This window comes from Styela clava, chromosome 15 (assembly GCF_964204865.1).
Source record: "Styela clava chromosome 15, kaStyClav1.hap1.2, whole genome shotgun sequence".
In the NCBI taxonomy this organism is placed as follows: domain Eukaryota; kingdom Metazoa; phylum Chordata; class Ascidiacea; order Stolidobranchia; family Styelidae; genus Styela; species Styela clava.
Window position 1 is genome coordinate 4,312,152 of NC_135264.1, and position 71,690 is coordinate 4,383,841.

Here is a 71,690-nt window from a genome sequence, read left to right on the forward strand (position 1 = left end):
TTACGTTTAAGTTTCTTCATGATAAGCTTATGTATTGCCATATAGGTTTTAAGTTTGGCCTATTTGTGAGAAAACGATAGAACCCGCTGTTAGTGAGTTGGGTGCAAAAGAGAATCATCCATCAATCTAGACTTCTGTATTAGTTAATAAGTCCAAGTCGTATAGGCCCGAAAACCTCTAATTTACCACTTATACAATAGTAAAATGAAAGCAACATAATAGCAATGAAAACAATGGGTATAAAGAACATTTAACTCACCTGAATATTGTTTCGAACTCGCTGTCCTAACCCAACAGGCAGCCTATCCATACATCCTACACAAAATCAAATCTTATCCTATCACGAACATTTGTGACTGACTGAAAGCGATGTCGCTTGTGGCTTCCCGCGCAAAAATATCTGACGAAAAAAGCTATCTGATTGTTGGTAATCAAATGTTTTTACCTGATTACTTTAATTACTCCAGGTTGTCGTTACGAGCCGATCACGCTACTGACGCCTGATCTCAAAGTTGCAGAATGCAAATGGCGGTTGGATTTGCTTTATTCATAGTATAATACCTAGTTCACAGTAATATTCTCAGGATCTTTTGTAACAAGCCCCGCCCCAAACCAACATCCCGCCAACGCTCGAATTAAATAAAAATAGTACTTATTCAGTTAAGGTGAGGGATGCAGATTCAGCCTGAAATTCAAATTTTCGAATCGTTCTAACCCAAAACCCTAACTGCATAATTACTCATTTTTTATTTTAAAACTTGACAGGGGTGTTTAGCTCAGATCACACATTTTTGCATCAGTGACGGGAGCTTAGTACAAAGAATCCAGCAATTCCATTATATTTGTCTGTTTACATTTGTCGAGTAAACGCGCACGTGAATGCCATCAAAAATGTAACCGTCCTACAACTCATTGAAAGAATAACGGCGTGTACAGGTTCAGCGTTATATCAATGCATTCTCTGCATTGGCGTACAAATCTTAGCTCATTAACTGGCGCATAGCCAAGAATACTTTTAGGTTTTCTTACTATAACGTGCGGGCGATGTCGTTAAAAGGGAGGTCATAATGTGACGTTGCTTCGATGCCTACTATATAGTAATTTCTTCGCCCAAACCAAACGGCGGAGACATAACATCAGCAACGAGATTAATCACGGTTCTATGTGAAGTAAATAATTGACTGCTCAAGACAAGAGCATACCGACGACAACAACTGATGATATATAGATCAACTATTCGAGACCATTCAAATATTTGGTGTTATGGAGCTCGTGAAGAGGTGGACTGTTATTGACGTAGCCCCACAATAAGAACGTAACAAAAACAAATTGTTACTTAGCGATCAATATTGATGGGTGAATTGAAATTACTCTATTTAATACCTCAGATGTATTTGCTGCTGCTTAAATTTTATTAATGCCATTTTGAGTAGACGAATAGATCGCGGAGACCTTAGGTCCGTTTGAAGCACTTTGAGTCTGTCTCTAGATAAGACCTCTTGGTAAAGAACGATCATGATACAGGTATGTAAGGCCGTAAAGAACATTCCTGAGATTTCAACACCCAGGGGAAGGGTATACACGTATTTTAATGTATTTAGTATCTATGTCAGCCAGTGCACTGCAGCTGACTATGTTTGCGTTGAGTGGCGCATCGTGCTAAGCCCTAGGAATGCGCTTGATTTCTAACCTAAGACTACCCCGCTTAGATTCGCAGGTTCAAATCCCGTAGGGGATAATTTAGTACCAGAGGATTGCTGGCGGCTTCCTCCCGCCACCCCTACCCCAAGCCACAGAACACTTGCACTTTTTAGGTCGCTTCGCGGAACACCAAAAATGAAATTGATAAAGAAAAATGATGCAATGCAGCGAGTTGTTAAATGCGCCGCGAATACCTAAAATATGATTGGATATTTTTGTTTTGTTTTTTAATTTAAATGCTGGGTATATGGATTAATAAATTATTTTCACCTTTCTATGTCGATTACTTTTCATTACGTAGTGTGTGCCTTTAATATTACGTAACAATGGAGTACTTTTATTTATCTGCTCAATCTATTATTATTTATCCACTGAATCGAGTTTAGCAAACATGAGTAATTTTTTCCGCATTTTAAAGTGTAACCAGGCAGAGGTGGAGGAAGAAAAGTTGACCTTTTGCCAATATCCTTTAGGCATACATGTTTACCTACAGCAAAACCAAAGCTGTAAACTTGATATTGAACTTGACAATCAAAAAGCTAGGCCGACGGTTAACAAAAATGCCATCACCCGCAAAAAGTTTGTCAGCTTTAGGCCGACGGTGACGCGATATTCAACAGTCGTTAGTTGAGCGACAACTTTACGATGACGTGATTGACATGGCGACCAATTTAGCCCTAAGCGAACGCCATATAAAAAAGATGTTTTTTTGTAGGCTTTCCCACTACCGGAGGAAAAAATCTCATTATGTATAATTTTTGCAGCCATAGATTAAACATTTACATAAAGTCATCAGCTCCACGAAACTAGGGCTCAACGTCTCAACTTCTTAACTTTGGCCGCGAGTAGGGCTAGCCTAAATTTTACTGGTTGGCAAAATTGGCCCGACTTCGCTCAGTTGGATGATTCGTGTCAACCATAACATCGACTGATGGATTTCATTAATCATCTTGCACAATTTCATTGATCATTTGAAGGCTCTCTCCTAACTTTCCAAGCTAAGGAAGAACGCAAGAGAATCGATTCCGGCCCATTACAAGTTGAAGCAGTGAAGAAAGCTTACTTGTGCCTTTATGGATTTCGCTTTGGGTAGGATCTTCATATAAGCGCGACTGGACTGAGGTCTGAACTCTGGATCTCCAGTTGGATAATGTATATTTAATACACTGACTTGTAAAGATCCATTTGTACACTCAGTGTCCAATGAGAGGATGAGCTGAAAAAGCCTAACTTGGTAACATCACGCGCACTCACTCAGAAATACAGGAGACCGATATCTGAGCAAAGTTACAGGCCAACACACTAAACTGCCAAGAAAGACTATAAAAAGACATGATATACTCGACATAGTCGACCACATGTTGGAAGTACAGTAAGTTGGTCTCGCGCAATCCAACTCGTAATCCATTTAGATTCGCCAATATTATAAAACCTACGACACTTGCATAAATATAATTTTGTGTCTCCAGTATTAGATTTTCTATATGTAGCCTACTATTCAAACAACTGAACTATCGCACTATTGGATTCCTCGGGCCCCTTAAATGTTCCACTGGAATTATGCTTCACCAAAAAAAAAAAATTCAAAACCACTGGGTTGCATCAATAAATGATTCCATGTTTGATAACTTGACTAACTGGACAGCATAACCGATTTTTAATCGCATAACCCACACGGACTGGTAACCTGGCAAAAGGGCGTGGTACTCAGGTTTGATTACGCAGTCATTTCGGCTTTCATCACCCCCACCGGATTGTGTGTGGAAATGCTTTTTATTAAATTTCATATTTTTTTTTTTTTGAAACTTCATCGCTTTTGGCAGAATTCAAAAATCGAAAATACCTTAGAAGAGTGAGTAATTTGATACATAACATTATCACATTGCACCAAAACTTGTAGGGTCACATTTTTGCCAGAACAGCCATAGACCACTCACAACACTATCACCCTTGTGTGGTGCATACCATATAAGTACACACCCTTTAAACTTGACCATTTCCCCGTTTTATAGTATATATGTGGTATCATCACTCAATGGTATTGTACTTACATCCAAATTCTTAATCTTATTACTATATTTACATGCAGTGTGTTTCATGTTGTGTTGTGTCTGTATTTATATATAGAGATGTTGTTTTGTTATACAAACTCCTTTGTACACACAGTTTTGGATACTCCACTCTTACCTCTGTTACCAAACCCACCCACCCTCTTTGCACAACTGTCTGTATAAAGGACCATATTATACGTATTTGATGTACCGTAATATAATTTATACATATCAAAAGGGATGTATGACGCATATTCGTGTTTTAGGCCAGTATGATCTTGTGCATACATACCGTATTCAGTATTTATAATTACTAATTCTTTTATATTGCTTTTACGAGACGAATAAACATACATACATACACCGGACCAATATGTAAATCCTATCCCTTTCTTACAAACTTTTAATAATAATATACAATAAACATATATAACCGCACGAACAAACGCAGCATGTTAATTACCGAATTTGCCTCGAGGAAAATCTGCCTATAAGTAATATTTTGACGGCGGTGTCCTCGTCAGTCACCGTAGCGCAGGGGTAGCGACTAGGTGCCGCTGAGCGTAAGTCTTTGGAGGATGAACTGATAGTAAGCCCCAAAACGGCCAAATATCAGTGAATAGCTCTAGAATAGAGCAAAATAGTATTGAAAAAGACGTTCTTACCACTTTGTGTCTAACTTTAAATGCCATGAAATCGTTTGTTTCAAAATTTCGGATCTTAGGGCAAAAAATAAACACACTCGCTACCACTCAAAATTAAAAAAAAAAAAAAAGATTGCGTAAGAAATTCCAATATTCAAATCATTCCTAACACTAACTAGATAAATACCAACTTTTAAACGATGCGGACCGTTTGCGTGTAAAGCGAACGTGATGACCACTACACTGCAGAAACGCATACGCCGGAGGGTCATATTAAAATGAACAATACTCTTGGGAGACTTCTATATAGGGAAACATATACACCCGTGGTTCGTGAAATCGGCTTGAAACCGACCCTGATGTCTTTCCGTAGTGTAGTGGTCATCGCGTTTGCAAACGGTCCTTCCAAAGTGAGATACATGTTTTCCTGTTAACATTTCGCTCTAGCCTAAAATCTTTGACGGATCTCGTTCATCGCCGTAAGAAATGGTGCATATTATGAACTTAGGTATCCTTTTTAAAGTATAAATTAACCCTTCGTGGTAGATTTTTACTTCCTCCTAATATCTCAAAATACTTTTAAGATGAAATGAATATTTGCTCGAACAATCGATAATAACCAAATGTATTTTTATCATAATTATCACACATTTAAGAAAAACGGGTTGAAAGGCTGAAATTAATCAGTTGTTAAAAATATCTCAAATATAATATCTCAAGTAATTAAAGTTTAACTTCAGTGGGAAGTATTGAGCTAAACTTATAATAGAAAATAGTTGTCAAATCACCGACTTTTTTTTTAATTCTAGATAAGTAATTTTATCCGTTGCTAAAACGTGGAGATAATGAATATAGACATTTCAAATGTCAAGTTGCTCAATTTAAAGCGTAAAAGTGTGGAATCGAGTAATATATGAACCGATTAAAATGAACAGGAGACGGATTAAAATATGCAGTGGATCTTGAGAAGACTTCCAAGTTTTTTAAAAACCCAAATAACACGCATATGTAGTTACCACACACCCTGCCTCTATACACGGCGGTTGTGAATTAAGTATTTTAGGTTCGAAACCTGCTTGGTCTAGCATTATATTCCTACCAAGCCGCAAGTTTCAGATTTTTACGTAAGAGTTACAGTTTCCGTGAAGCCTCGTTCTGAGTGGAAATACGAAACACCGTGAGAAAATGACCGCGGAGACTTATCATAACTACATTCTCATTCGTCACATATACAAATCGTTACGTTGTAAACGATCCATCCAACGTGAATCTAGACCGCTAGGGTTGATATCTAACTTTTAAGTGTTTCCTCTTTCATGTCATTTATTTTGCCGTCATATCCATTGTGCAAGGCTGGCTGCATTCTGCGTTATTGGACACGTTAGTGGACATAACGATCGTTTTGTTATTATGTTGTTGTTGTACTTGTTCTTTGTAGCAGAAAAAAACTCTTTGATTACTGGACTAATCAATTTGAAACTAAACTTTTCGCTAGAACCCCAATACTTTTATTTATTTCAAGTATCCCGGTGTGCTGTATGGGATTCGTTTCTTCGTGTGATATGACGTCATCACAATTTTGCCACTATGTTGCGCTATGTGCTTATAAATTTGAGCATAACTCTCTTGTTTATCGCCATTTGATTGTTCACAGCGTACTCAATTATAAATTTTTACCCACTGTCTAATGAACACAATTGCTACGACACCGTCACTCCCACCACTTCAAGGCAAACCATATGCTTATTTTGTCTCATATTCTTTTGAATGATGTATAGGACTGAAACAAGTGCAGAAACGAAACATTTAGTGAACTTGCAAACAGCTGTGAAGATTATATCTCATATTCGGTAAACAAAGGTTTAGAATTCGAAGTTTTATAAGATTTTCATATTCAGCAAACGAATAATTCAAATTTTACAATTGCGGTAAATTTTGAATTCGACAAACAAACTTTTCAAAATCTAAGTTTTGTGATGAAGTTTTTATTTCGTGTTGCAGTCCTAACCAATTACAATTCTTATTTCTACGCCGTGATTATCTTGTTAAAACGTGTAAAAACAATAAAAAACCGTCAAAAAGCACTAGAAACCTTGCTAAAAAGTGCAAAAATGTATCAGAAGTTCGCTCAACTTCATTTGTCTCTTGTAACTTTGCTCAGAGATCATTGTTCTATATTTTTGAGTGATGCGCGTAACTTTGCTTTCAGTAAATTTGCTTATACAAACACACACACTTTGCTCTGATTGCATATAGAAGGAATGCACAAACTTCATGTGCGGCGAGCACCCTAATCATCATACACGAGTAGCAGACGTAAATTAACTCTTCGCTATATTTATCTCGGGAACTGAATGCCAAGCCCTGTATTATCCCCAAGATTAACAACTGAATAAAAAAAAATATGGCTATGTACTGATTTATATTCTTCGAGTAAAGTTGTAAATTGATGATGTTTTAGCCTTTTTTGATATAATTCGTACACTTTACCACAATTTTCACATTACTTGAATTTCGAATACAATTTATTGGAATGGTCGTGATCACAAATGTACTGATTGACTCGACATGGTTTGCAATACGCTAATCATTGTTATCAGATTTCCTATTTCCAGAGGTAAATAGTATCTTGTGCTACTATAATAGAAACCAGTCGAACTTAACATTTATTATTGCGATTTTGAGGAAAATCCATAACATGCACTGCGATTAATACTTCAGCCTTCTCCTCTTATGGAATTAGTTTGAAACGAGCACGCCAAAACCTGACAAAAATAGCACGTGGTGACTCAGTATTCTAAATTACCAAAATTATGTTGAAACCAATGCACCCATCGAAAATATTCATAACGGTCGGTTGTAAAATAGCAAATATGCAATTTATATATATGTATTCCTATTTTATCGATTTGATCGACAACACGGGGTTATTTTCGCTGTACTTGGGCGACGGTAATATTTGGGCCACATTTTGCTGTCGCACAAATAGTTTGGACTTTATTTTCTTTAGGAGCAAAAAGTGTGAAACTTTTTGTGATTCTGGTTCTTGTCGACAGTTTCTAGGCCCAGCTATCTATCTTGTAGTTGTTTTTGCTAAGTTGGGGCTACAAATATATATCATGATTTCTCTTTTTAGACTCGGTTATCTTTTGACAAGATTTTGAGGATTAACAGGAAATTTTTTTCGCTATCGTATTGTATTCCAATAATTCGCTGGAAACAGATCTGGAACTTGGAGTACTGTTATGGTAAATTTCACCCTAAATGTGCAAACTTGCAGACTGGACCTATTACGTCATATATGGTATGTATCTGCTTAGTCAGGAGCGATGAGAAGTCGGTTTTAGTTATCGATTCAAATAAAGGATAAATTCAGTCGGATCTTGCTCGCCTTATCGTACTTGGTAAGGATTTCCCATATTTAATCGAATTGGTGGGGATATCTCTTCAAGTGTGCAAAGTATCTCACTATCTAATTATGGCAGCCATGAGAATATATGGAGCAAACATAATAATCCTCTCCAGAGTGACAGAATAGAGTCTTTTCGTGATATTATTAGGAGTGTTTATAGAGTTTCTTTTCAGGGTTTTGCTGATATATCAATTCAATGGACCATATATAAAAACTTTATTATGTTGTTTTGTTCTGCCAGCTAATATTTAGTAAGTTGCATATTAATAGTTTTATTTGAACTCCTGGATATGAATCACTGTTTGCCACAACTTGTGAATGAAGTTGCCAAAGTTCAATTCGTTACTTGAAGGTGAATATAATTTATTGAACAACTTTCATAATGTCAAATATTCATTAGTTTCATAGACACCCGATTAGTTTTTGTTTTGAGCATTAAAGATTAAGTTTTTCAAACCAATCAATTTTGTACATTCTAGCATTGCTCAATCAGAAAATTAACTAATAATACATATTACATATGATAACAATTTTTGATTTGGCAACATATTCCATATTCTTAACAACATGCTTGACTATTGCCGACTTTATTTATATTTTGCTTGAAAGCTAACAAAAAAGCGGCGACGTCGTCTCATAAACTGGTACCTATCTATATCGATAAATGAATATGAAACATTCAGTACTCCAGAAGTATGTGAACCAAGATGGCGGACACCGGAACATTGTATGTGTACAACGTTAGGGTTAGGCCATAATTTCAGGAACAAATACTACGGGACTCACTTGGGTATTCCCCGACCTTGTAATAGAACTAAGGAAAAGTAGAATACAATTATGGCCTAATCCTAACCTGGTGCACATACTACGTACCGGTGTCTGCCATCTTGGTTCACATATTTCTGGAGCGCCAAACATTCATACCGGTACATTATTATATTTTCCCAAACCAAATCAACAAAATCATTTTTTTGCTGAAGATGCATTTTAGATCAAATAACGTTAGCGTGGTTTTCCTAATCGCAGATGTGGTGAATTACGATGCTAACAAGAAAACAGACAAAAAACAAAGCGCTTTGCTTCCATTTTGAGGGTTTAATAAATGAAAGACGTTAAAGCGGTTCAATAAATGATTGAAGAAATATGTGCTTCATTGTACAGTATATAAGATAATTCGGAGTCATTCAAAAACATGTGGAAGGAAAGATGGTATTTGGAGAATGAAGAATTCGGTGAGGATAAAACTAGTAAATATCGCAAGAAAAATCATATGGTTGATCTGAAAAAAGAAGTAGTTCAGCAAATATCAGAAAAAAAACATATTGGCCGAATATCCACAAACCGTTGGTATGATTGGAAAGTTATTTATCAGCCAAACCCCTCTTGTGCACTATAAAAGTTTATCTATTACCATTCATGAATATAAGTGATATAGCATTGTAAGCTGGCCTCTAAGTGAGTGTTGATTCTGAGTATGCCAACAAAACTACAATCGAAATCGGTGCGAGCCTGGTAAAATATGTTGGTGATCGACAAGAAATGTCTTTTTTTAACATCTGTATCTAATTCTCAAACTCAAAATTTATGTACCTATACATGTACCTTATGCTTTATGAGGAAGTGAATAAGCGATTGGTGTGAAACTAAAAGTAAATGAGAAATAAATTTACTCTTACATTCTCTCTAAAAGATACTCTAATATGTAATATCGCCCCTCTTTTCTAAGTTTCTGATAATGCATCTTTCAATTGGTTTTTAAATTTTTTTAAATTTCGGCAAGAAACACGCGCACCAATTTTTGATCTACATATTGATTTTCCCTTATCTTAAAAATGAAACTGGATTCTGAAACCATGCCCATTTTGACAAATGAATATAGGTTATTTTTATTCATTTTGTAAAAATTGTTCGAAATACCTTCATAACGTTTCTGGACTTTGAATCGCTGACAACGAAATACTAGAAAAAGTGTGGTGCGTGATATATAGCGGTCATCGTGATATTTATTCTTGATAACTGTGTACTTTTACTAGGATTTTTCCGCATTGTTGTAAACACATAATATTATTTACATTAACTGGCGTAACTATTTTCCGACTATCAAATAAGCAAATCAGTTAATGGCCTATACACTGTGGACTAATTTGGACGCATCCCACTCAGATATATATATTGACTGAAATTGAAATTCAGATTAAAAAGATCTACTTAGCTCTTGAAATTTTTCTAACGAACTGGAACTCTGGCATATTTAAAAGCTCATGGTATTCTTTTAGCGAAAGCATTCCTAATTAAACAAATGGGGTACAATTTGTTGCTGAGACTTGTGGCAACGCAGGAATTAGGACACGTCTATGTACGGAAAGTCTGAATTGCTCCTGACGATGCCGAGTTATTTCGTTTTCCACCCCCATTCCCTCTGTTCTCCCGTTTCAAATATATAATTATGCAACTTACGGTCATCAGAACACGAAATATTGCATTTATTAGGAAATGTTTCTGGTAATGGTAAAAGTTTTCTGGAAATGGTAACTATATTTGAAAGAATATATTTTATTTCAAAGAACGGGTAATTATTCAGGTGATGGTTCGATTTAATGGTGGGAGGTACCAAAATACAACGTGTAGTTTTAACTTGCTCATATAAATACTTTCAATTGTTAATACAATAAATTATCGCAAAACAACTTAATAATTATGGCGATTTCAAGACCCTCAACATCATGAATCGATATTTTCTAGTTCTTTTGCCTAAAAGTGATGTAAAGCAAGTGTAATGCACTTATTATAGACAAATACATTTTAATACAACAAAAAACGACATCGAACGCACAAAATTGAGATAATCGATGAAACCCTGTAGTAACTTCGATATGCGATAATTAGTTTTCTAACCCCATTTATTTGCGAATTTATTGCGTCTCTGAAATACCAAGTGATTGGTATTGACATCATTGGTTTTCATCAAATATATCAAAAGTGATAGCCGAAAAACGATAAAGAAATAAATTTAAAATCCAATTTTTTCGAATTTTATTGACGATAACATTTTTAGCTTTCTTATGTTGAAATATATCCGAATATACTAAAAATTTTAACCCAAATGCACTACAACAAATTTTCCATTTTGGGGTCCGAGGTCATATAGGTAATTGAAACCACTCCCTTACGATATAATTATAAAATTCTCACATCGACTAATGCAAAAAAAAATTAAGTTTGACTGAAAATTCGCTCATTTATATGTGTTTGAAGTTTAACTCACGACTTCGTAACTTTCAGCAATAAGTCATTTAACAGATAATCCAATTTATGAAATTATGGAAATTTTGTCATGTGGTATTCAAAACTCCACTATGAACAACTTTCAAAATATCGCTATTAAATCTCTTTTCAGGTTACACTTTGACCTCAATAAAATAGTCTATTCTATTTTTGAAATTGCAATTACTTCGCAAAATATAATTTTGTAGACGATGAGATTTTAGTTCTGAACAATTCCTGAACAATACTTTTCAGTATGTATCCTGTCAATTTATTATTTTTCGATGTGTGTCATCTATTACGAGTATTAAAATAATTAAATGAGTAGTCTCATATTTTCATGTGCATGGTCTAATATCGTCTGTTACACGAGAAACTCATTTGTGATTAGGCAACCGAGAGCACTTCAGTTCGAAAGCGCAGTCGGAGTGAGATGTCGTTACGCACGACGAAACTTGATACGAAAGTATATTCGGGGTTTCGGGAACAAACGAACATTTTACAGGGAACTAATCCGTGCCAAACTTGGCAAGAAGGTCTGTCACGATGTCTACAAAACCCACAAAAGTGATCAGGCCAAAGGAAGAGGTTTATTTTTTGCAAAATCGGGTTTTTGGGTCTCGGATGCGAGTACCCGTCAATCTAGTCACACTCGAGTGATTTCAATGTTTACAGGTCATTGAGCTCTGTTTCCGGGCAGAGCGTTTTGCATACTATATTTATACAAATATATTCAACAGGTGGGCAGTGGCATACAAGCAAAGCATTTAGGGGAAGCGTGAACGTTTTTAATGATGGACTATGATTAAATAGCCAGCTCGCGGTGTCAACCATATCCAATGTTGTTCCTCATTCCCGCAAATAGGCTAAATAACGTAGTCCCTCGGAATTGGGCGACGACGATTGGGCACCAACTCCTCTATATTTAAAACAAACTGTATTACTTGCGTGAAATTTTGTCATACCATTTTTTATTGAAAACCGCTAAAAATAACGCTGTGAGTGGCTCACCATATGCCACAGAAAACGAGTAGCCCAACTGCAGCAAAAAATAACATGTGACCGAAATGCAGCAAATAGATGTATATATATATATATATATATATAACTCTATTACGGTAGTTAAACGGACCTGCCATAATTGCAGTACTTAAGCGGACGTCGTTCCTGTGTCCGTATCATTGTTTTTAAATACGTGCTTGGAAAGCGCGAGAGCCGTTGACAACTACGGAGAAAAAGAGTCAACACAATCCTCTCGGTAACAGATATAAAATTTTTGTCCGCTTAATTCGTTCACTTAATTCAGACCACCAAATGTTTTAGCCTATTTCGGCACTAAGCCGGACCCCTCTTATATGTCGCTCTGGATGTCTACATAAATGATGTTGCTTTTATTTTAATACGCATTTTAAAGCGTATGACCTCGCTTCAATTTCCGATGGATTCGAACCATTTAGCAATATTTATCACAAAAAATAGCATTTCTTTTTCAATGTTCCGTCTTTCGTGCAAGGGAGATGCACTGTGTTTGGTGTTGGAAATATTCTTCTATATCAAAAAATACTCAAAATGCAACGTGAAGGTAGACAAATCGAAACAAATTGATCCAAACGTGTTATATATTTGAAAATGAGAAATACACAGAGCATATCACAAATGTTCGCCTATTCCAACCCTATGGTGCAACATATAGATTAAACAGATGCTATGTTGTAAGTGACCAAAGTCAAAATTATGGCATTCCAATAATATTGATAAATATTACACAAAATATATCTCAAATGTCAAATTATCCGACCACCTAAGGGTGGCATACAACAATTGAAAAAAAATTCTTAAATCATATTGAGAAACATCACACAAAATATATCTCAAATGTCCACCTATCCGGCCACCCAAGTGTGGCATACAAGAATTGAAATAAAAGTTCTGAAATTATATTGATAAACATTACACAAAATATATCTCAAATGTCAACTTATTCGACCACCTAAGGGTGGCATACAACAATTGAAAAAAAATTCTTAAATCATATTGAGAAACATCACACAAAATATATTTCAAATGTTCACCTATCCGGCCACCTAAGTGTAGCGTACAAGAATTGAAATAAAAATTCTGATATCATATTGAGAAATATTACACAAAGTATGTCTCAAATGTCCACCTATCCGGCCACCTAAGTGTGGCGTACAAGAATTGAAATAAAAATTCTGAAATCATATTGAGGAACATTACACAAAGTATATCTCAAATGTCCACCTATCCGGCCATCTAAGTGTGGCATTAAACATTAAAATGAAAATTCTTAAATCATATTGAGAAACATCATACAAAATATATCTCAAATGTCCACCTATCCGGCCACCTAAGTGTGGCATTAAACATTAAAATGAAAATTCAGAAATCATATTGAGAACATTATACGAAGTATATCTCGAATGTCCACCTATCCGGCCATCTAAGTGTGGCATTAAACATTAAAATGAAAATTCTTAAATCATATTGAGAACATTATACGAAGTATATCTCGAATGTCCACCTATCCGGCCACCTAAGTGTGGCATTAAACATTAAAATGAAAATTCAGAAATCATATTGAGAACATTATACGAAGTATATCTCGAATGTCCACCTATCCGGCCACCTAAGTGTGGCATACAAAAATTGAAATGAAACTTCTGAAATCATATTGAGAAACATTACACAAAGTATATCTCAAATGTCCACATATCCGGCCACCTAAGTGTGGCATAAAACAATAAAAATAAAAACTCTTGAAATCATATTGAGAAACATTACACAAAGTATGTCTCAAATGTCCACCTATCCGGCCACCTAAGTGTGGCATGAAACATTAAAATGAAAATTCCGAAATCGTAATGAGAAACATTACAAAAAGTATATCTCAAATGTCCACCTATCCGGCCACCTAAGTGTGGCATACAAGAATAGAAATGAAAATTCTGAAATCATATTGAGAAACATTACACAAAATATATCTCAAATGTCCACCTATCCGGCTACCTAGGTTTGGCATACAAGAATTGAAATGAAAACTCTGAAATCATGTTGAGAAACATTACACAAAGTATATCTCAAATGTCCACCTATTCGACCACCTAGGTGTGGCATAAAACAATCACAATGAAAACTCTGAAATCATATTGAGAAACATTACACAAAGTATATCTCAAATGTCCACCTATCCGACCACCTAAGTGTGGCATAAAACAATCACAATGAAAACTCTGAAATCATATTGAGAAACATTACACTAAGTATATCTCAAATGTCCACCTATCCGACCACCTAAGTGTGGCATGAAACAATCACAATGAAAACTCTGAAATCATATTGAGAAACATTACACAAAGTATATCTCAAATGTCCACCTATCCGGCCACCTAAGTGTGGCATACAAGAATTGAAATGAAAATACTGAAATCTTATTGAGAAACATTACACAAAGTATATCTAAAATGTCCACCTATCCGGCCACCTAAGTGTGGCATACAAGAATTGAAATGAAAATTCTGAAATCATATTGAGAAACATTACACAAAGTATATCTCAAATGTCCACCTATCCGACCACCTAAGTGTGGCATTAAACAATCACAATGAAAACTCTGAAATCATATTGAGATACATTACACAAAGTATATCTCAAATGTCCACCTATCCGACCACCTAAGTGGGGCATACAAAAATTGAAATGAAAATTCTGAAATAATATTGAGAAACATTACACAAAATATATATCACAAATGTCCGCATATCCGACCACCTAAGTGTGGCATACAACTATTGAAACAAAATTCTGGAATCGTATTGAGAAATCTTACACAAAATATTATTAATATAATATAATATTTATTAATTAATATATATAAATATTAACTGAAATACGAAATTTCGAATACTAATCATATTTTGATGTTGTGGAAAATTGCTCAAAATTTATCTCTAATGTTCACCTATCTGATAACTTGAGAGTGAAAAATATTATAAAACAAAATTTTGAAACCATATTGACGTTTTCAGTGGGGCCTATAAATGCGAAACGAAATTTTGCCATGTCAACTAAAATGAGAAACATCACACCAATTATAACTCAAATGTCTACCTACCGGGGCGCCTAATTAAAGCAGTTATTGATTATACAGTCAACTATACAAGCGATCAAAATGAAATTATTGAACCTCAATATCAATTTAGAATCTTTGCACAATTTATTTAAAATGTTTGCACCAACACGGAATACAAAAACATGATTGTTATTTTGAATTTATAATTAAATAGGAAAAATGTATGCCAAGTATGTATACGAATGTGGATATGCCCACTAGGTTAAGTTGTTGAGGAGAGACAAGATTATCCTCACTGCCGGTTCATCTTTATAAATTATACAGAGATGTCTTAAAGCTTTACAATAAACTTCTCGCAAGATATACCAATCCGTGCAATTATTTTTCTTTTCGTCGTTTCTTTTCTGGTTCGCGTTTGTTTAGAAGCTTTTTTTTTAATTGATTCACAGCCTTTTTCTTTTCCATATATATGGTTTTCTTTGAAATCACTTACATTGCTTATTGAAAGTGATTCTGAAGATGGTGCGGTATAGTCTGTTGACTTATCAGAAACGTTGGTCAAAAATACATGCATAAGTCACAAAACATCATCACAGTGTTTTAGTCCAATTCAGAATTACGCTACTCTTGATTGGTCGAACAAACGAAATATTTGAAATGGATAATTGCATTATTACTCAAATAAACCACAGAGTTTCTAAACGGTGCACTACAATTATTCGTAGATAGCTGCGCTATTTGTGATGGGCTACAAAGAATATTATGATTTGGTTTATTACCATTCATTGGTATCAATTTACGATACTGTATTTAATAAAAAAAAACAAGCATAGCAAACTCACTTAGTCACCTCCAGGCACAGCTTTCTCCGAATCACTACCCGCATTTTCGTCTGCCAAGTTCTGAAACGTGGGCCATCTCGTTGGAGAGTCACCTGAATGTGAACAAAAATACAGCCCCGTAAATAACTAGATGAGGATGGTAAAATAACTCAGGGATATGTGCCAAATCACAAATCAAAATTGCTAGCAATGCAATTCTCCAAAACTGTTTTCCGAAGATGAAATATTCTAATCTTATATGAAGCGGTGTATTAGATATTTTTATTTACACCAAGCTATACAAACGCCAACCACTCGCTTCTCGTATATCCTTCTGATTCGACAAAAAATTGAATCATTGAATTTCCACTATCTTCGTTTGTAATTTCATCTGGATTTAGAAATCCTTCTGAATTACACACTCTTACAAACGCAAACCCAGTCGTAGCATTATTTTGATGGTCAGATCAGAACTACGACCAGTAAAAGCATAACAGTATCAATAGTCTATATTTTGATAGTCTGGATTACGTGAAAAATTTCAACACCAAAAATATAGTAACCCTAATATTAAAAATCGTTATGACTAATCACCTTATCCGATGAGTGATGATTTCCAGCAGCATTCCTCGGTGACGTTGAAATCCTTGCTTATTATGACTCGACTTCAACTCACTGGGTAACTGATAACACCTGACACAAAAGACTTGAATCGCTTCTCCAAACACAACTGTTCTATTTTATCTAAATTTCGGCAATCACGCACTCATGAAGATCCCAATCCCCTCACGGCGCCCAGGTTACTTGCGAACAAAACGGCAAACGTGGTAAAGTTCTCGGCGAACCCGACAGTTTTACTATTGCGACACAAAGCCTCTTTAGTACGAAGTTGTGAATTGAGGTCCTTTTCAGTTTATTGAGCTTATATTGCAAAAAACAGAACGGACGATCTTCATGTTCTTCCTGGTTATTGTATCAAAATTATCAAACCTACTCTCCAAAAATCGTAAAAACATATACCGAAAAATTAAAAGATTTTTGCATAAATAAAATGTCCACTTTATGTACGAAAATTAAACCCGTTGATTATAAACCAGCAGAACTACTGTCCCATTAAAGTTGGCGAAAATGTGCAATTATTTAAAAAATATTGAAAGAACATATTATTTTTGATACTGTTTTATCAGAGAAAAAGAGATTTCAGCAAAATATCGCAAAACGTTTTAATTATGGAACGTGGAATAATTAAGCGGACAGGAAAATGTCTACCCAATTTTTCCGTCTACATAACTGTCGCTTTTTTAGCACGGTATGTCTACTTAACTACCGTATTAGATATATATTAGATATATATATATATATATTATTATATATATATATATATTCATCGTCTTTCAGACATACTAACAAAAATTGTCGTTGTATACGTAAAGATATTCTCGCAGTCAAAGGCAAAATAAACTTTAATTTACTGGTACTTGGAAATATATTGTTTTACCTGAAATTTTGGTATTCACTATCACTATTTTTCTCATCATTGATCAAAATATGAAAGCTTATTTCTACAGCTAAGAATCAAATGTTGAAAACACGATTAGTAATAAAGATATCTCGTGAAATCCAATTTTAAAACTTAAATTGATCTTTTTCTCTCAAAATATAAATCATCTTAACCTCGTGGGTGCTTTTTGAAAAACTTCAATTTTGATTAGACGGGGCCAAAATATAAATATTTAAAATGACTATTTTCATCCTGTATTTTATCTTCTGGAGATGCAACTTGCGACGATAGTGAACGAGTTTTACGCTTCAATCCGATATATAAAGAATATTCTGCATTGTGCTGACCACAGGATATATAGACTTATGGTCTCATAATCCTTTCCAGAGATGCCAGTCGTTTTTTTTTATTTGTTTTGCATCAGGGGCCCGCAATATTTATTTTGTTTTATTTGCGGGCATTAAAGATTTCGTCCGCCAACCCCCTTATTTGTATTAGCATTTGGACTCGTTAAACGGCGAAGAAACTCGCAAATGTAAGCGCTACAGAACATCGTTATCGTTGTGAAAGCACGATCTTTCCAAAACGCCGTTTTTGAATTCTATTTTTTTGCCACCGGCACAACTTGCAGGCATATCAAGCATTGAACAAAATGTCAGCAAAAATTCTTATTAATATTTAGAAATTGTCTATACTCATCTTTGCATGCGAACAAAGTTTCAAGGCAATTTACGATGCAAATAATCTAAGTATATATTTCAATAAACCGTCAGTAAACAGCTGGTCCAGAAACACGCCATTCATGCATCTGAGTCAAAAATATCAATTTCTCGTGTTTCTAAAATATCTGTTCTTCAAGTTGACAGTCAATGAAATTGAATATACGTTGATGATAATTAACTAATTATTGGAATATCGGCAACTTGAAATATCAAGTATCGGTATTGCCGTTTTTCGTTGGTATCGATGTATGTACATTACTTGAATGAAAGCACATTACCTGGAAATGATTGTATAAGCATATGACACTGAATGTATATTGAGTTGGCTGTGCATGTATATTGAGTTGGCCGTATATGCATATGACTTTGGCGCTATATGTAAATGAGTTGGCGGTATCTGCATATTTTGGCTGTATTTGAATATTAGGTTGCCAACCCTATTAAAAAATTACAGGAAGTGGAACGACATAAAAAATGAGAGTTTGACCACTTTTGTCTTTTTGGCCCGTGAGCTCAAATCAAGAGTCCAACCTTTCCAACATACACATTAACAAATTCTTCATTAACAAATAATTTAATGATTTCAGCCTAAAGAACCAGTGACACAAACATGTCCCAAATGGGTGATAGCTGTTTCAATTGTCGCGGCTGTAGCACTGGTTGGAGCTGTTATTGCTATTGCAGTCGTGTTTTCCCGTCAAACCGGTTAATCTTACGTTTTATTTTTTGACGCAATACACTTCTTACTCATTTCTGGATGAGAATCACGAAATAAGTTGTCAGTCGTTTAATCAAGACATTTATCTGGCTAATAACGTTATTGTTCCAATTGCTTTTTGTAGGCTAAGAGTTTTATTCTGAACGAATATTTTATCCGAAAATGTAAATTTGCTGTCGATGAATGAAAAATGAGTTCCCAATTTCGGTTATAAGTATTTTATATTTATAAAAGTTGTTTTCTGATCGGGCGTATTTTTTATTTTACAGGTGCTTGTGATGGATTCAGATGCACTTCTGGTGCTTTGGCAGGCGGCGGATCTGACTGTATCTTGTCATCAAGTGTATGCAACAGTGTGAAAGACTGTAAAAATGGAGAAGACGAAAATGACTGTCCGGCGATATCACGTGAAACACGTTTTAATAATGCTCAAATTTGTCCCAAATATTTTTGAAGAATAACCCTATTACCGAAAAACATCTATGAGATATTCATATTATGGTATCTCCATATGTTTTTACTGATAAAAAATTCGACGATTTAGGCTGAATTAACGAAATTTTGTTAAAATTTGAAGAGGCCACTGAAAAAGTAATGTTCATTTTTTGAACGATGATAGAAAATTTCTATTTTAAGACTAAATATATCCTACTTTATCATCTCAGTTGCATATGGCGATAAAGCAGAATAACAAGAACTTGCGTTTTTTCCCCAAATATTCAGAGTGTATTAGAAGTTGCTTCATATTTCTGCAGTTAGAAGGAAAATTTTAAAATTTCGTGGTGGTTATTCAAATATCTGTTTTGTTTCAGCATGTACTAGTAATCAGTTTTGGTACATACAAGGTGGTTCACATGGAAATTGTATTCCCAAAGATTGGGCATGTGACGGTTCTGATGATTGCGATGGAGGGACGGATGAACAAAATTGTACCGCGGCCCTTGGTAAAACAAAGTTTCATAATTGATCCAATTAGTTATTGCACAAAGCACAAATAGTTTAAACAATCTTGAATTTAGACTTTAGATTTTAGCATCTCAAGCTGAGCGTCAAAAAATAACACGATTAAGCATTATACCATAGTAATTTAGATTTCAGTACAGCTCGAAAAACAGACAATTAGTATATATGGTTTCCCATTAAAATTTGGTATTTGACGTCTTAAAATTTTGCATCGTTGTTTTTCAATCATCGATTCAATCAAAATCACAGCTTGTCGACGCATGCACACAAAACTTGCAAGTTATTGCACCAAATTGTGAAAGAGGTGTTGGGAATTGCTCACTTGGTTTTTGTAGCAACGAAGTCAACCCTAAATGCTGTGGACCAGTTTATGAAAGAAACATTTCATCTTGTCTAGGTATTCTTTTATTTTTAGTTGAAGAACTACTGAATTTTAATTTATATTGCTTCATTTCCAGAAGGTGACATTGAGTATTCGAGATAACTGAGATGTGAATGCCAGATTTGCGAATCACCAAGAGTTTTTGTTGCCGGAAGGTTTGCTGATTTTAGTTGAAAGTTTATGAAACTAATAATATCAATCATATAACCAGCCTAAGTTGACATTTGTACTATTAATTGAATCAAATTAGATTAAATGATCAAATTCTACTATTTAAAATACAACCAAAGCACATATATATAAGCTTAAAATTGAAATTTTGCCACATATTCGTGCAAAGACGTCACTAAATAATATTGGATCAATGATTCAAATCCAATCAAAACAGCTGAAAATATTTTAGCATTGAAGGGTGTGACTCCGAGTTACGCAACTGTTCTTTTGAAATTGAAATAAACAACACCGAAGTGGGAAGAGCAAACATGTTACCATTACTCTAGTTTCTTTGAACTTGAAAATATTCATAATTGAAGTGGATTGCGGATTTTATAAAGCATCTCGGTTTTTATGTATTTCCCATCACTGCGATTGTAGTGACGGTTTATTTCAATCGATATAAGATCCATTTGACACCCCAAGAATAAAATTCCATGTAAATTCACGAAAAATCTGCAAATAATACAACTTAGTGTTTCAAACTTGAAACGAAAGTTTCCTTTCTGTTCAATTCATGAATGTTTAACTCCAGGTCAAAGCAGCAATCAATTTTATAGATCCGTCAAACAGAGAAAACTCACAAAATATACCTGCACAATTTTTAACTGGAAGTGACGACGATGAAGGTGTTCCTGGTTTTTTTACTTCTACTGGAATGCTGCAAACTGATATTAAAACTACAGATGGAAGACAATTGGATGCACGTGGAGTGAGAAGACTATATTATTTTTCAATATTTGATTAGTAACTGCATTAGTTTACAACAACATTGTGAGTGAACTTGTTTAGATAAATATAAATGATCAAAGGATAGGATATATCCACAATTTTTCAACATCTCCATTACTCTATCGTAGGTTCAAATTGAGTTGATCACAGATGGTCTCTCACAAGAAGAAATCGATGAGGTGAAATTATTCAAAATCATAGAAACAGATGGAGTATGGCAAGAAGTATCACAGATGAATGTATGTACACCAAAAACATTAATTGCATAAATTAAATATTTCAACACTATACATTTGCACAATTATGAGTTGAGTTGAGTGAGTCTAACCGCCTATCCTTCTTCGGTCTATGCCTATCTGTTCGTTGAGTGAGTTGATCCGTACGCGTATAACGCAAAAATGCTGTTGAGTGAGTAAACATGACAATGGCATGAATGACCATAGTTGTGAACTGCTTGTCTGAGGAAGTCTGACTCTGTTTCGAAACAACGTTACAGAAATGCACTTGTGGTATTGTGCAGCACGAGTCTTGAATTGCATATAATTGCACGTCAGGCATCATCAGGAACTTCACTAAGAAGACGAAAAAGAAGTAATCATGCGTCTGTTATGACACGCGTTGACATAAGCAGCGTTCGTCAAATTTAAAATCTGGATGCTTTATTGCGGTCATATTGTTATATGAAAGGTATACATTTATTTTTCCAAACCTAATAAACAAATACCTCCTCAACTATAAAATCATTCCGAGTGTTAACATTTCAGCTTTCGAAGAAAATACGTTTGCAATATGATAGCACTTAGTCACTTACAATATTAAATTTGGTTTTAAGTTCGAGTATTCAGTGACGCCCAATATCTCGAGTTCACCCAGGCATATGGAACTGCTGTGATCTCACTATACGCGAGGTCATCAAATGGAGCTTGGGCGAATTATCTGACGGGATATACAGACTGCACTGGAATTTGTGTTTTGGTTCCGTGCAACGGGGATTGGGTTGACATCGTACAAGTATATGGTATTTAATTTATTTAATTACCACATGTTCTGGATCTTCGCTCTTTAGTGTTCCAGGCTTTACTCAAATTTATGCAATTTAATTGGTAATGAATCACTAAAACCAAGTAGTAATAAGACTATTGACGCTGTTGAAATGTTTTGCGTTTTGATTCTATTTTATTAGAACACGAAAAGTGGCACACAACTAATCACGTAAATTGTTGATGTGATTAATGCCGGTATTTTCTGTTCAGCCATAGGCGAAATCTTTTGTGTCGATACTTTTATAACAGAAAAACAAAACTTTTTTGGATTTTGTTACAATTCTTGATGCTAACATTTTATGTTTAAAAGCTGAAGACAGGGATTACATTGTTGTTGAGCCTAAAGTACCAGATGACATCAAGTCTACTCTAAACTTTCAGTAGGTATATGATACCAAAATTAGCAACTGCCTTATAAAAAGATAGTAGTATATTGGAGAACACGAGCCAATGTAGTAATGCTAACAATAATAGCAATGTATGTTAGGTGCGAGCAAGACTATTGCGATATTTTTTGTGCATCATTTTAACATTGATCAACTCTATATATTACAATCATTCAGAAACGAACCGAATTACTTCACCGTACAAATAATACCAAGAGATGGAGCCGTACAAGGTTTTAAAGGACCCATATACCAATCCTGGTATGACTGTTACAGAGCGCCGTTCGAAGATAATCATTTTCGCCTTTCCAGGTAAGTCAATTCTAAAACACTATAAAAACGCACCAATACGTCACCAAGAATTTTTATTTCTTACCAAATGAACGTGATATTGCGCTTCGAAAACTTTCTTAGTGTGTGTGTTACAGATGTTAGTAAATGGCGCTTTTTACAAAAACGTCTTTCGTGCAAGTAAGACAAGTTTTTAATATACGCATATATTTTTCTAGTGGAATTAGGAATCAATAATCCCAGTAAGAATGTGAGAGTTGCTTAAAATCGCTTTGATTTAAAAACCAATGTCACAATCGCTACATTTCAGCTGGAATTTTCTTTTTCTCTTATTTCACCTACTCAGTTTACTAAATATATCTAGATTTTGGGACATCAAATAAAGCAACGGGCAGAATCATGTCACCATATTATGTGAATGTTCTGGTCAACGCACACGTAGCTTCGTAGTATAATCTAGTATAGTTTATTTACACTGATGGATTTCCTTGGGGGTAAATTGATGTCGTAGCGTATATCTTAGCGTGCATAATAAAAAGATTCCGGTTTTTATGTTCTATTTTGTGAACTCGAAAAAAGTAATGTTCTTACATGTTTCAAGATTTTTACCAGAAGATATTGAAGTGAATACAATTCCCATCGACGAAAACAACATTTTTTCGCTTTGGATAAATTATGTATTTTCTTGGTGGCCGAATAGATATTTCTTCAAGGCGTGCTATGTGAAAGTAGGTGAAATTGAAAGCAGTAGAATATGATAATTTTTTTTTCAAATACCAATTCTTCATACAATCCCTAATATATTATACAAGACTATCATTGATTGGAATGTAGGTATTTTCAGAAAAATGTGTAATAAACGATTAAGTAGGCTTAACTGTTAAATCAAAAAGTAGATGTATGAAAATGATATTTTTTGAAAACGTTGCCTCTTTCATCCATATACCATCATTTTCAAAAATTCTTGCATCAATCAAGATGAATGTGTTGCCAATCGATGTCATCGAAAACGACTTGAAAGAATGGACAGTTGAGGCAATCAGTGGAGGAGGAACACATACAGTTACAAAAGGAAAGGAATACGGACGTAGAATATCTCGCGGAAAAGGCCTAACAGCATGTGTTGAATACAAGTGTCCGTATGTAATCTTTCTGTTTTGCATTCGTTTTCATGTGAAAAGTTTTGTTTCGATCTAATTCTGAACATCACACTAAAATAAAACTAAAATATTTAATAACACGAAGCCATATTATTAACATTTAGTTCACTGCGATTTACTAGCATCGCCAGTAATATGCATCAATTTTATTTTCAGAGATATCCTATCAGATAATGAATTTGACATAACGAAAGTGACCATCACTCCGAAACTGCAAGGATTTACATTTGCTCTTGTGATTCCACCAAATATAACAATCAACACAAGTTCATTTGAGGATCTCGTTGCTGAATACCAATGGGTAGAAACTATGTTGGGGAATTCGAGTTTCACAGCTGCAGCACCTCTTGATAATATTCCAGAACTTGGCATCTTCTATAGCGGAGCAATTCATCCAAAGCTGGCTAAAACTGAAGCGAGGCGTAATTGTATCCAAGGGACGAGTGTTCTAACATTCTCAGTATCCGCCGTAGAAATGTCCGGCTCTGGCTCTGGATCCGGAGCCGGCACCTAATTACAATTCGAATTGTAGCGCAGAGTCTCACTCTAAGCTTCGTTTTACATTGATTTAATATAAATTTAATTCAAGTATTTAATTATCATACACACCAAACATATTTCTCCTTACTGCTTTTCGTCACTAGTAGTCTAAGTTTCATCGGCAAATGAGAGCTACAAGCTCGGATGTCCATCAACACTATTGTGCGCATTGGCATATTAGTTATTGCTTTACGACGAAATTACACAATTAGGTAATAACTATGGGAACGAGAATATCGGTTGGAAACCGTAGACTTATCGATCGATAGTTAGGGGATGCCTCAAAACAGAAACTGCAGTTTCGATTTATCCGCTCTTGTAACTTGCGCACTGCGCATCGCACACACACACTCGGCGGGTCTCAAAATTCTCTCGCTTTACAAAAATCTAGATCACTATATCAATAATTGATTGATAACTCGCTAATTATACGACATAATTCGCCCAAAATCAATAGGCTTCTGGTCCGAGATAAGATGAATGCACATGCAAAATCTGGAGCAGATTCAATCTCGCTTTCGTGAGATATCGCGTGCATCTAACAGACAAATACCTATCAACATACTTACCGATTAAAATCGATAAGTAATAAATATCAGAGATTTAATACAAGTGTAATAATGTAGGGTTAGAACAGGCAATGGTTAAATTTGAACTTGCGGTCATTATCTTCTATGAAGAAAATATATTAATCATTGTTATGAATTTCAACCCAATAGCATGTATCAATTTTGAGAAATCGCAAAAAAACTGAAGACGCGTTTTGCTCACTGGAGCGTGAAAACGTGGTCAGTCATGCATAAAATTTGCATTTTATTGCTAGCTGAGAAATTCTGCACATTTGAGGTGAATTTCAAGTTTGTAGGACCAATTTGAAAAAAAAAAATAAAAATAAATAATAATAATAATAAATAATAATAATAATAAATAAATATTAATAATAATAACACACAGGAATACAATAGGTTCCCTGCTGACAAGCAGCGGGAAGCCTAATTACTTTTTCATGAACGTATTGTAATAAAGAAACTAGCCATACTTCATTATTTCTAAAACGTATTTTCAAGATCTCGACATTACAACAACTTCTATTGAAAGATTATATTTTGACACTGACGTAGAACACTACAAAGCTTCATTCACTTCAATAGCAAATTTAGATAATACATACAGGTGTCGTTTATATTTATAATTGGACTGGTTCAATTTTCACAGAAAGAAAAGTGCTCACATTGACATAATTTATGCAATGAAAAAGAAATCCATCGATACTGCAACAATCATCTTTGCAAGAAGATATAACGGAGTCACGCTCCGTGTTCCGGTTTTGATCAATCCACCATACAAACAGTAATTAAAATCGGTCAAAAAATTTTAAAACTGTTTTCAAAACATATTCTTCACTGCCAAATTTTTTCTTTTTTGCAATATTGCATGCATTAGTGAATGAGGATATAAATAAACAGAATCTGCATATTTTCCACACTTCCTTGTTGAGAGAATATTTTACCCAGCGCATATCCAATTTTATCAATGGTAATTTAATAAGTTACAACTATTTTAAAACAAGTTGACAACATGCCCTGGAAAACCTTTAATTTATATAAGTCATGTGAAACCCACGGCTCTCCAGGAAAATGAGATATGCACCACATTTGCACCGCAGTTGTTCCCCAACGAGGACAACCCTAAAAACAACAAAATTGTGTTAAATAACTGATATTGATTGAATCATTTACATATTGTATTTATTTTAAATGTTTTCTTGTTTCCCATTTTAAATATCAATGAATCAATGTTTTCCTTTTATTTTTATATGTCCTTCACATCTTATTACGTAGTGTTTGCATCTTATGTTATGTAACTTCCTGTACCAACGAAGAAGTAAACATTATGTGCTGCAATTTCGTGGGCTGCAGTTTAGTTACATGCGGCACTGCGTTTAGCGCACATGAATGATTTTCTCAGTGTTTCAGAAAAAAAAGATGCGGATATGAGCAAGAAGATTTCTCGTTCAAAATAGCGACGGAGAACTGTGCAATTTCTCTATATTTTAAATTGTTGCAATCTTATTTAGTTTATGGCGTGATAATCCACTAAAACAACCATAATATAATTCGCACTTCGGGTTCCTCCGAAGCGAGGGCGAACATTGTTTATAAATATTTAGCTACGTGCGCTCCCAGAAAAAAGCCGGAATTTGTAATGTTCTAATTCTCAAAACCTAACCGACTGACGTTTCAGTTTAATAATTCAGATACGATGTCTATTACGAAGATATTTTTAGCAGCAATATTGCTTTCGACTGCTATTGCATTTGAACCAAAATGCTTTTTTCCAGAGCCCGCAGGGGATTTCGATGCTTACAAGGTAAGTTAGTAAAAACATTGTTTTCAAATTTTTAATACCAGACATCGAAGCTTTTTTATTTTATACTGCTGCATGTCCCGTGCGGATATTCCGATATATATCTTTCTGACGAATCATCGTTATCATAAAATGTGTTTAATATTTCGCTCATCCTGGGTCCGCTAAACACGGTTTTTACTAATACGCTTATTTCAATACCTTAGCTGCGCGGCACTACATGGTACACAGGACTGCAAACGAATGATGCTGCAGCGTCTGATATAAAATGCGAACGAGCTGGAAATTTTACAGAAACTTCCAATGGTTTTCGGACTGACTTAAGAACTTTCAAAAAAAGGTATCGTATATGTCACACAGGACAATTGAAATTAATTTACTATAATCAACCACAAATGCATTTCTAAGACTTCTCCTAACAAAAAAAGTGAAGTATTGTCACATTTGAATTAAAACTTGTTAACGTATGTCGTTTGGAGAAATTTGAAAACAGCGATACCAAAAAATCAAAGTTCAAGTTCAAAAGTTCAAAGAGTCAGATTATGCGTTAGTCAACAGTTTGTAAATTTTGTGCGGCCTCTACAAAAAATAAAATATGTCAATCACAATATCAAATCTGAACTGCTCCAAATATATCATTTTATAGACTGGAGATTTCGACTAAGAATACATTTTACAAATCCATACATGTTACACAATCCATTTAGACATATATTTACAGTTTTAATCAATTCTACCAGTTTTTAAACCAATTGTTACTTATCGATCTTAAGATCGGTAAGTATGTTGATACGTATTTGTCTGTTTGTTTGTCGGTTAGATAAACGCGATATCTCACGAAAGCGAGGATGAATCCGCTCCATATTTTGCATGTGCATTCATCATATCTCGGATCAGAAGCCTATTGATTTTGGATGAATTATGTCGTATAATTAGCGAGTTATAAATTAATTAGTGATGGGACACAAGGTGTCACTATAGAGTAAGAGCGCTGTTTTGATGGATCCCCTAACTGTCGATCGATAAGTCTTCGGTCTCTGACCGATATTCTCGTTTTTTCATTGTTCACAACTCCAGATATGTCAATCAGCCTCTTACCCCGTCCAAAATTAGTCTAACATCCTCGATACATCGAGAATGGTTCGAATCCAAGTAGATACGGAGTACGTAAATATGTCTGCAAATTCAACAACGCTGAATTGAGCAAATTAGGAAAGACTCATAAAATATTAGGTTACCACCAGTATCTCAATCAATCTCTTTATTTTACGACGATGTTTTGTTTTTAAGCAACAAACACATCGATTGGGTTGCCCATTTCACTTTCCTACGATCCGGGGTGTATCAGGAGAGCAAAGTTAAAGATGGTAAGCTAAAACTTAAATGTTGGGCTTTCCAGTTACAATCTGTTCTAGTTTTTATTTTATCCGAAAAACAGACGCTATAGTTGATAATTTGAAACAATACATCAAACATTTATATTCATATATATTATATATATGCCATTAATTTACGCATATCACGGCAGGATACTGTCGAACAACATGTTAGTTGGTGAACTGTAATACTTCCAACAGTTCTTTTCAAACCACCTCTTTGCCCATGGCAATAAAATCAGCCCCAATAATTAAAACAAGCGCAATCTATATTTATTTATATTATATGATCTTCCAGATTTTTCGATGACTGATGCTTACACTGTTGACGAAAACGGAAAGTACAACAGCGCTGCCGACAGCATTGGTTTGTGCTAATTAATCGAACTATACTGTATATATATATTTCCCATTGTCATATTGTGTAAACTCCAATACTAAACATATGAACAGTATTATACGCATTTGCTATATCGTTGCATATATTTATTGGACAATATGTTATTTTCATCATAATTTCGAGAAGAGAGAGACAATAATTTTAGCAACTAACTAATGCTTGGTTTCAAATGAGTTTTTGTCATTCCCGTCGTGGTTTTCAAAACTCGAGATAAGTTTTTTAAATATATTTTTCATACATCGCATATATATCCTATTTCGCCCAGAACTTAATCTCCTAATCTTGGGTGAATGCGTGTAAAATGTTCATTTTATTTATTTTGCGCAGTCGAGAATGTTCTTCTGGAAAGAGATTATGCATTTATATCTGATCATCTTAACTACTGGATGGCAATTTTATGTTCGGAAGAAGGTAAAGAAATCGCAAATGCGATATAACTCATTATTGAATATGTTCTACGACTCATCTGTGATTGGGAGACCTGTATGAAAGTGCCTACAGGGCCGAATAAGAAATAAATTTTAATTTTCATTGAATAGAAAAGCACCAACTATTTCATTACTTTTTAAAAAAAATATAGACAGGCGCACTCTCTTAAATTCAATATTGCTTGCAACGGTGTGCCAAATTGTTATGGACACGTGACGAGAAAACTACGCTATTTGCCCCTGTTTATATTTCATTTAAATATATGGAATTTTCGTTTTGTTGATATTATGAAACAGATTTTCATTGCAGCATATTTTTAGGACAATGGATCGTTTGGGTTTACTTTCCAACCAAGACTCCAAATCTTACAAATATTGCAGCTGCCTACAATGAACTGCAACGCTTGGGAGTATCAACACAACTTCATGCATCACAGTGCGATAAGGCACATTGAATTATATAAAGATTCTGATCATGGAAGAAAAATTGATTTGAGTTGATTATTTTCGACAGCTGACCTGAATATAATTAATAAATCGTTATAGCAGAGTATGTTAAACAAGAAATATTATAACATTCATAACAATAAACTTATATCATACATTTATATAGCACAATACGTGCAATGCGAATTTCAACGCAAAATTTTACTCTTTGCTTTGCTCTGCAATGGGTTTGCTATAAAATTTAATTTAACGAATAAATTGTCACGCATCATGTATATTTCTTTTTACTGCTTTTCGCCACTAGTAGTCCAATGTTCATCCCAGTGTAGAGAGTTCGACTAATCAGAGCTACAAACTAGGATGTACACTAAAAATGTTGTGCGACATCGACTGTGATATTAGTTGTTGTTTCGCGATAAAATTACACATTCAGTGAAAAACTACAAAAAAAAATATCAGAAATTCTACACAAGTGTAATAGTGTAGCGTTACAAAAGTGAATGATTAGCAATGACATTGTGGATATCATCTTTCATGGAGAAAATATATTTCATATAATTCTGTCGCCTTCATTTGGGCAAACGGACGAATATATTCAGTGAAATGAACAGCGAGAAATTTGATCGTTCAGATTCTTCTATCACACTTTTCAAATATTTACGTTCGATTTTTACCAAAATAGACTTCATGTCTATTGAGGATAATAGCCAAACCACTTTGTATAATGGATAGTTCTTACGATCTAGATTCTAGATTTTGAGCCACAGTCATTATGGGGTATAGTGACCTTGCTGTAGTATGTTAGTATAATTATCTTTTCATGATCGTTTTGCAATGCATTGAAGAAACTAGCGATATATCAACATCACTGTAACAAATTTCGAAGTACTCGACATTGCGAAAATTTTATTCGAAGATTATATTTTTCCGAGGATAGAATCAATTTTTCGTAGACACTGCAAATCATTATGGTTCAATAGAATATTTGTGTAATACGCAATTTTCCAAATCATCATGAGTCGACTTTCACAGATGGCAAAATGTATAGATTCGGCATGCAAGCATCATTGCAAGACGATATCAAGTCACGCTCTGAGTTCCGGATGTGATCAATCCAAAGAAAGCTAAAACCATGAACCTAACGCAAGAAAGAAATTCTGGTTTATGTACAAAGGCAGCTAATCTTTAACGATAGGATATAAATCTAATTTTATCAATGCTAGTTCGAGTTTTATTTAGAATATTCTATTTAGAATATCTGTATATATATTGAATATTTTAGAATAGATAGACAGCGTGCCGAGTATTAACCCAGTTGAATTGCTGCAATTGGATGTTATGCTCTCCAGAGAAATAGAATATACACAGCATTTCTCCCAGAGCTGGTTCCCAAACAGGTTGACCCTAATATAAGAGAATTGTGTTAAATAACTGATATTGATTGAATAATTCACATATTGTATTTATTAAAAAATGTCTCATTATTTCCTATTTTAAATGCTAAGTACATCAATCAATGAATTCCTTTTACGCCGCAGTTTCTTTACTTGCTGATCCGAGTTTAGCGAACAGCAATAACCCCGGGGGTAGACAATTATTTTTTTTGTAATGGCGTGATACGACGATTACTCGTGCGTTTCGCTCCGAACAAGGCTAAATAATAGCATTTAACAATATTTTAAAGAATCTCTCTTGAGGCTTACTTGGCCGTCGAAGTTATACATGTTATACAAGCGCACAGTTTCATCTATCTCGGTTGCTTCATTTGGTTATAGCATTACTGATAGCAAGCCAGAAAAGTCAATTTTGACTAAATTGTTCAAGAATAGAATAAGATGGTGTTGGAAAAGTCGTAAGAATTCATGTCTCACTGCAAATGCCGCAAAATTGGATTTAAAAAATGCCCTGGCTACACCTTTGGCGAACTTGATTGATTTTTTTAGTTTTTTAAAGAAAATCAGCCAGATAGATAGCAAGTAGAGTTCTACTTCGAAATAATGTGGAGGAATCATGGTGAAAATCATTTAGAGTTTGGATTTATGTGCATGAGGAAAGGTGGATGTCATCACCCGAAATGCGTCATTTGTTGCAGAGTTTTAACTGTATGTATGTTGCCAAGCAATTAATTGAATTTTGGGCAAACACCCGTTTGACCTCTTATCTCTGCGAGGCTGGATTTTCGGCAGTGGCGTCAAACAAAACAAAATACCGGCCACATTCGTACATAGAGCGAGAAATGTTCGTGTACGTATTAAGTATAACACCGCGCTTTGAAAAGTTGTGTTCGAAGCAGCAGCCGCCCATCTCTCATTACCTAAATATGCGTAAATGTTATGTTGTTTTTCTGTAATTGCCTTCATCCTTGCTTACAAGTTTAGAAAATAGCACAAAATACACATTAACAATTATAAAATTGTGTTTACTTCAGAAGAATTTTTTTTTTCATGTGCCCTTTGAGTTTTTCCCTCATAATTTAGTGCCGCAAGAACAAAAACTTTGGGAAGCTTCATTCTACTAAATGACATAAATTATTTGTCCTACTATTACGATACTGCAATCTATCAGATATATCCGATATGTATATATTTTAGGTTTTTGGTGCTTGTGCGCTTCCAAAAAATACCCGAAATTTGTAATGTTCTAATTCTCAAAGCTTGACCGATACATGATACACATTGTCCCAAAAATATATTAATGAGTGTCTCAGGATAAACGTCAGAAGATTTGGTAACACATGGCATCGTATGAAAACCACAGTGTAAAAATCTTTTAGATTAGAACTATAACGGTTCTTTGGCGAAACATAGACGGACTTGATAAAATGTTGTAGATTGTAAGGAAGCGTACGATACTTCCGAAATAGTAAGATTTCTTGTAAATATACATAAATTTAAACTCTCATTTAGTATACTCCAACAGCGACTCCTTTATTTTTAGTTCAATGCTAACATGTTACAGATTGCTCCATTATTGATTCGAAAGTAAAACATAGCACGAAAGTAAAAAAAGAAAAAAACGTGTACGGAATCACATCATTTAAGCGCCTTTCACTATGCTAGAACTTGTTGTGGTTTTGTGTTTGACTGCTCGAAACTGAAACGTCTGAATACGTAATATTGCAATGAGGCAAAGGTGATTTCTCGCCCAAGACAATCCGTCTGGCAATCAATGACATGTCAAACACCTAATTATGGGCTAATCGCCTAAAAAATCGATTTTGCTTTGTTTATTCAATAACCAATCGGCAACACTGGAACAAAATAACAAACCAACATAATTTCTCGCAGCCTGGTAAAAAATTCGGTTCGCGTACCAGCGGGTGGGGTCCTTGTTTAGCCTGTATTTACTCCTGAATGAAAAGGGCTAAGTTCCTTTACTCATTCAGATGAAACATGATCAAAAAAGGGAAATATTATTGACGCTCGTAATCAGTCTACTAATAACTATACCTGCCGACCATCTGAAAAGGTTAAGTACAATTTTGACACCGCTTGGACAATAAATGGCCGGTTTATTGCTGAAAATAATCCCATTTTGTTTGAAGTTAGGCACTTTTTTGGTACGATACCTGGCGACCAGCACAAATTTCATTTTCCAAGTTTCAAATCCTGGGGCTAGTTAACCAAGCGCCGTCAAGTGCTTTTAGTTGGCGTGGCATAACCATTTTCGCATATGTCATTTTTAATCCCCACCCGACTACGTCATCCAAAAATTACGTCATTACAAAGTCACAGTGACGAAACAAGGCCCGTCAAAGTATACGGATTTCGTCTAACTAAAACGCGCAGACAATCACCCGAAATCAAGAAAGCTATCTATATCTCTCGTTTTGTCGTCGTAACAATTACGACATGAAATAGATCGCTGGCGAGAGATCGTTGTCGTCGGCGGAGATGCCATTTCGCGCGATCGTAAATTTGCATTGGCAAGCTCTATGTCGTGATTGTGACGTCATAGTGACGTAATTTTTGAATAGCGTAGTCAGGTGGGGGCCAGGAATGACATATGAAAAATGTTTGTACCACGCCAACCAGAGGCGTTCATTGAACATGCGCCCAAATCCTATTCTCGCATGTTTGACAGAAATTAGCCGACCCCGGAAAATCTTCACGCGACCCCACTCACAGTTTGGGAATCACTGCATTAGTGAATGAAGATATAAATATTCAGAATTTCAGTTCAGCATATTTTCGTCACTTCCTTGTTGAGAGAATATTCTATCCAGCGCACATCAAAGAAAGCTAAGACCATAAATCTTATGCAAGAAAATAATTCAGTAGAAAGCATCTTATTTTAAATTTAGAAAGATATTGGATTTTAGTAATGGTAGTTTAATAAGTTACAACTATTTTAAAACAAGTTGACAACATGCCCTGGAAAAGAAATAATTCATATATAGGTCATGTAAAACTTACCCTAAAATCAACAGAATTGTGTAATTAATAGTAGAAGTAATTAATATTAATGGTATATATAATTTAAATATTGTATTTATTACAAATGTTTTATCGTTTCTAATTTTAAATGCTGTGTACATGAATCAATTAATTTATTTTACCCTTCTATATCCTCACTTTATGTTACGTACTGTATGCATTTTGTTACGTAACTTCCTGTACTTCCAAAGAGGTAAACTTTATGTGCTGCAATTTCGTGAGCTGCTTTCACACACATGGACCGCGTTTAGCGAACATGAATAATTTTCACTGTATTTCAGACAGAGGAAAATCATGCGAGATGAGTAAAAAGATTTCTACTTCAAAATAGCGGCGGAGGAATGTGCAGTTTATCTCTATTTTAAATTGTTGCGATCGTATTAGTTTATGGCGTGATAATCCACTAAAACAACTATAAATAATTCGTACTTCAGGTTCCTTCTAATCAAGGGCGAACAATGTTTATAAATATTTAGCTCCATGCGCTCCCAGAAAAGAGCCGGAAGTTGTAATGTTCTAATTCTCAAAAACTAACCGACTTGCACTATGTTTAGACATTTCAGTTTAATAATTCAGATACAATGTTTTTTACGAAGATAATTTTAGCAACATTATTGCTTTCGGCTGCTATTGCATTTGAACAGAAATGCTTTTTTCCTGAGCTAGCAAGGGATTTCGATGCTTACAAGGTAGGTTGGTAAAAACATTGTTTTCATATTTTAAATACCAGGCATCGGAGCTTTTCAATTTTATACTGCTACATGTCCCGTGTAGTTATTTTGATATATATCTTTCTGACGAATCATCGTTATCATAAAATGTGTTTAATATTTCGCTTGTCCTGGGTCCGCTAAACACGGTTTTTACTAATACGCATATTTCAATGACTTAGCTGCACGGTACTACATGGTACACAGGACTGCAAACGAATGATGCTGTAGCGGCTAATATAAAATGCGAACGAGCAGGAAATTTTACAGAAACTTCCACTGGTTTTCAGACTGACTTTAGAACTTTCAAAAAAAGGTATTGTATATGTCACTCCGCGAAATTGAAATTAATTTACTATAATTACCTACAAATGCATTTCTAAGACTACTCTTAACAGAACAAGTGAAGTATTGTCACATTTGTATCAAAATTTGTTAACGTAAGGAGAAATCAGCATGTACAGCGGTAGCAAAAATATATTAGTTCGAAGAACCAGATTATGCGTTAGTCAACAGTTCGTAAATTTTGTGGGGCCTTTACAAAATATAAAATATGTCCATCACAATATCAAATCTAAACTGCTCCAAATATATCACTTTTTAGACTAGAGATTTCGACTAAGAATTTATTATTCAAATCCATACATGTTACACAATCCATTTAGATATATATTTACAGTAATAATCAATTCTACCAGTTTCAGCACCAACTGTATCCAATCATTATTCACAACTTCAGGTATGTCAATCAACCTCTTACCCCGTCCAAAATTAGTCGAACATCCTCGATACATCGAGTATGATTCGAATCCAAGTAAATGCGGAGTACGTGAATATGTCTGCAGTTTCAACAACGCTGAATTGAGCAAATTAGGAAAGACTCATAAAATATTTAGTGACCACCAGTATCTCAATCAATTTCTTTATTTTACGATGATGTTTTGTTTTTAAGCAACGAACACATCGATTGGGTTGCCCATTTCACTTTTCTACGATCCGCGGTGTATCAGGAAAGCAAAGTTAAAGATGGTAAGCAAAAGTTAAAATGTTGAACTTTCCAGTTACAATCTGTTTTAGCTTTTATTTTATCCCCAAAACAGACGCTATAGTCGATAATTTGAAACAGTACCTCAAACATTTATATTCATAAATTTCAAGATATATATGCCATTAATTTACGCATATCACGGCAAAATACTGTCGATCAACATGTTAGTTGGTGAACTGTAATACTTCCAACAGTTCCCTTCAAACCCCCTCTTCGCCCATCGCAATAAAATCAGCCCCAATACTAAAACGCACGCAATCTATATTTATTTTGTATTATATGATCCTCCAGATTTTTCGATGACTAATGCTTACACTTTTGACGAACACGGAAAGTACAACAGCGCTGCCGACAGCATTGGTTTGTGTTGATTGATCTATTTATAATGTTAATGTATATATGTTTTTCATTGTGATACTGTGTAAACTCTAATACTCAACATAAAAACAGTAACATAGGCATTTGCTATATCGTTGCATAAATTTATTGGACAATATGTTATTTTCATCATAAGTTCGAAAGGAAAGCGACAATAAATCTAGCAACTAACTAATGCTTGGTGTTAGATGAGTTTTTGTCTCTCTCGTCGTGGTTTTCGTTAAAGAAACACTCGAGATAATTCTCAGATTGTTATGTATATATTTCATACATTCGCCAGGAACTTAATCTTTTTTTAACCTAGGTGAATGCGTGTAAAATGTTCATTTTATTTATTCTGCACAGTCGAGAATGTTCTTCTGGAACGAGATTTTGCATTTATATCTGATTATCTGAACTACTGTATGGGAATTCTATGTTCGGCAGAAGGTAAGAAATCGCAAATGCGATATAACTCATTATTACACAAGTTCTTTGGCTTATCGGTGACCGGAAGCGGAGACCTGTATGAAAGTGCCAACAGGGAGGGGGAGTGGTAATAATTTTGATTGAATAAAAAACACAAAAAATTTTTCATGACTTTCTTGAAACAGAAGCATTCTCTTATATTCAATACTGCTTGCATGGGTGTGCCAAAGTTTCATTGACACGTGACACAAAAACTACGATATTTTATTTATTTAAATTCATTCGTTTAGTTATAAGAAATTTTCGTTCTGTTGACAATATGAAACAGATTTTCATTGCAGCATGTTTTTAGGACAATGGATCGTTTGGATTTATTTTCAAACCAAGACTCCAAGTCTTACAAATATTGCAGCTGCCTACAATGAACTGCAACGCTTGGGAGTATCAACACAACTCTATGCATCACAGTGCGAAAAGGCACATTGAATTATATAAAGATTCTGATCATGGAAGAAAAATTGATTTGAGTTGATTATTTTCCACAGATGACCAAACACCTAAATATAAATAATAAATCGTTATAGCATATATCATACATTTATATACCATAATACCTGGAATGCGAATTTCAACGCAGTATTTTACTCTGAGCTTTACTTTACAATGGGTTTGCTATAAAACTCATTTTGATGAATAAATTGTCACGCATCAAGTATTATTCTTTTTACTGCTTTTCGCCACTGGTAGTCCAATGTTTATCCCATTGTCGAGAGTTCGACCATTGATGACTTGACAATGGATAGAAAACTCATTGTTGTCGCCACAGACGTGCCACGTTTGAATGTCCTTCTGTAATATCATATTCTGGGGCGCTTAAACAATGCTCTTCTTATGGCGGAGCCGCGTGAAATTAAATCCTGAAATCTCGTAAAATGGGTCATTATACCGGGAAATTCAATGGTAAATATGTTTATACGGCTGTATTCATATACACTGTTGAAATAGAAATTATATGATGTATTCGAACAAATTTATATCTGGCCATAAGTGCGAACATGTAGGTGACATCGTATATTAAATCCAAAGTGGAATATGCGACCAGGGGGTGGTTTCTGATTAAATTTTGAATTTGTGGAAATGTCTGAATGGCGTGCGATTGCATTTTGTTATATTTGTCGATCTAATTCAGTGTGATCCGTAATGTTGGACTCCGAGCACCTTCACGCCGTTATTTATTCTCTCTCACTATGCCTGCGATATATCTTTTAGGGCAGGGGTGTGCAACCTTCATTGACAGGAGGCCAGATACAAGTTACTGGATAAAGCCGCGGGCCGCACCTACACTCTTAACAGAAAAAGAGGATATTTGCCATTTCCACCCCCTCCATTTGGGTGTAGTGATGAATTTTCCGTCTTATTTCGTTGCATAATTTTATATACACCGTGCTAATGCATTCACAGGGTGTGTTACCAAACATTTTCTCCACTAAACTTGGTGGAAATGCATGAACGCGTCATGTCACGTGATATCGAGGTGACTATGACGATGTGAGAAGGCTGAACGCTATTGGCTGAAATCGTTTCGAATATTTTTATGCGCGGTGACTTGACTTATCACTCTGCCGAGGCTTCGATGAAACTCTGTGCATAACAGACTGTCTGCGGTAAACAACTCCAATTTTCAATAGATAGAATAAGTGGGTGGGCACAGTTTGTGTTGAACTTGTCTCAAGCTACAATATGTGGAAAACTTACATCGTGTGGAGAGGTCTGGAGGTTTAAGCTTGCTGGTACAGGTAAGATTTCGAATTATTAAGTTGGCTAGGTCGGGTCGGGTGCGGTCGCATTTTTGAACGGCGCAGAAAGATTAGATTGACAACATTGAACCAGCACTTAAGGAATATCAACAAGTAAAGGCCGAAATATGAAATTACATGGCAGCATAAAGGCAACATACGGTCATCATAACAGAATCGAAAGATGAATACAACAGGGATTGATTCAGATATTTTATTTTGTGACAAAGAGTATGATATACTGCTATTTCTAGAAATTCGGCTTGAATACTGAATATTCAACTATATATGTGTAAATAGTTTGCAGTGTAACTTACAGTGTAACATTTTTAAACATTCATTTAGTGGCATATTTTTGATTTGTTCTCTCCGTGTGTATACCGGTACTGTTTTAACAATGTTGGCCACGTCAATGTATCAATTAGGCTACAGACCTGCTCACGTGTGATTAGTGTTTTTCCTAATAATTGCTTTTATGAGTGTCCGCACACCGAATTTGCCGCCATGGTTTTGCGTTTGTTTGTATATTGAACCACTTATCACCTTTTCCGCAATGCCCAATCTAGCAATCAGTGTAGTTTTTCATGGCTTGGTTGTTCTTAAAGCTTTCATGGCTTCATGAGTATGACTATCGTCGCAAATTTATTACATTCCACTCCCCACATTATCTTTGCATGAGGTTGTAGGTATTGGTCATTATCAACGTAATTGTTGAAAGAGAGTACAACAGCCCGAAAGTTTATTGCTATCGTGTATTTTGTTTTTAAGTTTGGCCCAAGCCTCATTTAATTGGGCTTGTGTTTTTGTGTGCGTGCTGGTGGGCAGGCACATGAGATACTTCATGTTTTAAACTTTTTTGTAGGTTTTGCTTGCCCTCCAGAATTCTCCATTTTAAATTTAGGTTTGTTATGGAGTTTTCGAAATAAACTATCTATCTATCTATCTATCCTGATAAACAAACGCGAAATTATAGTACCGGTGCGGTACCTTAATCTAGCCATAATTAAACAATCGATCAGTCAATCCACTACTACTATTACCCTACAGTGTTCATGTGGATTCAGATTGCGTTCAGCTAACGTTGCCAGTCAAGCAAACCAAAGCTTTGTTTGCTCCCGTCTTCAGTATTTATAATTACTTACCGGTACTCTTTTATATTGCTTTTACGAGACGAATAAACATACATACATACATACTATGTCAGTATGTCAAGTGATCGGTACAGGTACTAGATAAGACTAGGCTATAGCCTATAACGGTAAATACAGAAATTTAACGTTATCAGTAACTTATATCGTGAGTCGTAAATTCTGAACTTCGTACAAGTAACGTGAGCTACGGTATTCTATCTCAACTAGCCTAGATACCGGTACCGGTAGCCTACTTTTGATTTGCCAAACTTCAGATCTTGTCAAGCTTTGTTCGCTAACGTTAAGTGACCAGTACTAGGCCTAGATAATATGGGTGTCCTGAAGTACGCGCCGCATGTACCTACTTATAGTTCTGTAGTTGGCCTGTCTCGACAATTTTTGCATATCTAATTTCTAACCCCCACATGACTACGTCATCCGGAAATTACATCACTGCATCACCATCGCGTCATAGAGCTTTCTAAAGTATAGTTACGATCATCCGAAATGGCATCTGTGCAGCGATCTCTCTTTTATCGCTGTATCGATATCGTTTCGACGACAAGAAATAGGCTAGCTTGCTCAACTTCGGATGATTGTCTGTGCAACCATCCGTATACTTTTGAGGGCCGTATTACGTCATTGCGACTTCTCAGTGATGTGATTTTTGGATGACGTAGTCATGTCTGCATGTGGGGGTTAGAAATTACATATGTAAATATTGTTGAGCCAGGCCAACTAGAAGTACTTGCGGCGCATACTTCAGGAGACCAGATAGGACTATATAAATACAGAAATATATCGTTATCAGTAACTTATATTGCGAGTCTAACTTCTGAACTTCGTACCAGTAACGGGAGCTATCTCAACTAATCTTGATTTGCCATACTCGCCAAAAGGATTCTGTACAGGCTATTGCTGTATTGGGCTTATTTATCTGTTTATTACATGTTTGGTGAGTCGAGCGGAAACAATTTATTTTTCTTTTGTGCTTAACTTGGAATTACACAATTTTAACAGCTATCATACATTTTGTTAGTAGCCTACTGAGCACATAACTTTCTATTCAGGATGTTGATTTTCTTGAAAATGAAGATGATCACTGTAGGAACTAAATGAGAGAAATATAGCAGATGAGCAGTGCTGCAGTGAACAACTCATAGGTGAGTCTTGTTATTTTATGCAATAAGAATATCGCCGGACGAGAACAGAACAGGCCTAAGTCAAAATTTCGAGTTTTGAGTAAAATGCGAAAAACAATTTGTAATTTTTTTATTTTCGAATTTGTAAATATTCACACTTAGTAAATACCTGAGCTCTGGTTATTCAAGTGTGGATGAGAATATCTTTGTAATCGATATTTTTTGCCACTTAACTTCAATTCCTTCCAGCTTTTTTACCCCCATAAAGGATTTTTGGCCCATTCTGTTCCCAATAACTTCTGAATTTTTTGTATGGGATGCAAAGTAAAACAAGGTGACTTAGGCCTAAGTTGCACTGAATAATTTTTTAGGGATGTAAGTTTCGGACATTTCATTTCTGATGTTCATGCTCATCATACTGGAACTTAGGACTCTTTTTTTTTTCAATATTTTGGGGTTTTGAGCCATGCTCCACATTCTACAAGGTGGTGGTCTTGAAATCCTGAATTTCTCAATAATAAAAATTTAAGCTGGACTTAGGCCCATTCTGTTCTTAACTTCTACAAAATATTATAGTCCTATCCTAGGTCCAGCTGAAATTTTTATTATTCAGAAATTCAGGATTTCAAGACCATCCACTGTGTAGAGCATGGCTCAAAACCCCAAAATATTGAAAAAAGATGAATTTTCCAAAAATGTGACTTAGGCCCCTTCTGTTCTCATCCTGCGATATGCAAGTCTAATAATGGTACATGTTTTTAAATCTAGTGCGTTGTATTTGGGTGTAAATTACAGTGCGAAAATGAATAAAATAATGTTACCATTACAAATATATTGTTGAAAATAACTTTCTATTCAGGATGTTAATTTTCTTGAAAATGAAGATGATCACAGTATTGGAACTCACAAGTAGCTAATAGCAGAGAAACCAAATGGGAGAAATATAGCAGATGAGCAGTGAACAACTGATAGGTTGGTACATGTTTTTAAATCTAGTGCGTTGTATTTGGGTGTAAATTACAGTGCGAAAATGAATAAAATAATGTTACCATTACAAATATATTGTTGAAAATAACTTTCTATTCAGGATGTTAATTTTCTTGAAAATAAAGATGATCACAGTATTGGAACTCACAAGTAGCTAATAGCAGAGAAACCAAATGGGAGAAATATAGCAGATGAGCAGTGAACAACTGATAGGTTGGTACATGTTTTTAAATCTAGTGCGTTGTATTTGGGTGTAAAATACAGTGTTGAGAATGAATGAAATAATGTCACCATTACAAACATATTGTTGAAATTTTTGACTCTATATAGCCTATATGTAGATGTATGATGATATCACTCTATGCTTTAAAATCATGAAGAGTTAGAATCAATACTTATTACTTATGTCTAGCCCTAGTGGATTGGGATTTAACTTAGTTTAGTGAAATTCGTCTATTTCAATATGACCTTGGTAAGAAGAAAAACTGAAAAAATAGCTAGTCTGTGTTGTTCAGCACTTATAAATTACTATCATAAATTACTTGTTGGAAACATTTTTATTGAATATGTTCGAAGTTAACATGCGACCGTTTTTCTACTGCAAAAGACATACTCATCTAATCTCTTTTTTTGTATTTTTAGATTGTAAGTCCAATCCAATGATGAACTCTGGATCATCACTAGATCACAGTTCGAATGGAAGCTTTAATTACACAAAAGCAATGGCAGTGGCCAGTGATGGACTCTTTGTTACAGGATTTTCAATCTACAAATACCATTAGGTAGCAGAAAAGCTTGACATTCATCACAGCATGCCTACTGCTCCTGCCAAATGAAGAATTCCCATTCAAATAACAAAAAAGGCGTAACTTGACTTTCTCATTACGACTGTATTTATTTGCGACCTTTAGTAGTCAATTTCGCCGAATATTTACTGTTTTAATAAATTGTTTAAATCTTGAAAACCTGTCGTGGTTTCATGCTTCCTTTGGGTGGTTATAGTACGTTTCCAGGCTTGCAAGAAGGTTGATCTTCCTACCGATTTGGGTGGGGTTGTTAGGGTGGAAATGTCAAACACCTACCCAAAGGGTGGAAGGAGTAGAAAACCTTGGGAACCAAATATTTCGTTGGGAATTACCACTTTTTTCATTTAGAGTGTAGAAACTCGACCTATGAAAGGCTCTGGGTACAAAATATCAACTTACGAAAATTCTTCTAGTGATATTGCTTCGGCTAACATAATATTTTCTACATACGAAAGATCGGAAACCTTCAAAACGCGTGCGGTGATATTTGTTTAATTTTTTAACGTTTTGCTTAAAACATTGCAGCCATGTGAGACGCGGCAAAAAATTATCTGACACGTTTGTTTCCCGCGGGTTTATACAACGTGTTGCTAGCGAGATTCAGTGAGAAGACGATGATGCGATGAAAAAATAAATATAAAATTTTGAATTTCATGTATGTGTGCTTACATGCTTTTAATTTTAATTGAATTCAGTGAGACACGCGTTTTTATAACATTGTGCATTTCGTAGCAGGATTTTGCTACCTTGTTTTAGTAATATGACAGCGGCACTCAGTTATTAGTATAGACCTGGTAAAAGAGAGAGAGATTGCTCGCACGCACCAAATTAAATGATCTGAAAACTCGTTTCGTGGGAACACCATTAAAAGTTGGCGCTTCTCCGCGAGCCATACAAATTTTCTTATCGAGCCACAGTTTGCACAGCCCTGTTTTAAGGCATTCTGAAACTATCGTCGGGGCCACATGCAACTTTTACTCTGGGTATTATGAAATATAAGATAAAAAATGCAATGCATATTTAGTCAATTTTAAATGTACTAAATAAATCGTAGTTTTTGGATATTTTATTCCGGTGACAGCACATTTGAACCTACGTACATTTGAACCCGTACATCTGAACCCGTAATTTGAACCCAGGACAATTGCACCTGTATACTATTGCACCTATGGACATTTGCACCTACGGACATTTGAACCCATACATTTCCACCCGTGGATTTTAGCACCCGCATATAGATTGAACCCGCGGACATTTGAACCCGTGTACGTTTGCACCCGCGTACATTTGAACCCATGTACATTTGCATCCGCGGACATTTGAACCCATGTACGTTTGCACCCGCGTACATTTGAACCCATGTACATTTGCACCCGCGGACATTTGAACCCATGTACATTTGAACCCACGAACATTTGCACCCGCGGACATTTGAACCCATGTACATTTGCACCCGCGGACATTTGAACCCACATACATTTACACCCGCGTACTTTTACACCCGCGTACAATTGTACGCACAGACATTTGCACCCATGAACATCTACACCCATGGGCATTTGCATTTACGGATATTAGCGTCTTTACATATACACCCTTATCCTTCCATGCTATGTATATACTATAGTATATAGGATTGGAAGGTACACTTAGGATTCTTTCTCCAAATGCATACGTTGCGAAAACAATCAATATTACCATGGAATTCTCAATTATATACTCGAAGGCTTTATTACAACTATTTTCTATATATTTAAATTATATTATACTCCGTCTGTCATTGTCATCGCAATTGTCGATATCATAAGACTCAATGGACAAAATGTTCCGCTGTCGAATGCGAGCCAAAATTGGGGAGTATGATTTGTGCTTTGAACGGTCGACGACTCTTGAAGAGCGCGAGCAAGGATTTTAATTGATGTGTTAGTTCGATCCCGCGCAAAGTTTTTCCTCGCATCAATGCCCTTTTTCCCTCGCAGATAGTTCGATCCCGCGCAAAGTTTTTCCTCGCATCAATGCCCTTTTTCCCTCGCAGACAATTCCAAACTGTTTCTTCAGGACGTTGCAGCTGCGAAGATGACAAGTCCCTTTGCGAAAACAAGTTGGAAACATGGTGCCTACATTTTCCAAGACCACAAGAGGAAACGACTTACTGATTTACCAAACCCACGAATATTGTAAGCGAAATGATCGGGTTTCAGATGCTACTCATTGGCGCTGCCGTCAGTTTAGGAAATTTCGATGTAAATCGACTGTTGTTACGATCGGTGAAAATGTAATAAAAGAACTAGGATATCACAGTCATTCTGGCGACAGCATTAAGACTGAAGTTGGGATCATCTGTGCAACATTAAAAGAAGCAGGATCAACACCATCAAATACATCGACAAGATATATTTTAGGTGAAGTATTGAATAATAGATCAACAGATGTACTAATGCGCTTGCCAGGCAAGTCGACTCTGGAGGCCAATATACGCAGAGTAAGGCGACAGAAAAATTGTTCACGTACGAATAAATTGTTCACGTACGAATCCTACAAGTGCAAGCTTTGATATTCCGAGCGAATATTTAGATATCATTTTGCATGACACTGGCCCGGAGGATCGTCATCGGATAATGGCCAATGGAGATCGATCACTACTTGCACATCTAGATAGTGACACATATCTTGGCGACGGTACATTTGATGTGGTGCCCGATATTTTCTTCCAGTTGTATACAATTCACTGTAAAGTGGGCGCATCCTATCCACCATGCGTATATTTCCTATTACGAGACAAGCGACAAGAAACATACGTTCAGATGTTGGAAGTGTTGAAAATCATTTTCCCAAATGCTGACCCCACCAAAATCATTGTTGATTTTGAAATAGCAGCTATCAATACATTCCATGCACAATTTCCTCTGGCCGATATTAAAGGATGTTATTTTCACCTGTCACAAGCTATAATTCGAAAAGTTGGCTCTATCGGATTAAAAGAGAAGTTTGAATGTTTACCCTTTTTCAATCTGAAAATTAGAAGTTTGGCAGCTCTGGCTTTTGTTCCCATTAACGAGGTTGCCGAAGTCTTCACCTTGCCTTGCGACACCTTCGAAGATTTGCCCGAATGCAATCAACTTTTGCAATATTTCGAATCTACCTACATTCGTGGACCTCAAGTGGGTTCACGTCCAAGAGAAGCAAGATTTCCCCCTCGATTGTGGAACTATGCCAAAGAGATTGAAATGATGCCTTCGGCCCCAAGAACAACGAACGCTGTAGAAGGATTTCACAACGCCTTACAAGGAATGTTCCGATGCAAACATCCGAGTATATGGGGTTTGCCGAATGGCCTACGAAAAGACATTGCGGTCCACAATTTGACTGCGGCAAATGCTCATGTAGGAGTTACGGCCCACCAAAGATCAAAGTATGTACAACTTGCTGTTAAGTTGTCAGTTAAAGTTTTTTCATATGGAACTGAAACCGACAAGCTGAGGTATATCCACTCAATACCTCAAATGCAGTCTATTTGATTTTGACTTTGATCGTGATATCGTAAAATTTCGTTTATCGTCATTATTTTGATTTGTTGTTTAACTATTGTATCATAATTGATAAATTCCTATTTTGTAAAACGTCCATAGCTACTCTATCTCAAAATTGATCGCCCATTCGACACAAATTTGTGAGTGATAACTTTATTGAGATATTAAAATAAATGTAATCCGTAACCTATGACGTCGTTTGTAAATTGCAATATCATATTTAACAGACCCTATATGCTGAATATGTTCGATTTACTCTAAATAGTGTAAACAGCAAAAACCATTTTTGGCCACGATAATGATTTTAAAACTTCTTCACTTTCGAATATTCAACATATTTACATGACTTACGATTTCTATGTATAGTTTTGTTCTGACATTCTAATGAAACAATACTTCAATAAAACTGGCATTTGGCTATGAACATGTTGTTACAAAAATGGCATAGTTTCATTATCTTAATTTCATATTTTCTTAGAAACGAAGAATCTGTGCGTTTATTTATTTATATACAGACAATAGTATTCAATTTATAGATTGATTTTAGGAAAAATGGCAAAACCTGATTTGAGACAACACTTATTTTCAACAGTAAAGCGTGGTCGTGTATGCATACATATAACAATTTTGTAAACATGCTAGCAAGAAAACATGAAGTGGCCACAGAGCTCCCAAATCTCATGCTGGACGGGATATCATAGTAGGCGTTTTCGGTGCAATAATTTCAGAACAAACTTATAGGAGTTGATCACTAAAAATATTACTGTAGAGCTAGTTTTAGTAAGACCCTCATTTAAGACTTCATTGGTCTGTGAGATATTTGTTCCGTATTAGCCCTGGTTTCAGGTATTTCAACGAAATGCCGCTTTCTAGGTCATCGTCTGTTTTGGAGATCGCGGCTAACGAATGAGATAAGGATTTACAAATGTCAATGTAAAAAAAAACAGCAAAAGAAAAAAGACCTTGGCAGAACAATGTTGTTTATATCGTTAACAGACGTTTATCCTTCGGACTACAATGACACTCAAAAATGCTTGCTTCGTAGAAGCGGGTAAATGCATATACACCAAAACTAACTACAAGTGAAACAGTGTTGAAATTTAGAATATTGAGCTTGCGCCTGAAACATGAAAATTATTTGCGACTGGAAATTGCCGTTGGGGCAAACATTTTTTGTGAAAATGTACGTGGGTTCAAATGTACGCGAGTTCAAATATAATATATATACGTTGGTTCAAATATACGCGGGTTCAAATGTCCGTGGGTTCAAATGTACGCGGGTTCAAATATACGTGGGTTCAAATGTCTGTGAGTGGAAATATACATGGGTTCAAATGTCCGCGGGTGCAAATGATCGTGGGTTCAAATGTACGCGGGTGCAAACGTACACGGGTTCAAATGTCCGCGGGTGCAAATGTCCGCGGGTGCAAATGTTCGTGGGTTCAAATGTACATGGGTTCAAATGTCCGCGGGTGCAAACGTACACGGGTTCAAATGTCCGCGGGTTCAATCTATATGCGGGTGCTAAAATCCATGGGTGGAAATGTATGGGTTCAAATGTCCGTAGGTGCAAATGTCCATAGGTGCAATAGTATACAGGTGCAATTGTCCTGGGTTCAAATTACGGGTTCAGATGTACGGGTTTAAATGTACGCGGGTTCAAAGATAATGGAACCGTTGCTGTTTCGCGACAAAATTACACATTTAGTGAAAAACTATAAAAAAAAATATCAGAGGTTCAACACAAGTGTATTAATTCTGTTTCAACATCTTTAAAATTTGGGCAAACGGACAAATAGTATATTCAGTGAAATGAATAGCGAGAAAGTTGATCATTTAAATTCTTTCATCACAATTATCAAATATTTACGAATTTTACTACAAAATCCTTCATTTTTAATGTGGATAATAAATCGAACCACTTTATATAATGGATAGTTGTAAGGAACAAGATTTTGAGTCACAGTCACTTTGTAGTTAGGCAAACCGCTGTTATAGTATGAATTACCTTTTCATGAACGCATTGTAATAAAGAAACTAGCCATACTTCATTATTTCTAAAACGTATTTCCAAGATCTCGACATTACAACAACTTCTATCGAAAGATTTTATTTTGACAATGACGTAGAACACTACAAACCTTCATTCACTTCAATAGCAAATTTAGATAATACATACCTTAGGTGTCATTTATATTTATAATTGGACTGGTTCACTTTTCACAGATAGAAAAAAAAATTCACACATTGACATAATTTATGCGATAAATAAGAAATCCATCGATACTGCATACAATCATCCTTGCACGAAGATATAACGGAGTCACGCTCCGTGTTCCGATTTTGATCAATCCACCATACAAACAGTAATTAATATTGGTCAAAAACATTTTAAAACCGTTTTCAAAACATATTCTTTACTGACAAATTGTTTGTTTTTGCAATAATGCATGCATTAGTGATTGTGGATATAAATATTCAGAATTTGCATATTTTCGTCACTTCCTTGTTGAGAGAATATTCTATCCAGCGCACGTCAAAGAAAGCTAGGACCATAAATCTTATGCAAGAAAATAATTCAGTAGAAAGCATCTAATTTTGAATTTTTACTTTTATCAATGGTGGTTTGTCAATAAGTTACAACTATTCTAGAAAAAGTTGACAACATGCCCTGGAAAAACATTAATCCATATATAGGTCATGTGAAACCCACGGCTCTCCAGGAAAATGAGATATGCACCACATTTGCACCGCAGTTGTTCCCCAACGAGGACAACCCTAAAAATAACAGAATTGTGTTAAATAACTGATATTGATTGAATCATTTACATATTGTATTTATTTTAAATGTTTTCTTGTTTCCCATTTTAAATATCAATGATTTCCTTTTATTTTTATATGTCCTTCACATCTTATTACGTAGTGTTTGCATCTTATGTTATGTAACTTCCTGTACCAACGAAGAAGTAAACATTATGTGCTGCAATTTTGTGAGCTGCAGTTTAGTTATATGCGGCACTGCGTTTAGCGCACATGAATGATTTTCTCAGTGTTTCAGAGAAAAATGATGCGGATATGAGCAAGAAGATTCCTCGTTCAAAATAGCGACGAGGGAATGTGCAATTTCTCTATATTTTAAATTGTTGCAATATTATTTAGTTTATGGCGTGATAATCCACTAAAACAACCATAATATAATTCACACTTCGGGTTCCTCCGAAGCGAGGGCGAACATTGTTTATAAATATTTAGCTACGTGCGCTCCCAGAAAAAAGCCGGAATTTGCAATGTTCTAATTCTCAAAACCTAACCGACCGACGATTCAGTTTAATAATTCAGATACGATGTTTTTTACGGAGATATTTTTAGCAACAATATTGCTTTCGACTGCTACTGCATTTGAACAAGAATGTTTTTTTCCAGAGCCAGCAAGGGATTTCGATGCTTACAAGGTAAGTTGTTAAAATCATTGTTTTCAAATTTTAAATACCAGGCATCGGAGCTTTTTTATTTTATACTGCTACAAGTCCCGTGTGGATATTTTGATATAAATATATTTCTGACGAATCATCGTTATCATAAAATGTGTTTAATATTTCGCTTGTTCTGGGTCCGCTAAACACAGTTGTCACTTATACGCATATTTCAATGACTTAGCTGCACGGTACTACATGGTACACAGGACTGCAAACGAATGATGCTGTAGCGTCTAATATGAAATGCGAACGAGCAAGAAATTTTACAGAAACTTCCTACGGTTTTCGGATGGACCTAAAAACTTTCAAAAAAAGGTATCGTATATGTCACACCCCAAAATCGGAATTAGTTTACTATAATCAACTACAAATGCATTTCTAAGACTACTCTTAACAAAACAAGTGAAGTATTGTCACATTTGAATTAAAACTTGTTAACGTATGTCGTTTGGAGAAATTAGCGTGCTGATTTTAGATTGAAAACAGCGATGGCAAAAATATATTAGTACAAAGAGCCAGATTATGCGTTAGTCAACGGTTTGTAAATTTTGCGGGCCCTTTACAAAATATAAAATATGTCGATCACAATATCAAATCTGAACTGCTCCAAATATATCACTTTTTAGACTAGAGATTTCGACTAAGAATTTATTATTCAAATTCATACATGTTACACAATTCCATCCAGACATATATTTACAGTAATAACCAATTCTACTAGTTTCAGTACCAATTGTATTTAATCATTGTTCACAACTTCAGGTATGTCAATCAACCCCGTCAAAAAATATTTTAATTAAGATACCTGATACATAGGGTACAGTTCGAATATGCGTAGATACGGAGTAGGCTACGTAAATATGTCTGCAATTTCAACAACGCTGAATTAAGCAAATCAGGAAAGACGCAATAAATATTATACTACCACCATTATCTGAATATACTTCTTTGGTCTACGATGATGTTTCGTTTTTAATTTAAGACACAACCACATCGAGTGGGTTGAACATTTCACTTTTCTACGATCCGGGGTGTATCGGGAGAGCAAGGTTGAAGATGGTGAGCTAAAGTTTAAATGTTGAATTGTTGAACTTTCCAGTTACAATCTGTTCTAGTTTTTTTATTTTATCCGAAAAACAGACGCTATGGTTGATAATTTGAAACAATACCTCAAACATTTATATTCATATATTTCTAGATATATGCCATTAATTTACGCATATCACGTCGAGACGATGCCGAACAACATGTTAGTTGGTGAACTGTAATACCTCCAACAGTTCCCTTCAAACCCCCTCTTCGCCCATCGCAATAAAATTAGCCCCAATACTGAAACATGCGCAATCTATATTTATTTATATTATATGATCTTCCAGATTTTTCGATGAATAATGCCTACAGTTTTGACGAAAACGGACAGTTTAACAGCGCTGCCAACAGCATTGGTTTGTGTTGATTGATCTAGCTATCCTTTATTTATATTTTGCATTGTCATACTGTGTAAACTCCAATACTCAACATAGAAACACTAACATATACACATTTGCTATATCGTTGCATAAACTTCTTGGACAATATGTTATTCTCATCATAAGTTCAAGAGAAAGATACAATAAATCTAGCAACTAATTAGTGCTTGGTTTTAAATGAGTTTTTGTCATTCCCATCGCGGTTTTTCATTAAAGTAAAACTCGAGATAATCCTGGGATTTTAAGATATATTTTTCATACATTTCATACGAGTAGATATCATACTTCGCCTAGAACTTAATCTCTTTAATAGGAGTGAATGCGTGTAAACTGTCCATTTTATTTCTTTTGCACAGTCGAGAATGTTCTTCTGGAGCGAGATTTTGCATATATATCTGATTACCTGAACTACTGGATGGCAATTTTATGTTCGGCAGAAGGTGAGTTTTTGCAAATGCGATATAACTCATTATTATATACGTTCTTTGGCTCATCTGTGACCGGATGCGGAGGACTACAGGGGGAAGCGAAGTGCCAAGGGGGACGAATGGGGGATATATTTTAATTTTGCTTGAATAGAAAAGCACAAACTTTTTTCATGACTTTATTGAAACAGAAGCATTCTCTTATATTCAATACTGCTTGCAAGGGTGTGCCAAAGTTTTATTGACACGTGACACAAAACTATACGATATTTTCTCCTATTTATCTTCATTCTTTAAATATATGGAATTTTCGTTTCGTTGATATTATGAAACAGATTTTCATTGCAGCATATTTTTAGGACAATGGATCGTTTGGGTTTACTTCCCAACCAAGACTCCAAATCTTACAAATATTGCAGCCGCCTACAATGAACTGCAACGCATGGGAGTATCAACACAACTTCATGCATCACAGTGCGATAAGGCACATTGAATTATATAAAGATTCTGATCATGGAAGAAAAATTGATTTGAGTTGATTATTTTCGACAGCTGACCAAACACCTGAATATAATTAATAAATCGTTATAGCAGAGTATGATAAACAAAGAATATTATAACATTCATAACAATAAAGTTATATCATACATTTATATACCACAATACGTGCAATGCGAATTTCAACGCAAAATTTTACTCTTTGCTTTGCTCTGCAATGGGTTTGCTATAAAATTTAGCTTAACGAATAAATTGTCACGCATCAAGTATATTTCTATTTACTGCTTTTCGCCACTAGTTGTCCAATTTCATTACAGTGTTGAGAGTTCGACTAATTAGAGCTACAAACTAGGGTGTACACTAAAAATGTTGTGCGACATCGACTGTGATATTAGTTGTTTTTTCGCGACAAAATTACACATTCAGTGAAAAACTATAAAAAAAAAGTATCAGAAATTCTACACAAGTGTAATAGTGTAGCGTTACAAAAGTGAATGATTAGCAATGATATTGTGGTTATCATCTTTCACGGAGAAAATATATTTCATATAATTCTGTTTCAACGTCGCCTTCGTTTGGGCAAACGGACGAATATATTCAGTGAAATGAACAGCGAGAAATTTGATCGTTCAGATTCTTCTATCACACTTTTCAAATATTTACGTTCGATTTTTACCAAAATAGACTTCATGTCTATTGAGGATAATAGCCAAACCACTTTGTATAATGGATAGTTCTTACGATCTAGATTCTAGATTTTGAGCCACAGTCATTATGGGGTATAGTGACCTCGCTGTAGTATGTTAGTATAATTATCTTTTCATGATCGTTTTTCAATGCATTGAAGAAACTAGCGATATATTAACATCACTGTAACAAATTTCGAAGTTCTCGACATTGCGAAAATTTTATTCGAAGATTATATTTTTCCGAGGATAGAATCAATTTTTCGTAGACCACTGCAAATCATTATGGTTCAATAGAATATTTGTGTAATACATAATTTTCCAAATCATCATGAGTCGACTTTCACAGATGGCAAAATGTATAGATTCGGCATGCAAGCATCATTGCAAGACGATATCAAGTCACGCTCTGAGTTCCGGATGTGATCAATCCAAAGAAAGCTAAAACCATGAACCTAACGCAAGAAAGAAATTCTGGTTTATGTACAAAGGCAGCTAATCTTTAACGATAGGATATAAATCTAATTTTATCAATGCTAGTTCGAGTTTTATTTAGAATATTTTATTTAGAATATCTGTATGTATATTGAATATTTTAGAATAGATAGACAGCGTGCCGAGTACTATCCCAGTTGAATTGCTGCAATTTGATGTTATGCTCTCCAGAGAAATAGAATATACACAGCATTTCTCCCAGAGCTGGTTCCCAAACAGGTTGACCCTAATATAAGAGAATTGTGTTAAATAACTGATATTGATTGAATAATTCACATATTGTATTTATTAAAAAATGTCTCATTATTTCCTATTTTAAATGCTAAGTACATCAATCAATGAATTCCTTTTACGCCGCAGTTTCTTTACTTGCTGATCCAGGTTTAGCGAACAGCAATAACCCTGGGGGTAGACAATTATTTTTTTTGTAATGGCGTGACACGACGATTACTCGTGCGTTTTGCTCCGAACAAGGCTAAATAATAGCATTTAACAATATCTTAAAGAATCTCTCTTGAGGCTTACTTCGCCGTCGAAGTTATCCAAGTTATACAAGCGCACAGTTTCATTTATCTCGGTTGCTTCATTTGGTTATAGCATTACTGATAGCAAGCCAGAAAAGTCAATTTTGACTAAATTGTTCAAGAATAGAGTAAGATGGTGTTGGAAAAGTCGTAAGAATTCATGTCTCACTGCAAATGCCGCAAAATTGGATTTAAAAAATGTCCTGGCTACGCCTATGGCGAACGTGATTGATTTTTTCAGTTTTTTAAAGAAAATCAGCCAGAGAGATAGCAAGTAGAGTTCTACTTCAAAATAACGGGAAGGAATCATGGTGAAAATCATTTAGAGTTTGGATTTATGTGCATGAGGAAAGGTGGATGTCATCACCCGAAATGCGTCATTTGTTGCAGAGTTTTATCTGTATGTATGTTGCCAAGCAATTAATTGGATTTTGGGCAAACACCCGTTTGACCTCTTATCTCTGCAAGGCTGGATTTTCGGCAGTGGCGTCAAACAAAACAAAATACCGGCCACATTTGTACATAGAGCGAGAAATGTTCGTGTACGTATTAAGTATAACACCGCGCTTTGAAAAGGTGTGTTCGAAGCAGCAGCCGCCCATCTCTCATTTCATAAATATGCGTAAATGTTATGTTGTTTGGCTGACATTGCCTTCATCCTTGCCGACATGTTTAGAAAATAGCACAAAATACACATTAACGATCATAAAATTGAGTTTACTTTAAAAGAATTTTTTTTTAATGTAAGTGCGCCTTGAGTTTTTCTCTTATAATTTAGTGCCGCAGGAACAAAAACTTTGGGTAGCTTCATTCTACTGAATGACATAAATTATTTGTCCTACTATTACGATACTGCAATCTATCAGATATATCCGTTATAACGGTTATATATATTTTAGGTTTTTGGCGCTTGTGCGCTTCCAAAAAATACTCGAAATTTGTAATGTTCTAATTCTCAAAGCTTGACCGATACATGATATACAGGGCTGCTCGCAGCCTTGCAAAAAATCCGGTTCGCGTACCAGCGGGTGGGCCCTTTTTAGCCTGTATTTACTCATGAATGTTCAAGGGCCAAGTTCCATTACTCATTCAGATGAAACATGATCAAAAAAGGAAATATTATTGACGCACGTAATCAGTCTACTAATAACTATACCTGCCGACCATCTGAAAAGGTTAAGTACATTTTTGGCACCGCTTGGATCATAAATGGCCGGTTTATTGCTGAAAATAAGCCCATTTTGTTTGAAGGCAGGCACTTTTCCGGGACGATACCTGGCGACCAGCACAAATTTCATTTTCCAAGTTTCAAATCCTGGGGCTAGTTAACTAAGCGCCGTCAAATACTTTTAGTTGGCGTGGCATAACCATTTTCGCATATGTCATTTTTAAACCCCACCCAGCTACGTAATCCAAAAATAACGTCACTACAAAGTCACAGTGACGAAACAAGGCGCGTTAAAGTATACGGATTTCGTCTCTAAAATGCGCAGACAATCACCCGAAATCAAGAAAGCTATATCTCTCGTTTTGTCGTCGTAACAATTACGACATGAAATAGATCGGTGGCGAGAGATCGTTGTCGTCGGCGGAGATGCCATTTCGCGCGATCGTAAATTTGCATTGGCAAGCTCTATGTCGTAATTGTGACGTCATAGTGACGTAATTTTTGAATAGCGTAGTCAGGTGGGGGCCAGGAATGACATATGAAAAATGTTTGTACCACGCCAACCAGAGGCGTTTATTGAACATGCGCCCAAATCCTATTCTCTCATGTTTGACAGAAATTAGCCGACCCCGGAAAATCTTCACGCGACCCCACTCGGGGGCGCGACCCACATTTTGGGAATCACTGCATTAGTGAATGAAGATATAAATATTCAGAATTTACATATTTTCGTCACTTCCTTGTTGAGAGGATATTCTATCCAGCGCACGTCAAAGAAAGCTAGGACCATAAATCTTATGCAAGAAAATAATTCAGTAGAAAGCATCTTATTTTAAATTTAGAAAGATATTGGATTTTATTAATGGTAGTTTAATAAGTTACAACTATTTTAAAACAAGTTGACAACATGCCCTGGAAAAGAAATAATTCATATATAGGTCATGTAAAACTTACCCTAAAATCAACAGAATTGTGTAATTAATAGTAGAAGTAATTAATATTAATGGTATATATAATTTAAATATTGTATTTATTACAAATGTTTTATCGTTTCTAATTTTAAATGCTGTGTACATGAATCAATTAATTTATTTTACCCTTCTATATCCTCACTTTATGTTACGTACTGTATGCATTTTGTTACGTAACTTCCTGTACTTCCAAAGAGGTAAACTTTATGTGCTGCAATTTCGTGAGCTGCAGTCACATGCTGGACCGCGTTTAGCGAACATGAATGATTTTAACTGTATTTCAGACAGAGGAAAATCATGCGAGATGAGTAAAAAGATTTCTACTTCAAAATAGCGGCGGAGGAATGTGCAGTTTATCTCTATTTTAAATTGTTGCGATCGTATTAGTTTATGGCGTGATAATCCACTAAAACAACTATAAATAATTCGTACTTCAGGTTCTTTCTAATCAAGGGCGAACAATGTTTATAAATATTTAGCTCCATGCGCTCCCAGAAAAGAGCCGGAATTTGTAATGTTCTAATTCTCAAAAACTAACCGACTTGCACTATGTTTAGACATTTCAGTTTAATAATTCAGATACAATGTTTTTTACGAAGATAATTTTAGCAACATTATTGCTTTCGGCTGCTATTGCATTTGAACAGAAATGCTTTTTTCCTGAGCCAGCAAGGGATTTCGATGCATACAAGGTAGGTTGGTAAAAACATTGTTTTCATATTTTAAATACCAGGCATCGGAGCTTTTCAATTTTATACTGCTACATGTCCCGTGTAGTTATTTTGATATATATCTTTCTGACGAATCATCGTTATCATAAAATGTGTTTAATATTTCGCTTGTCCTAGGTCCGCTAAACACGGCTTTTACTAATACGCTTATTTCAATACCTTAGCTGCGCGGCACTACATGGTACACAGGACTGCAAACGAATGATGCTGTAGCGGCTAATATAAAATGCGAACGAGCAGGAAATTTTACAGAAACTTCCATGGTTTTCGGACTGACTTTAGAACTTTCAAAAAAAGGTATTGTATATGTCACTCCGCGAAATTGAAATTAATTTACTATAATTACCTACAAATGCATTTCTAAGACTACTCTTAACAGAACAAGTGAAGTATTGTCACATTTGTATTAAAATCTGTTAAAGTAAGTCATTTGAAGAAATCAGCATGTACAGCGGTAGCAAAAATATATTAGTTCAAAGAACCAGATTATGTGTTAGTCAACAGTTCGTAAATTTTGTGGGGCCTTTACAAAATATAAAATATGTCGATCACAATATCAAATCTAAACTGCTCCAAATATATCACTTTTTAGACTAAAGATTTCGACTAAGAATTTATTATTCAAATCCATACATGTTACACAATCCATTTAGACATATATTTACAGTAATAATCAATTCTACCAGTTTCAGCACCAACTGTATCCAATCATTGTTCACAACTTCAGGTATGTCAATCAACCTCTTACCCCGTCCAAAATTAGTCTAACATCCTCGATACATCGAGTATGATTCGAATCCAAGTAAATGCGGAGTACGTGAATATGTCTGCAATTTCAACAACGCTGAATATAGCAAATTAGGAAAGACTCATAAAATATTTAGTGACCACCAGTATCTCAATCAATTTCTTTATTTCACGATGATGTTTTGTTTTTAAGCAACGAACACATCGATTGGGTTGCCCATTTCACTTTTCTACGATCCGCGGTGTATCAGGAAAGCAAAGTTAAAGATGGTAAGCAAAAGTTAAAATGTTGAACTTTCCAGTTACAATCTGTTTTAGCTTTTATTTTATCCCAAGAACAAACGCTATAATTGATAATTAGAATTAATACTTCCAACACATATATTATATATATATTATATATATGCCATTAATTTACACATATCACGGCGAAATACTGTCGATCAACATGTTAGTTGGTGAACTGTAATACCTCCAACAGTTCCCTTCAAACCCCCTCTTCGCCCATCGCAATAAAATCAGCCCCAATACTAAAACGCACGCAATCTATATTTATTTTGTATTATATGATCCTCCAGATTTTTCGATGACTAATGCTTACACTTTTGACGAAAACGGAAAGTACAACAGCGCTGCCGACAGCACTGGTTTGTGTTGATTGATCTATTCATAATGTATATATGTTTTTCATTGTCATACTATGTAAACACCAATACTCAGCATAAAAACAGTAACATAGGCATTTGCTATATCGTTGCATAAATTTATTGGACAATATGTTATTTTCATCATAAGTTCGAAAGGAAAGCGACAATAAATCTAGCAACTAACTAATGCTTGGTGTTAGATGAGTTTTTGTCTCTCTCGTCGTGGTTTTCGTTAAAGAAACACTCGAGATAATTCTCAGATTGTTATGTATATATTTCATACATTCGCCAAGAACTTAATCTTTTTTTAACCTCGGTGAATGCGTGTAAAATGTTCATTTTATTTATTCTGCACAGTCGAGAATGTTCTTCTGGAACGAGATTTTGCATTTATATCTGATTATCTGAACTACTGCATGGGAATTCTATGTTCGGCAGAAGGTAAGAAATCGCAAATGCGATATAACTCATTATTACACAAGTTCTTTGGCTTATCGGTGACCGGAAGCGGAGTCCTGTATGAAAGTGCCAACAGGGGGGGGGGGTAATAATTTTGATTGAATATGAAACACAAAAAATTTTTCATGACTTTCTTGAAACAGAAGCATTCTCTTATATTCAATACTGCTTGCATGGGTGTGCCAAAGTTTCATTGACACGTGACACAAAAACTACGATATTTTATTTATTTATCTTCATTCGTTTAGATATAAGAAATTTTCGTTCTGTTGACAATATGAAACAGATTTTCATTGCAGCATGTTTTTAGGACAATGGATCGTTTGGATTTATTTTCCAACCAAGACTCCAAGTCTTACAAATATTGCAGCTGCCTACAATGAACTGCAACGCTTGGGAGTATCAACACAACTCTATGCATCACAGTGCAAAAAGGCACACTGAATTATATAAAGATTCTGATCATGGAAGAAAAATTGATTTGAGTTGATTATTTTCGGCAGATGACCAAACACCTAAATATAAATAATAAATCGTTATAGCATATATCATACATTTATATACCATAATACCTGGAATGCGAATTTCAACGCAGTATTTTACTCTGAGCTTTACTTTACAATGGGTTTGCTATAAAATTCATTTTGATGAATAAATTGTCACGCATCGAGTATTATTCTTTTTACTGCTTTTCGCCACTGGTAGTCCAATGTTTATCGCATTGTCGAGAGTTCGACCATTGATGACTTGACAATGGATAGAAAACTCATTGTTGTCGCCACAGACGTGCCACGTTTGAATGTCCTTCTGTAAAATCATATTCTGGGGCGCTTAAACAATGCTCTTCTTATGGCGGAGCCGCGTGAAATTAAATCCTGAAATCTCGTAAAATGGGTCATTATACCGGGAAATTCAATGGTAAATATGTTTATACGGCTGTATTCATATACACTGTTGAAATAGAAATTGTATGGTGTATTCGGACAAATTTATATCTGGCCACAAGTGCGAACATGTTGGTGACATCGTATATTAAATCCAAAGTGGGTTATGCGACCAGAGGGTGGTTTCTGATCAATTTTTGGATTTGTGGAAATGTCTGAATGGCGTGCGATTGCATTTTGTTATATTTGTCGATCTAATTCAGTGTGATCCGTAATGTTGGACTCCGAGCACCTTCACGTCGTTATTTATTCTCCTTCACTATGCCTGCGATATATCTTTTAGGGCAGGGGTGTGCAACCTTCATTGACAGGAGGCCAGATACAAGTTACTGGATAAAGCTGCGGGCCGCACCTAGAAACTCGACCTATGAAAGGCTCTGGGTACAAAATATCAACTTACGAAAATTCTTCTAGTGATATTGCTTGGGCTAACATAATATTTTCTACATACGGAAGATCGGAAGATCAAAACGCGTGTGGTGATATTTGTTTAATTTTTTAACGTTTTGCTTAAAACATTGCAGCCCTGTGAGACGCGGCAAAAAATTATCTGACAAGTTTGTTTCCCGCGGGTTTATACAACGTGTTGCTAGCGAGATTCGGTGAGAAGACGATGATGCGATAAAAAAATAAATATAAAATTTTGAATTTCATGTATGTGTGCTTACATGCTTTTAATTTTAATTGAATTAAGTGAGACATGCGTTTTTATAACATTGTGCATTTCGTAGCAGGATTTTGCTACCTTGTTTTAGTAATATGACAGCGGCACTCAGTTATTAGTATAGACCTGGTAAAAGTAAGAGAGATTAAAATTGCTCGCACGCACCAAATTAAATGATCTGAAAACTCGTTTCGTGGGAACACCATTAAAAGTTGGCGCTTCTCCGCGAGCCATACAAATTTTCTTATCGAGCCACAGTTTGCACAGCCCTGTTTTAAGGCATTCTGAAACTATCGTCGGGGCCACATGCAACTTTTACTCTGATTATTATGAAATATAAAATAAAAAATGCAATGCATATTTAGTCAATTTTAAATGTACTAAATAAATCGTAGTTTTTTTATATTTTATCCCAGACTTAGAGATTCTTCTAGCGTTGAGAAATAAAAAATAATAGGAGTTGCAGAGCGGAGTCAGTGTTGTGAGAACATATCGGATTTGTAGAATTCGCAACATCGCGAAAATACGAATCACAACTAGCGATAAATACTGTCTAATCAGACAGTATTCCATTTTTGGTATTGCCTTGATATTTTATATTGATGCTCTTATTTTGACGTAAGTCGACGCACATCAATTAATTCAACAAAGCAAGACATTTTAAATAGTCTAGTATTGGTCGTGAATACCTGGCGCAACTGAAAAATTATTAGTCAGTGAAAAGTCGGTTCTTTTAGCGCTACAATTACAGGAGCCGTTTCGCGAGGATTTCGGGGCGATCAATATTTCTATATATTATTCGTGAAACATTTTCAATCAAAAACGTCCCCGACGTATTATAAGCAATTCGAGTCAGCGCTAATAAAAATAAAAATTTTCAGGTAGCTGTAATTTATTGCCGTGCGTACACGGCTGCCTTCGATTTTCGAAGGTCGCGATATTCGAATTGGATATCCCTGATTTAAGCACTGCATTAAATCAATCTCAAATAACTCTACACGCGGTATTCAAGTTTTCTGTCTTCTGTATGTTGAAAATCTGAAAAGATCCGACTATTTTTACGAGTGGCGTGATTCGGCGAATGTTTCAGGACCCATTACATGGAAATTTCCAAATTCTGATCTCCAGATCGCTTTGAAAATCTTGGCTGTGGCACTGAAAATGTGTATTGTAACGTGAGTCTAATCGACCCCTATTTATGACATCTTTTGGCGGGATAATATGCAATATTCGGGTTAACCATGCTTAAGATAAGTATTTCGCCAGCCTTCATAAACGGAAATTATAGGGGGATCCATCCTCTGAGAATCATTCGATTTTTACAATCACCTATTTTTATCAAGATCCTCATAAGTTAAATCATTGAGCTGAAGTTACAAACGTTCTATTACTACCAAATATCCCACGTATCGTGCTTCAACACATTAGATTTTTACAAAGTATGGTTGTCACTTCACCCATAAATTCCCATGCATTCGCCTACAAGAAATGCGTCGGAACAGAAGATCAGTCAAGCGTTTACTATCTGCAGCATAACAATGGTAAGACAATGGTCATTTTGATCCATTGTGAAGGTTTCAATGGTTCGACTACCTAAAGCTACAAAGTAGGATGTACACTAAAATTGTTGTGCTACATCGACTGTGATATTAGTTGCTGTTTCGCGACAAAATTACACATTCAGTGAAAAACTATAAAAAAAAATATCAGAGGTTCAACACAAGTGTATTAATTCTGTTTCAACATCATTAAAATTTGGGCAAACGGACAAATAGTATATTCAGTGAAATGAATTGCAAGAAAGTTGATCGTTTAAATTCTTTCATCACAATTATCAAATATTTACGAATTTTACTACAAAATCCTTCATTTTTAATGTGGATAATAAATCGAATCACTTTATATAATGGATAGTTTTAAGGAACAAGATTTTGAGTCACAGTCACTTTGTAGTTAGGCAAACCGCTGTTTTAGTACGAATTACCTATTCATGAACGCATTGTAATAAAGAAACTAGCGATACTTCATCATTTCTAAAACGTATTTTCAAGATCTCGACATTACAACAACTTCTATCGAAAGATTTTATTTTGACAATGACGTAGAACACTACAAACCTTCATTCACTTCAATAGCAAATTTAGATAATACATACCTTAGGTGTCATTTATATTTATAATTGGACTGGTTCACTTTTCACAGATAGAAAAAAAAATTCACACATTGACATAATTTATGCGATAAATAAGAAATCCATCGATACTGCATACAATCATCCTTGCACGAAGATATAACGGAGTCACGCTCCGTGTTCCGATTTTGATCAATCCACCATACAAACAGTAATTAATATTGGTCAAAAACATTTTAAAACCGTTTTCAAAACATATTCTTTACTGACAAATTGTTTGTTTTTGCAATATTGCATGCATTAGTGAATGAGGATATAAATATTCAGAATTTGCATATTTTCGTCACTTCCTTGTTGAGAGAATATTCTATCCAGCGCACGTCAAAGAAAGCTAGGACCATAAATCTTATGCAAGAAAATAATTCAGTAGAAAGCATCTAATTTTGAATTTTTACTTTTATCAATGGTGGTTTGTCAATAAGTTACAACTATTCTAGAAAAAGTTGACAACATGCGCTGGAAAAACATTAATCCATATATAGGTCATGTGAAACCCACGGCTCTCCAGGAAAATGAGATATGCACCACATTTGCACCGCAGTTGTTCCCCAACGAGGACAACCCTAAAAATAACAGAATTGTGTTAAATAACTGATATTGATTGAATCATTTACATATTGTATTTATTTTAAATGTTTTCTTGTTTCCCATTTTAAATATCAATGATTTCCTTTTATTTTTATATGTCCTTCACATCTTATTACGTAGTGTTTGCATCTTATGTTATGTAACTTCCTGTACCAACGAAGAAGTAAACATTATGTGCTGCAATTTTGTGAGCTGCAGTTTAGTTATATGCGGCACTGCGTTTAGCGCACATGAGTGATTTTCTCAGTGTTTCAGAGAAAAATGATGCGGATATGAGCAAGAAGATTCCTCGTTCAAAATAGCGACGAGTGAATGTGCAATTTCTCTATATTTTAAATTGTTGCAATATTATTTAGTTTATGGCGTGATAATCCACTAAAACAACCATAATATAATTCACACTTCGGGTTCCTCCGAAGCGAGGGCGAACATTGTTTATAAATATTTAGCTACGTGCGCTCCCAGAAAAAAGCCGGAATTTGCAATGTTCTAATTCTCAAAACCTAACCGACCGACGATTCAGTTTAATAATTCAGATACGATGTTTTTTACGGAGATATTTTTAGCAACAATATTGCTTTCGACTGCTACTGCATTTGAACAAGAATGTTTTTTTCCAGAGCCAGCAAGGGATTTCGATGCTTACAAGGTAAGTTGTTAAAATCATTGTTTTCAAATTTTAAATACCAGGCATCGGAGCTTTTTTATTTTATACTGCTACAAGTCCCGTGTGGATATTTCGATATATATATATTTCTGACGAATCATCGTTATCATAAAATGTGTTTAATATTTCGCTTGTTCTGGGTCCGCTAAACACAGTTGTCACTTATACGCATATTTCAATGACTTAGCTGCACGGTACTACATGGTACACAGGACTGCAAACGAATGATGCTGTAGCGTCTAATATGAAATGCGAACGAGCAAGAAATTTTACAGAAACTTCCTACGGTTTTCGGATGGACCTAAAAACTTTCAAAAAAAGGTATCGTATATGTCACACCCCAAAATCGGAATTAGTTTACTATAATCAACTACAAATGCATTTCTAAGACTACTCTTAACAAAACAAGTGAAGTATTGTCACATTTGAATTAAAACTTGTTAACGTATGTCGTTTGGAGAAATTAGCGTGCTGATTTTAGATTGAAAACAGCGATGGCAAAAATATATTAGTACAAAGAGCCAGATTATGCGTTAGTCAACGGTTTGTAAATTTTGTGGGCCCTTTACAAAATATAAAATATGTCGATCACAATATCAAATCTGAACTGCTCCAAATATATCACTTTTTAGACTAGAGATTTCGACTAAGAATTTATTATTCAAATTGATACATGTTACACAATTGCATCCAGACATATATTTACAGTAATAACCAATTCTACCAGTTTCAGTACCAATTGTATTTAATCATTGTTCACAACTTCAGGTATGTCAATCAACCCCGTAAAAAAATATTTTAATTAAGATACCTGATACATAGGGTACAGTTCGAATATGCGTAGATACGGAGTACGTAAATATGTCTGCAATTTCAACAACGCTGAATTAAGCAAATCAGGAAAGACGCAATAAATATTATACTACCACCATTATCTGAGTATATTTCTTTATTTTACGATGATGTTTCGTTTTTAATTTAAGACACAACCACATCGAGTGGGTTGAACATTTCACTTTTCTACGATCGGGGGTGTATCGGGAAAGCAAGGTTGAAGATGGTAAGCTAAAGTTCAAATGTTGAACTTTCCAGTTACAATCTGTTCTAGTCTTTATTTTATCCGAAAAACAGACGCTATAGTTGATAATTTGAAACAATACATCAAACATTTATATTCATATATTTCCAGATATATGCCATTAATTTACGCATATCACGTCGAGACGATGCCGAACAACATGGTAGTTGGTGAACTGTAATACCTCCAACAGTTCCCTTCAAACCCCCTCTTCGCCCATCGCAATAAAATCAGCCTCAATACTGAAACATGTGCAATCTATATTTATTTATATATATGATCTTCCAGATTTTTCGATGACTAATGCCTACAGTTTTGACGAAAACGGACAGTTTAACAGCGCTGCCAACAGCATTGGTTTGTGTTGATTGATCTAGCTATACTTTATTTATATTTTGCATTGTCATACTGTGTAAACTCCAATACTCAACATAGAAACACTAACATATACACATTTGCTATATCGTTGCATAAACTTCTTGGACAATATGTTATTCTCATCATAAGTTCAAGAGAAAAAGACAATAAATCTAGCAACTAACTAATGCTTGGTTTTAAATGAGTTTTTGTTATTCCCATCGTGGTTTTTCATTAAAGTAAAACTCGAGATAATCCTGGGATTTTAAGATATATTTTTCATACATTTCATACGAGTATATATCATACTTCGCCTAGAACTTAATCTCTTTAATAGGAGTGAATGCGTGTAAAATGTTCATTTTATTTCTTTTGCACAGTCGAGAATGTTCTTATGGAGCGAGATTTTGCATATATATCTGATTACCTGAACTACTGGATGGCAATTTTATGTTCGGCAGAAGGTGAGTTTTTGCAAATGCGATATAACTCATTATTATATACGTTCTTTGGCTCATCTGTGACCGGATGCGGAGGACTACAAGGGGAAGCGAAGTGCCTAGGGGGACGAATGGGGGATATATTTTAATTTTGCTTGAATAGAAAAGCACAAACTTTTTTCATGACTTTATTGAAACAGAAGCATTCTCTTATATTCAACACTGCTAGCAAGGGTGTGCCAAAGTTTTATTGACACGTGACACAAAAACTATACGATATTTCCTCTTATTTATCTTCATTCGTTTAAATATAAGAAATTTTCGTTCTGTTGATAATATGAAACAGATTTTCATTGCAGCATATTTTTAGGACAATGGATCGTTTGGGTTTACTTTCCAACCAAGAATCCAAATCTTACAAATATTGCAGCTGCCTACAATGAACTGCAACGCTTGGGAGTATCAACACAACTTCATGCATCACAGTGCGATAAGGCACATTAAATTATATAAAGATTCTGATCATGGAAGAAAAATTGATTTGAGTTGATTATTATCGACAGCTGACCTGAATATAATTAATAAATCGTTATAGCAGAGTATGTTAAACAAGGAATATTATAACATTCATAACAATAAACTTATATCATACATTTATATAGCACAATACGTGCAATGCGAATTTCAACGCAAAATTTTACTCTTTGCTTTGCTCTGCAATGGGTTTGCTATAAAATTTAATTTAACGAATAAATTGTCACGCATCATGTATATTTCTTTTTACTGCTTTTCGCCACTAGTAGTCCAATGTTCATCCCAGTGTAGAGAGTTCGATTAATCAGAGCTACAAACTAGGATGTACACTAAAAATGTTGTGCGACATCGACTGTGATATTAGTTGTTGTTTCGCGATAAAATTACACATTCAGTGAAAAACTACAAAAAAAATATCAGAAATTCTACACAAGTGTAATAGTGTAGCGGTACAAAAGTGAATGATTAGCAATGACATTGTGGATATCATCTTTCATGAAGAAAATATATTTCATATAATTCTGTTTCAACGTCGCCTTCATTTGGGCAAACGGACGAATATATTCAGTGAAATGAACAGCGAGAAATTTGATCGTTCAGATTCTTCTATCACACTTTTCAAATATTTACGTTCGATTTTTACCAAAATAGACTTCATGTCTATTGAGGATAATAGCCAAACCACTTTGTATAATGGATAGTTCTTACGATCTAGATTCTAGATTTTGAGCCACAGTCATTATGGGGTATAGTGACCTTGCTGTAGTATGTTAGTATAATTATCTTTTCATGATCGTTTTGCAATGCATTGAAGAAACTAGCGATATATCAACATCACTGTAACAAATTTCGAAGTTCTCGACATTGCGAAAATTTTATTCGAAGATTATATTTTTCCGAGGATAGAATCAATTTTTCGTAGACCACTGCAAATCATTATGGTTCAATAGAATATTTGTGTAATACACAATTTTCCAAATCATCGTGAGTCGACTTTCACAGATGGCAAAATGTATAGATTCGGCATGCAAGCATCATTGCAAGACGATATCAAGTCACGCTCTGAGTTCCGGATGTGATCAATCCAAAGAAAGCTAAAACCATGAACCTAACGCAAGAAAGAAATTCTGGTTTATGTACAAAGGCAGCTAATCTTTAACGATAGGATATAAATCTAATTTTATCAATGCTAGTTCGAGTTTTATTTAGAATATCTGTATATATATTGAATATTTTAGAATAGATAGACAGCGTGCCGAGTATTATCCCAGTTGAATTGCTGCAATTTGATGTTATGCTCTCCAGAGTAATAGAATATACACAACATTTCTCCCAGAGCTGGTTCCCAAACAGGTTGACCCTAATATAAGAGAATTGTGTTAAATAACTGATATTGATTGAATAATTCACATATTGTATTTATTAAAAAATGTCTCATTATTTCCTATTTTAAATGCTAAGTACATCAATCAATGAATTCCTTTTACGCCGCAGTTTCTTTACTTGCTGATCCAAGTTTAGCGAACAGCAATAACCCTGGGGGTAGACAAATATTTTTTTTGTAATGGCGTGATACGACGATTACTCGTGCGTTTTGCTCCGAACAAGGCTAAATAATAGCATTTAACAATATTTTAAAGAATCTCTCTCGAGGCTTACTTGGCCGTCGAAGTTATACAAGCGCACAGTTTCATCTATCTCGGTTGCTTCATTTGGTTATAGCATTACTGATAGCAAGCCAGAAAAGTCAATTTTGACTAAATTGTTCAAGAATAGAGTAAGATGGTGTTGGAAAAGTCGTAAGAATTCATGTCTCACTGCAAATGCCGCAAAGTTGGATTTAAAAAATGCCCTGGCTACGCCTATGGCGAACGTGATTGATTTTTTCAGTTTTTTAAAGAAAATCAGCCAGAGGGATAGCAAGTAGAGTTCTACTTCAAAATAACGGGAAGGAAATATGGTGAAAATCATTTAGAGTTTGGGTTTATGTGCATGGGGAAAGGTGGATGTCATCACCCGAAATGCGTCATTTGTTGCAGAGTTTTATCTGTATGTATGTTGCCAAGCAATTAATTGGATTTTGGGCAAACACCCGTTTGACCTCTTATCTCTGCGAGGCTGGATTTTCGGCAGTGGCGTCAAACAAAACAAAATACCGGCCACATTTGTACATAGATCGAGAAATGTTCGTGTACGTATTAAGTATAACACCGCGCTTTGAAAAGGTGTGTTCGAGCAGCAGCCGCCCATCTCTCATTTCATAAATATGCGTAAATGTTATGTTGTTTTGCTGACATTGCCTTCATCCTTGCCTACATGTTTAGAAAATAGCACAAAATACACATTAACGATTATAAAATTGAGTTTACTTCAAAAGAATTTTTTTTAATGTAAGTGCGCCTTGAGTTTTTCCTTTATAATTTAGTGCCGCGGGAACAAAAACTTTGGGAAGCTTCATTCTACTGAATGACATAAATTATTTGTCCTACTATTACGATACTGCAATCTATCATATATATCCGTTATATATATTTTAGGTTTTTGGCGCTTGTGCGCTTCCAAAAAATACTCGAAATTTGTAATGTTCTAATTCTCAAAGCTTGACCGATACATAATATACAGGGCTGCTCGCAGCCTGGCAAAAAATACGGTTCGCGTACCAGCAGGTGGGCCCTTGTTTAGCCTGTATTTACTCATAAATGAAAAGGGCCAAGTTCCATTACTCATTCAGATGAAACATGATCAAAAAAGGAAATATTATTGACGCACGTAATCAGTCTACTAATAACTATACCTGCCGACCATCTGAAAAGATTAAGTACATTTTTGGCACCGCTTGGACAATAAATGGCCGGTTTATTGCTGAAAATAATCCCATTTTGTTTGAAGTTAGGCACTTTTCCGGGACGATACCTGGCGACCAGCACAAATTTCATTTTCCAAGTTTTAAATCCTGGGGCTAGTTAACTAAGCGCCGTCAAATACTTTTAGTTGGCGTGGCATAACCATTTTCGCATATGTCATTTTTAAACCCCACCCAGCTACGTCATCCAAAAACAACGTCACTACAAAGTCACAGTGACGAAACAAGGCCCGTCAAAGTATACGGATTTCGTCTCTAAAACGCGCAGACAATCACCCGAAATCAAGAAAGCTATATCTCTCGTTTTGTCGTCGTAACAATTACGACATGAAATAGATCGCTGGCGAGAGATCGTTGTCGTCGGCGGAGATGCCATTTCGCGCGATCGTAAATTTGCATTGGCAAGCTCTATGTCGTGATTGTGATGTCATAGTGACGTAATTTTTGAATAGCGTAGTCAGGTGGGGGCCAGGATTGACATATGAAAAATGTTTGTACCACGCCAACCAGAGGCGTTCATTGAACATGCGCCCAAATCCTATTCTCGCATGTTTGACAGAAATTAGCCGACCCCGGAAAATCTTCACGAGACCCCACTCGGGTCGCGACCCACATTTTGGGAATCACTGCATTAGTGAATGAAGTTATAAATATTCAGAATTTGCATATTTTCGTCACTTCCTTGTTGAGAGAATATTCTATCCAGCGCACGTCAAAGAAAGCTAAGACCATAAATCTAATGCAAGAAAATAATTCATTACAAAGCATCTTATTTTAAATTTTAGAAAGATATCGGATTTTATTAATGATAGTTCAATAAGTTACAACTATTTTAAAACAAGTTGACAACATGTCCTGGAAAAACAATAATTCATATATAGGTCATGTAAAACTTACCCTAAAATCAACAGAATTGTGTAATTAATAGTAAAAGTAATTAATATTGATGGTATATATAATTTAAATATTGTATTTATTACAAATGTTTTATCGTTTATTTTTTTAAATGCTGTGTACATGAATCAATGAATTTATTTTACCCTTCTATATCCTCACTTTATGTTACGTACTGTATGCATTTTGTTACGTAACTTCCTGTACTTCCAAAGAGGTAAACTTTATGTGCTGCAAGTTCGTGAGCTGCAGTTACATGCTGGACCGCGTTTAGCGAACATGATGATTTCCACAGTGTTTCTGAGGAAAATCATGCGGAGATGAGCAAAAAGATTTCTTCTTCAAAATAGCGGCGGAGGAATGTGCAGTTTATCTCTATTTTAAATTGTTACGATCGTATTAGTTTATGGCGTGATAATCCACTAAAACAACTATAAATAATTCGTACTTCAGGTTTCTCCTAATCAAGGGCGAATAATGTTTATAAATATTTAGCTCCATGCGCTCCCAGAAAAGAGCCGGAAGTTGTAATGTTCTAATTCTCAAAAACTAACCGACTTGCACTATGTTTAGACATTTCAGTTTAATAATTCAGATACAATGTTTTTTACGAAGATAATTTTAGCAACATTATTGCTTTCGGCTGCTATTGCATTTGAACAGAAATGCTTTTTTCCTGAGCCAGCAAGGGATTTCGATGCTTACAAGGTAGGTTGGTAAAAACATTGTTTTCATATTTTAAATACCAGGCATCGGAGCTTTTCAATTTTATACTGCTACATGTCCCGTGTAGTTATTTTGATATATATCTTTCTGACGAATCATCGTTATCATAAAATGTGTTTAATATTTCGCTTGTCCTGGGTCCGCTAAACGCGGTTTTTACTAATACGCATATTTCAATGACTTAGCTGCGCGGTACTACATGGTACACAGGACTGCAAACGAATGATGCTGTAGCGTCTGATATAAAATGCGAACGAGCAGGAAATTTTACAGAAACTTCCACTGGTTTTCAGACTGACTTTAGAACTTTCAAAAAAAGGTATTGTATATGTCACTCCGCGAAATTGAAATTAATTTACTATAATTACCTACAAATGCATTTCTAAGACTACTCTTAACAGAACAAGTGAAGTATTGTCACATTTGTATTAAAATCTGTTAAAGTAAGTCATTTGAAGAAATCAGCATGTACAGCGGTAGCAAAAATATATTAGTTCAAAGAACCAGATTATGTGTTAGTCAACAGTTCGTAAATTTTGTGGGCCCTTTACAAAATATAAAATATGTCGATCACAATATCAAATCTAAACTGCTCCAAATATATCACTTTTTAGACTAGAGATTTCGACTAAGAATATATTATTCAAATCCATACATGTTACACAATCCATTTAGACATATATTTACAGTAATAATCAATTCTACCAGTTTCAGCACCAACTGTATCCAATCATTATTCACAACTTCAGGTATGTCAATCAACCTCTTACCCCGTCCAAAATTAGTCTAACATCCTCGATACATCGAGTATGATTCGAATCCAAGTAAATGCGGAGTACGTGAATATGTCTGCAATTTCAACAACGCTGAATATAGCAAATTAGGAAAGACTCATAAAATATTTAGTGACCACCAGTATCTCAATCAATTTCTTTATTTCACGATGATGTTTTGTTTTTAAGCAACGAACACATCGATTGGGTTGCCCATTTCACTTTTCTACGATCCGCGGTGTATCAGGAAAGCAAAGTTAAAGATGGTAAGCAAAAGTTAAAATGTTGAACTTTCCAGTTACAATCTGTTTTAGCTTTTATTTTATCCCAAGAACAAACGCTATAATTGATAATTAGAATTAATACTTCAAACATTTATATTATATATATATTATATATATGCCATTAATTTACACATATCACGGCGAAATACTGTCGATCAACATGTTAGTTGGTGAACTGTGATACTTCCAACAATTCCCTTCAAACCCCCTCTTCGCCCATCGCAATAAAATCAGCCCCAATACTAAAACGCACGCAATCTATATTTATTTTGTATTATATGATCCTCCAGATTTTTCGATGACTAATGCCTACACTTTTGACGAAAACGGAAAGTACAACAGCGCTGCCGACAGCATTGGTTTGTGTT

The 71,690-nt window shown here is 35.2% G+C and overlaps 7 protein-coding genes across 14 annotated transcripts in view; all 7 read left to right on the forward strand.

Annotated features, from left to right (window-relative positions):
* Positions 1-22,382: 22,382 nt before the first annotated feature.
* LOC144411912 (cartilage intermediate layer protein 2-like) lies at positions 22,383-24,740 on the forward strand. Of its 3 annotated transcripts, XM_078109623.1 has the most exons (5): positions 22,383-22,637; positions 22,821-22,955; positions 23,536-23,662; positions 23,913-24,073; positions 24,251-24,740. In XM_078109623.1, exons 4-5 carry the CDS (start codon positions 23,913-23,915, stop codon positions 24,606-24,608), a joined length of 519 nt encoding a protein of 172 aa, XP_077965749.1. In that variant the 5' UTR covers positions 22,383-22,637; positions 22,821-22,955; positions 23,536-23,662; the 3' UTR covers positions 24,609-24,740. The 3 variants fall into 3 exon arrangements, with proteins under 3 accessions (XP_077965749.1, XP_077965748.1, XP_077965747.1); XM_078109622.1 differs by having other exon boundaries at positions 23,536-24,073; XM_078109621.1 differs by lacking the exons at positions 22,383-22,637; positions 22,821-22,955 and having other exon boundaries at positions 23,296-23,662.
* Positions 24,741-26,578: 1,838 nt separating this feature from the next.
* On the forward strand, positions 26,579-29,925 carry LOC120334352 (uncharacterized). The gene is made up of 6 exons (XM_039401847.2): positions 26,579-27,004; positions 27,208-27,341; positions 28,292-28,368; positions 28,676-28,744; positions 29,105-29,188; positions 29,527-29,925. Exons 1-6 carry the CDS (start codon positions 26,897-26,899, stop codon positions 29,658-29,660), a joined length of 606 nt encoding a protein of 201 aa, XP_039257781.2. The 5' UTR covers positions 26,579-26,896; the 3' UTR covers positions 29,661-29,925.
* Positions 29,926-34,616: 4,691 nt separating this feature from the next.
* On the forward strand, positions 34,617-37,345 carry LOC144432402 (uncharacterized). 2 transcript variants are annotated; one of them, XM_078120499.1, is made up of 6 exons: positions 34,618-34,777; positions 34,981-35,114; positions 35,751-35,827; positions 36,138-36,206; positions 36,570-36,653; positions 36,985-37,345. In XM_078120499.1, exons 1-6 carry the CDS (start codon positions 34,670-34,672, stop codon positions 37,116-37,118), a joined length of 606 nt encoding a protein of 201 aa, XP_077976625.1. In that variant the 5' UTR covers positions 34,618-34,669; the 3' UTR covers positions 37,119-37,345. The 2 variants fall into 2 exon arrangements, with proteins under 2 accessions (XP_077976626.1, XP_077976625.1); XM_078120500.1 differs by lacking the exon at positions 36,138-36,206 and having other exon boundaries at positions 34,617-34,777.
* Positions 37,346-49,041: 11,696 nt separating this feature from the next.
* LOC144432403 (uncharacterized) lies at positions 49,042-52,158 on the forward strand. Its single transcript, XM_078120501.1, has 6 exons — positions 49,042-49,475; positions 49,681-49,814; positions 50,482-50,558; positions 50,876-50,944; positions 51,325-51,408; positions 51,753-52,158. Exons 1-6 carry the CDS (start codon positions 49,368-49,370, stop codon positions 51,884-51,886), a joined length of 606 nt encoding a protein of 201 aa, XP_077976627.1. The 5' UTR covers positions 49,042-49,367; the 3' UTR covers positions 51,887-52,158.
* Positions 52,159-56,275: 4,117 nt separating this feature from the next.
* LOC144432406 (uncharacterized) lies at positions 56,276-58,990 on the forward strand. Of its 4 annotated transcripts, none has more exons than XM_078120504.1 (6): positions 56,278-56,427; positions 57,153-57,193; positions 57,407-57,483; positions 57,792-57,860; positions 58,218-58,301; positions 58,630-58,990. In XM_078120504.1, the coding sequence occupies exons 1-6, from the start codon at positions 56,320-56,322 to the stop codon at positions 58,761-58,763; spliced, it is 513 nt and encodes a 170-aa protein (XP_077976630.1). In that variant the 5' UTR covers positions 56,278-56,319; the 3' UTR covers positions 58,764-58,990. The 4 variants fall into 4 exon arrangements, with proteins under 4 accessions (XP_077976631.1, XP_077976630.1, XP_077976632.1 ...); XM_078120506.1 differs by lacking the exon at positions 57,153-57,193 and adding an exon at positions 56,631-56,763 and having other exon boundaries at positions 56,287-56,427; XM_078120505.1 differs by lacking the exon at positions 57,792-57,860 and having other exon boundaries at positions 56,276-56,427.
* A 4,037-nt stretch (positions 58,991-63,027) lies between these two features.
* LOC144432404 (uncharacterized) lies at positions 63,028-66,017 on the forward strand. The gene is made up of 6 exons (XM_078120502.1): positions 63,028-63,355; positions 63,561-63,694; positions 64,357-64,433; positions 64,740-64,808; positions 65,189-65,272; positions 65,619-66,017. The coding sequence occupies exons 1-6, from the start codon at positions 63,248-63,250 to the stop codon at positions 65,750-65,752; spliced, it is 606 nt and encodes a 201-aa protein (XP_077976628.1). The 5' UTR covers positions 63,028-63,247; the 3' UTR covers positions 65,753-66,017.
* A 4,030-nt stretch (positions 66,018-70,047) lies between these two features.
* Positions 70,048-71,690, forward strand: part of LOC120334351 (uncharacterized) — a 2,766-nt gene continuing 1,123 nt past the window's right edge. Inside the window, exons 1-4 of one of the 2 annotated variants that reach the window (XM_039401842.2) lie at positions 70,048-70,247; positions 70,451-70,584; positions 71,228-71,304; positions 71,613-71,681. In XM_039401842.2, coding sequence (XP_039257776.2) covers positions 70,140-70,247; positions 70,451-70,584; positions 71,228-71,304; positions 71,613-71,681 — 388 coding nt within the window. In that variant the 5' untranslated portion in view covers positions 70,048-70,139. The remainder of the gene's footprint in view (positions 70,248-70,450; positions 70,585-71,227; positions 71,305-71,612; positions 71,682-71,690) is intronic. The other variant, XM_078120503.1, reaches the window with a different exon arrangement.

What these genes read in the sequence shown, in the direction of transcription:
- LOC144432402 (XM_078120499.1), top strand. Translation starts at nt 34,670, where the DNA reads ATGTTTTTTACGAAGATAATTTTAGCAACATTATTGCTTTCGGCTGCT. An exon ending in TTTAGAACTTTCAAAAAAAG is followed by an intron (nt 35,115 to 35,750) that starts GTATTGTATATG and finishes TTTGTTTTTAAG; the next exon opens with CAACGAACACATCGATTGGG. An exon ending in CAGCGCTGCCGACAGCATTG is followed by an intron (nt 36,207 to 36,569) that starts GTTTGTGTTGAT and finishes TATTCTGCACAG; the next exon opens with TCGAGAATGTTCTTCTGGAA.
- LOC144432403 (XM_078120501.1), top strand. Translation starts at nt 49,368, where the DNA reads ATGTTTTTTACGGAGATATTTTTAGCAACAATATTGCTTTCGACTGCT. An exon ending in GGAGAGCAAGGTTGAAGATG is followed by an intron (nt 50,559 to 50,875) that starts GTGAGCTAAAGT and finishes ATGATCTTCCAG; the next exon opens with ATTTTTCGATGAATAATGCC. An exon ending in CAGCGCTGCCAACAGCATTG is followed by an intron (nt 50,945 to 51,324) that starts GTTTGTGTTGAT and finishes TCTTTTGCACAG; the next exon opens with TCGAGAATGTTCTTCTGGAG.
- LOC144432406 (XM_078120504.1), top strand. Translation starts at nt 56,320, where the DNA reads ATGTTTTTTACGAAGATAATTTTAGCAACATTATTGCTTTCGGCTGCT. An exon ending in GGGATTTCGATGCATACAAG is followed by an intron (nt 56,428 to 57,152) that starts GTAGGTTGGTAA and finishes CAATTCTACCAG; the next exon opens with TTTCAGCACCAACTGTATCC. An exon ending in CAGCGCTGCCGACAGCACTG is followed by an intron (nt 57,861 to 58,217) that starts GTTTGTGTTGAT and finishes TATTCTGCACAG; the next exon opens with TCGAGAATGTTCTTCTGGAA.
- LOC144411912 (XM_078109621.1), top strand. Translation starts at nt 23,486, where the DNA reads ATGTTCTATTTTGTGAACTCGAAAAAAGTAATGTTCTTACATGTTTCA. An exon ending in TCAAGGCGTGCTATGTGAAA is followed by an intron (nt 23,663 to 23,912) that starts GTAGGTGAAATT and finishes GCATCAATCAAG; the next exon opens with ATGAATGTGTTGCCAATCGA. An exon ending in TGTGTTGAATACAAGTGTCC is followed by an intron (nt 24,074 to 24,250) that starts GTATGTAATCTT and finishes TTTTATTTTCAG; the next exon opens with AGATATCCTATCAGATAATG.
- LOC144432404 (XM_078120502.1), top strand. Translation starts at nt 63,248, where the DNA reads ATGTTTTTTACGGAGATATTTTTAGCAACAATATTGCTTTCGACTGCT. An exon ending in GGGATTTCGATGCTTACAAG is followed by an intron (nt 63,356 to 63,560) that starts GTAAGTTGTTAA and finishes TCAATGACTTAG; the next exon opens with CTGCACGGTACTACATGGTA. An exon ending in GGAAAGCAAGGTTGAAGATG is followed by an intron (nt 64,434 to 64,739) that starts GTAAGCTAAAGT and finishes ATGATCTTCCAG; the next exon opens with ATTTTTCGATGACTAATGCC.
- LOC120334352 (XM_039401847.2), top strand. Translation starts at nt 26,897, where the DNA reads ATGTCTATTACGAAGATATTTTTAGCAGCAATATTGCTTTCGACTGCT. An exon ending in TTAAGAACTTTCAAAAAAAG is followed by an intron (nt 27,342 to 28,291) that starts GTATCGTATATG and finishes TTTGTTTTTAAG; the next exon opens with CAACAAACACATCGATTGGG. An exon ending in GGAGAGCAAAGTTAAAGATG is followed by an intron (nt 28,369 to 28,675) that starts GTAAGCTAAAAC and finishes ATGATCTTCCAG; the next exon opens with ATTTTTCGATGACTGATGCT.